At 39.9% G+C, this 72,089-nt stretch overlaps 1 protein-coding gene across 1 annotated transcript; it reads left to right on the top strand.

Annotated features, from left to right (window-relative positions):
- The first annotated feature begins 16,591 nt into the window (after window positions 1-16,591).
- On the top strand, window positions 16,592-55,311 carry Cd200r1 (CD200 receptor 1). Its single transcript, XM_051149981.1, has 8 exons — window positions 16,592-16,976; window positions 47,005-47,064; window positions 50,172-50,489; window positions 50,604-50,855; window positions 51,851-51,865; window positions 52,934-53,021; window positions 53,546-53,591; window positions 55,183-55,311. Exons 1-8 carry the CDS (start codon window positions 16,913-16,915, stop codon window positions 55,270-55,272), a joined length of 933 nt encoding a protein of 310 aa, XP_051005938.1. The 5' UTR covers window positions 16,592-16,912; the 3' UTR covers window positions 55,273-55,311.
- Window positions 55,312-72,089: the final 16,778 nt, after the last annotated feature.

Raw genomic sequence — 72,089 nt, forward strand, 5'->3', positions numbered from 1 at the left:
AATGTGATTGTAATAGCAACTCATTTTCAGAGAAAGCGAGATTTTTTTTTTGAGGCAGGGTTTCTCTGCAACAGCTCTGGCTGTCCTGGACTCACTTTGTAGACCAGGCTGGACTTGAACTAGAGATCATCCTGCCTCTGCCTCCCAAGTGCTGGCATTAAAGGCGTGAACCACCACCGGCAAGCATCTGTTATACCAGGCACACAAAACTTTAGAGAGATGATTTAGAGTCAACATATGCTATGTTTCCCACGGATGCATATGCCTGCCTGAAATGCTTTCTTCTAGATGTTTTTTTACTACTTGAAGTGTTTGTGGTCACCCTTCAGAAAAGGTGGCTTTGATTTTGAGAACCGAAGAGGTAGTTCACCACAGATTTAGCCCTTTAAAATCTGTTAATATGATGTAGAAAGGTATTACAGACTTTACACAGTCTGTAGAGTCCTTTGTTTTGATTTGCTTTTGAGACAGAGTCTGTTACAAAGATCAGACTGGCCTCAAATTCATGATTATTCTGTCTCAACCTTCTGAGTGATGTACCGCCACACCCAGATCTAGAGCTAAGATTTTTCACTAAAATTCATGTGACTGCAGTGCTGTAGATATACTCTGCCAGGTTTAGCTGTTAAGGACAGGAAGAAGGTTGGTAGATCAGTGAAGAGATTTTTTTGTCATTTGTACAGCTAATCTCAGTTGTTTTTCCATTATTGTCTGTCTCTGAAATGAATGGCTGTTCAGTTACAAATGTTCCTGAGCTATTTAAATCCAGTAGGTATAAAGTTTAGGGAGTCCATCTAATCCAAGAAGAAGAAGGCCTAGACCAGTAGACAGAATCATGGTTGTCAGAAAGTCAGCAAGTACATAACTCACACAGATGAATGCATATCCTAGTTTAGACACGCCACACTTCGAATGCCTGCATAGAAATGAGAGAAGAGACACTGGGAATATTTGCCTTTGGATGTAGGGAGAGGTAGCATATTCGTACTCAACGTTTGTTTTACAAAGGATTCTTTCTTGCCTTCACTCTTCCCTTCTTAACAATGCCTACAATTGACTTGTTAAAATACCATGCATGGAGACTCCAAGTAGCAGGGGATCATAGAGACTGAAAAGGATACCCTCTAACTAGACAAGTCTCCCAGTAGATGGAGGGGACACCAACCCACCCACAAAAACTTTGACTCAAAATTCAGCATGCTTACAAGATGTGTAAGGATAAAGACAGAGCAGACAGAGCAGAGATTGAGGCAATGTCCAACCAATGCCTGACCCGATTCAAGACCCACCCCATGAAATAGAGGCAACCCCACACTATCAATGATACTCTGCTATGCTTGCAGGCAGGAGTCAAGCAGAGAGGCTTTACCCAGCAGTGCCTTGAAACAGATGCTGAGACTCACAGCCAAACATTGAGCGATGCATAGAAGGCTTGTGGAAAAGTGGGGGAAGAAGAAGAAGAGGAGGAGGAGGAGAAGGAGGAGGAGGAGGAGGAGGAGGATCTGGAGATGATAGGAGCTTCACAAGAAGACCAAAAGAGCCAACTAACCAGGGAACAAAGGGGCCTGCTGAGACTGAAACATCAACCAAGGACCTTGCATGGATTGGACCTAGACCCCCTGCAAAGATGTAGCTGATAGGCAGCTCAGGCTTCATGTGGGTCTTCTAGTAAGGGGAGCAGGTGCTGTCTCTGACATGGACTCTCTTGCCAACTTTTCAATTACTTCCTCCTGGTGGGACTGCCTTGCCAGGCCACAGGGGAAGAGGACACGTTCAATCCTGATATGACTTGATGACCTGGAGTGGATGGGAAGGAGAGCTCCTCTTTTCTGAGGAGTAGGGGAAGGGGATGTGGGAGAGTGGGACTGGGAGACGAGGAGGGATGGGGCTACAACTAAGATGCAAAGTGAATTAAAAAAAAATGCCATGCATGGCAGTGGTGTCTGTAATGGTAGCATTTGAGAGGCAGAAGGAGGAAGACCAGAAGTTAAAGGCCATTTTCAGCTACTTACCAAATTTGAGGCCAGCCTGGAATATATACAGCCTGTCACAAAAACATTATTGAATGATTTCCAGAAAAGGAGTTGATCTGAGCACCAGGAATCAATTATGGGAAAGACCCTCTCATAATAAAATTGAGATGACTTGCACTGTGCAGGAAGGAAAACAGTAGGAGAGTGACACGAAGAAACATCCACATGTAAATTGCCTGAGTTGTAATAACAACTGTTGGAATAAATTATTTAAGCTTAAATTTTATTTTAAAAATATTTATTTTTATTTGGGTATTTTGTGTGTGTGTGTGTGTGTGTGTGTGTGTGTGTATGTGTGTGTGTGTGTGTGTGTGTGTGTGTGTATGTGTGTGTGTGTGTGTGTGTATCAGCAGAGGCCAGAAGAGAGTGTTGTGTCCTCTGGAGGAGTTACAGGAAGTTGTGAAGGTCTCAACATGGGTACTGGGAGCCAAATCTAGATCCATTGGACTAGTAGCAAGTACTCTTAACCCAGGGCAACTTTAAATTATATTTAAAAAAATTTTAAATTATATTTTAACTTCTCTGTGCAACTTTCCCTTTAAACAATTATGTAAGCTATACCTCAGCACATTGACACAGGTTTGTGACTCCTAGACATACACATGAGGCATGGCCTTTCTACCTAACTTATTCTTTAGGGGACAAGTCCTTACCTGTGAGAGTCACTATATTACCATATTGAAGAAATAACAGATGTACTTCCCAAGACCAGCTTGGGTAGTTTATCAAATCATTGAATTACATTTATATATCATTAATGTTCCTTTAGGGAATGTCTCTAACAACTTCAAAGAATTGTGTTGTTGTTGTGTCTTTTTTTTTTTTCTTTCTACAAAGTCTTTTTGAGCTTCCTTCAAGGTTGTACTGCCAAGCTGACAAATTTCTCTAAAGAGATCTGCAGATTAAATATAAAATACTAGGTGTGTAGGAGGTGAGTTCTCAGAATGATTTAGGTTCTCGAAGAAAAATAAAAATGTGTTTCCATCAAGATTTTTTTCAATCAATAAAAAACAAATTGCTTTAAATAGTATTTTCCTATTATTAATTAAGTGTTCCATTCTAATCATACTGATGTTACTATTTTGGAACTCTTTGCTACATATAGTTTGTGGTTTTATTTTTTAATCAGTAAAAATCTTGTGTGTGTGTGTGTGTGTGTGTGTGTGTGTGTGTGTGTGTGTGTGTGCGCGCGCGCGCGTGCGTGTGCGCACCGCACTATAGGGCTTGAAAAAAAGCACGAGCTTTTCTGTTCTAAGTGATGAATTTATTAACATTTTAATGTTTATTACTTATTAGGCAGATTATTATTTTGGGGGGTGAGCAATACTTGGTAGTAGATCTCTGTAGAGGTTTGAATGAGAAAGGCCTCCACAGTCTGAGATATTTGGTAGAACTGTCTGGGAAAGAATAGGAGGTGTGGCATTGTTGGCCAAAGTATTACACTGGGGGTGAGCTGAGCTTTAAGGTTTCAAAAGCTCACGCTATTCCCAGGTAGTTGTTGCTGCCTCATGCTTGTGGGGGTCAAGATGTGAGCTTCTGCTGTTGCACCAGTGCCATGTCATCTGCCTGCTGCCGTGTTCTCTGCTGTGATGGCTATAGACTCCAACTTCTGATTCTGTGAGTCCTCAATAAGTTCTTTCTTTTATAAGTTGCTTTGGCTATTGTGTCTTAACTCAGCAATAGAACAGTAATTAAGATAGTCTCTAAACTGCATCTCATTGCTTTACTTATATGAACGGTGTACTCTGACACCCTGAAGAGACAGAGTAACATCTCACAGGCAGACATATTCATACGTGATCCAGTTTAAAACTCATTCACAGATAATTTTTTGTCAGGTATCTCCAAGTCTAGCTTCTAAATTTTCCAATATAATAGTAAGACTCACAAAAGTCTAATACCCCTGGGAAAACATAGAGATTTGCAATTTAATTTGTAACAGTAGCAAAATTACAGTTATGAGGTAGCAATGAAAACATTTTTGTGGATGGGGGTCACCACAACATGAGGGACTGTATTAAAGGGTCACAGCATGAGGACTATTGAGAACCACTGGTCTAGACCATCGGGTATATATTCTTAGAAGGAATGTTGACAGTCTGATTTCATCCCCTCTCTTTAGTTTTCCATGAGGTGAGCAGTTTTCCCTCTACCAACTCCTCCTGCCAGAGATATGCTGTCTCACCAAACACAATAGGACCAACTGAAGGCCCCCAAACTATCAGTCAAAACACAACATTTCTTGGTATAGGTTGGCCATTTCTAGTATTTTCCATGACTACAGAAAGTTTCCTAATACAGCTATAGGCAACTTTGTACAAACAGAGCAAGTACAGAAAGCCACTCATAAATGAGGGAAGTGTTTGCTGGCCACGCACTTAAAAGCAGTTCAGGGTGAGTCTGACAGTACACTAGACTCTGGCTAGTGCCCTACTAGGTTCACTCTTTTCTGTGCACAGATTTAAAAGAAAAACATTGACAAATAAAAAGCTTCTCATTTGCATTTATTGCAAGATATATTATATATAATGTATGTGTGTAATATTTACATATTATATGCTTATATTATAGATTTTGTTTTAAATACAAATAATTTCTCTGGAAATGTTTCAGAAAAATGGGACAGACTTGCCCTAGTATTTTAATAAAGTGTGCCAAATCCAGAATTATGCATGTCTAGGGAATTCTAATTAAAGTCACTCTCAGGCTGGGAAGTGGTACAGTGGCAGAGTGCTTGCCTAACAGCTTAAGAGGCCTTGGGTTCTGTCCCTAGCCCAACCCTATCCCCCACCCCACCCCATCCTATACTAGTGAGCCTGTCCAGCAGCAGATCCTTGCCTAACTAAATGAGGCTGAAGTATTGAGCTGGAATTGGATGCTGCTAGGGTGTGGAGAATTTCCTTCAACTTTCTTACACTCTTCCATGATCTGGACCATCAGTTACTAATGGGAGGGAGGGAAGGAGGGAGGAAACGCTTACTCTCTAGAAAGACATAGTGCCTATGCTAGGAATCTGAGGGGATTTCCTGACAATAGGATGGCATATCCAACCACAGTGATATGGTTTTCTTCGTTCAGTCTACTAACCTTTCTCCTAACAACTTCCAGAAGCACTCTCACATGCACACCCATAACTAATACTTTTCCTGTCATCTGGGTACCCCTAGCCCTGTCAAACCAGCCCATAAATCAGCCAACACACACACCACACACAATGGAGACAAGCTTAGGCAAAACCAGTAGTCAAGATAACTGAAGTATAAAGAACCCGAATTTTATAGCATAATTGTGTGTGAAGGCCTAGGGCTTAAGTGCTTTAGGACTCTTCTGAACATAGAGGAGCCAGCAAGACAACATCCAAACATCTAACAGCAACATCTTTGGTATTTTTTCTAACATTTAGCCTTACCACAGACCTGCTTAAAAAAACGAAAGTTATACATGAGAACGAGGGTAGGACATATTTTGAATTATGTTATTTGTTTATGGTGTGTGCTTGGTGTGTGCATGTACATGCATGCATGTACCTTGGCCCACATGTGGAGGTTTGGGGACAACTTTCAGGAGTCACTTCTCTCTTTCTACAGCAGGGACAGGCTGGAGGGTGGAACTTAGGGTGTAAGTGTTAGCAGCAAGTACCTCCAACCTCTGAGACATCTTGCAGCTCCCAGACAAATTTTATTTAGCAAATGATTAATCTCATTTATAACTTTAAAACTCCTAGACATGTTATATGTGGCCTTCCATGTTCAGTCTCACTAGAGTCTTAGGCATATAAAGCCTGGGTCTGGTATAGAGAAAGAAGGAAAGGAATAGTGCACACGCACATACACATGAGTATGTGAAGACAGGAGTGACACAGTAAACCCCTAATCTCCCGTTGTTGCTTTAGCAGCACACCACAGACTTAGTAGCTTTTTATCAACACGAGGCATTTTGATCCCTCAGCCATTGTTTGCAGAAAATAAAATTTAAATTATGTACCTCTTTGACATCTAGAAATAGTTTTTTAAAATGTCTACTTGGATTAATTATGTTTAAATAAGCTCCATTTAGTACAGATAAAAAAGTAGAGTGTATAGAACATAGTTGAATTATATAATATCTTTTTTTTTTTTGAATAGGAGAAATAATGGTTGCAAGAAAAAATGCTAAATACAGTAAATAAAATAAAACAAAAAGTCCAAAGTTAGAAAGTATTCCAGCATATCATTTTCTTATAGCCAGTTCCAGCATCTGCGTCTTGTTAATACTGGTGTCCCAGTGCCAAGGACTTAGTTACTCCTTGCTTCCAAATGGACCCAAGACAAATATTAGGCCAAAGACCGTTGGCACATTCTGGAAAGCGTCTCTCTTTCTGCAGTAACAATATTCTTTTTCTCTCTTTTCCCAATCTTGCCTGTAATTCTAGCAATCATAAAACACTTTATTGAAATATGCTTATTTAATATCCATTGCTGTGATGTGTGCATGGCTTGTTCCACCAAATTCACGGGCTGAATGGTTGGCCCCAAGTGTGCTACCCTTGAGAACTGGTGGGACTGTGAAGAGGTGGGCTTTAGTGAGAGGTAACTAGATTGACTCGGAAAAAGCTAGCAGGTCACGGAGGTTCAGTTAGGTGGTGTGATACTAGGCCGGTTGCCACGGAGTGAGCGGTTATAAGCTTTTTACAACTGTCCTCTTTCTTTCCCTCTTTCTGTCCACATGACCTCTTTCTCTTGTATGCTATTGACTTTGAGGCTCTCCACCCACGCTAATCCCATACACACACACACACACACACACACACACACACACACACACACACACACACATACATACATATATTATATAATTCCATATATATATAAAGGTGATCTAAATGAAATCACCAAATAACAGGGGAGCCAGCCCCAACTCTTGTCATTAAATGAAGTTTCAGCACTGGGATTGCGTTACATTTAATTGAGTTGTTGGTCAAAGGGTCCTCACGGGAACTCCAAACAAACCAAGCTGTTGCCACGCCTATAGGTTGCTCTCCACAAACTGATGGCAAAGCCCCATTGCTGCAGGCAGCACCTACACAACTCACTGAACATGGAGGATCGGAGCGCATGCCTACAGAGAGCCTTCACTACTACATCAAAGCACTCCTACCAAAAGCACCAGCCCAGCCACAAACTGTTTAATCTACCATCTGTCCTGCTCTCAATGGTGGCACAAAGCTGTGGGAGACCCAACCAATATCAGATTGGACTGGGAAAACAAACTACTCTTAAGTGTAGAGCGCATGCTCAGCAGTGGGTGGCCAATGGAAAATGAACTCAGGGGCATTTTGGGAGGCTCTTTGATTCATAATGTCATGTCAAGGTTTTCCTTTTCTTTCTTTTGAAAGTTTTTTAGCTTGCTATTTATTTTTATTATTTAAATTTATTAAAAATGTCCATGTTTTTGTTCTACAGGTCCTTTGTGTATATATTTATTATGATTTTCAGTTTAGTGTTTTTATGAATGGGTTTCTGTTTTCTAGATTTGTTTTTTGTGCCTTTTCTTTGGATTTTTTCCCTCTGTTTGCTTACTGTGTCTTATTCCAATATGTCAGTTTTTGTTTTGTCTTACTATATTTTATTATTAGCCCTTAGAAGCCTGCATGTTTTCTTTCTTTTTAAAAAATGTATTTATCTTTATTAAAATGTACATTGCTTTTTTTTCCTCCTGGCATATATGCTTATGTGAGAGTGTCAAATCTTAGAATTACAGACTCTTATAAACTGCCATGTGGGTGTTGAGATTTGAACCCAGGTCCTCTGGAAGAGCAGTCAGTGGCCTAAACCACTGAGCCATCTCTCCAGCCCCACCTGCTTGTTGCTTGTTTTCTAATGAGAGATAGAAAGGGGATGGATCTGGGTGAGAGAGGAAGTGGGGAGAGGTTAGATCAGTGCTTTTCAACTTGGGGGTCATGACTCCTTTGGAGAGGGGTGAATGACTCTTTCACAAGGGTCACTGAAGAACATCAAAAACCACAGATATTTATATAACAGTTCATTACAGTAGTGAAATTACAGCTGTGAAGTAACAACAAAATAATTTTATGGCTGGGGGTCACCCCAACATGAGGAACTGTATTAAAAGGTCAGAGCATTAGGAAGGTTGAGAACCACTGGTTTAAAGGGAAGAAAAGAAGGTGAGAATGATGTAATTATATCTCAAAAAAAAAAAAAAACAACAAAAAAACAAAAAAACAAACCAATATACAATAAAAAGTGACTTCCACTTGAAGAAGGAGGCTAGGCTGCTTGGGGTCCTGCTGCCATTGCCTCTGGCATTCTTAACTTGCAGAATCAAGGCTTATAAGTCAGCCATGGTTCAGTCTCATTCTGTATTCTTTTTTCACCAAAGTTGTCACATCACTATCAGGCGCTCACTTACAATCGCTTTGTTTACTCTCAGGGCAAAATTGTGAGAAGCAGGAGATTATTCCTCATAGGGCTAGTTGCTGTACTTGCTCAGCCAAGTAAACTACAGAAACACTAAGTTTAAAAAAGATCTTATCCACTTCCTTGTCTTGATAGGGAACATTCAGAAATCTAAACATTTTCAACAGTCCCACAATCCTTACTTCTTCTTTTTCCGAGCTGAGATAATCATAGCAGTATTTTACTAAAACTCCCCTTGATAAACTTTCAAGTCATATTAAATCAGTCCAACGTCACCATCAATACTGTCTATTAACCTAAAAGTGAAGTGAAGCACACAACAAAGATCATTAGTACAGTAGTCACAGATGTTAATGTAACAAACTATTTTAACAGAAAAAAACCCACCTAAATATAGAACTCTGGGCTTGTAGAGTTCTGATATTTCATGTATGGAATGCCTTTATCGGCATAGTAACAACTGGTACAAATGATGAAACCAGCATGGTAGCAGACCACGCCTCGGAGCAGAGCACACCAAAGAAGGCTGTGATGAAAAAGTACAGTTGTGAAATGCAAGGGTTCTTGGGGGTCTGTTATCTATTCTTCTCTTTGCTTGTTTTGTTTTTCTGTGGTCTACAAGTCAAAGCGTGCTTTATATGTACAACTTTACCTCCATTCATGTAATATAGCACAAGGGAGATTGGATGGAATAGCCGGGTTCAGGGAACATGCTAAAGATGCAGGATGTGAGAATGAGGGAAAGTAGGGGATCAAGGAAAGGGATCTCTGGGTGGTGGCAGATGAAGGCCTTTAGATTAGCTCTTCCATTGAAGACAACTAGAAAAGTTCAGCATAATAACAGTAATAAAATCGGCTGGCAGGTATGACAGCTAGCCAGGTAATGATTAATTACCTAGGTAAGGCCCATAAGAAGAAAGGAAGGAAAAGAATGGGAGGGAGAAAGAGAAAGAGAGAGAGAGAGAGAGAGAGAGAGAGAGAGACAGACAGACAGACAGACAGAGACAGAGGCACAGAGAGACAGAGAGACAGAGACACAGAGAGACAGAGAGACAGAGAGATACAGAGAGACAGAGAGACCGAGACAGAGAGACAGAGAGAGACCTTGGCAACTTTTTTTATCCTGGTGATTATTGCTGAGTGATCTACAAGAGCTGATAAAGAAATTACCTGTGTTTTCACCAGCCCTTGAGTGGGGCAGAGTAGGATGAGGTTGGCTGAGTGGAGAATAAAACTTCTCCTCATCTGGGCTTGATCCTGCTTTGAGTCACAGGATGTCACCCTCTACTCCCAGCCATATGCTAGGATGATGATGCTAATGCTCAGAGATTCCTGGAAGAGGTACATGGGAAATCATCTCCAGAGGAAGATAAAATCACATGTGGGCTCAAATTATCTCTAAATTGTCTACACTTTAAAAGCCCAGACAGTGTCAGATACTTGAGACACGACTTCACTGGAAGAATCATAAAGACAAGATCTTTTTATTTTTTGCACAGGGTTTCTCTGAGTAGCCTCGCTGCCCTGGAACTTGCTGTGTAGACCAGGCTGGCCTTGAACTTGGAGATCCTGCCTGCCTCTGCTCCGGAGTGCTAAGATTGAAAGCATGAACCATCACCACCCAGCATGTCACATTAAAAAAAAAAAAAAAAAAAAAAAAAAAAAGAATCAAATAGACACTCTATAGGAGAAAAAACCTAAATGACAGAAGTGAAGTTTGAACCAAGGGATTTTGATGTTAGCAATAGTTTTAACAGCCATTTCAAAGGAGGGGGAGTGTGCTGGCTGGTTTTGTGTGTCAACTTGACACAAGCTAGAGTCATCACAGAGGAAGGAGCCTCAGTTGAAGAAATGCCTCCATAAGATCCAGCTGTAAGGCATTTCCTCAATTAGTGATCAATGTGGGAGGGCCCAGCCCATTGTGGGCGGTACCATCCCTGATCTGGTGGTCCTGGGTTCTATAAGAAGACAGGCTGAGCAAGCCAGGGGAAGCAGGGCAGTCACCCTTCCATGGCCTCTGCAGCAGCATCTGTCTTCAAGTACCTGCCCTGTCTGAGTTCTTGTGCTGACTTCCTGTGGAGAACAGCAATATGGAAGTCTATGCTGAATAAACCCTTTCCTTCCCAGATTGCTTTTCGGTCATGGTGTTTCATTGCAGCAAAAGAAACCCTACATAAGACAAGGACGCTCATGATTTTATTAAATTCTACACTTAACATATTGGATTACAACCATTTAAGACTGTCACTTACCCACGAAAAACATTATATGATTATAAAATACAGCATGCTTAGCTATGTTTAATTTCAAGACAACGTTCTTGACCCACTGGGAGACTAAGGCCACAACAGTTCACCAGAACATTTATCATTCCCTTGGGAAATCTTGAGCCAATGAAATTTGAATGGCTTGCAGCAAAATACCAGCTCTTGTGACTGCCCTTGCGTTCATGTTTTATATTACCTTACTAGAAGGCCACACAGAATTTATTTATTAATTGAACACTACCTGAGATGTTTAAGATAATATACCTTGGAATATTCTGTTTCAAGTTTTCTGCCTTAGGAATTCTTGGAGGTCAGATGATCGCTGTCTGTCTGACTTCAGAATGATTTGCCAAGTTGTTAATTTTTTAGCCAAGATATGCGACAGCAGTTTTCATCTTTTTTTTTTTTCTTTCCAGTTGACTTCTGCATTTTTCTGGACTTCCCAGTTGCCACCCATAAGTAAAAGCTGCTTTAAATAGAAAACATCCTAAGGCAGAAAATACTTCAAGATTGTATTTTCAACAAGATTTCCCATGTATTCTGCTTCTGGGGGCATACATACAGTTGGTGGCACTGCAAGTGTTGTGCCCCAGACCAGAATTGGATGGAATTATTTTCCAGTATGTATCTACATGGCCGACACTGCCAGGTGCCATGTTATCTCTTTCAGTAAACCATTTTGCTAGTCCAGTTTTGATGGCATTGTCCACAGTTCAGGCCTTTTGTGGATTGTCTCACCCGGGTCTTCCTGTCGCCATCTCTTGTGACCAGTGGGTGGTCCTGTGGGGCCAGTAGAGGACAACTGTAAAGGATGACTGATGCTCTGGAACTCTGAGCGGGCTTGCCTTTGTCTTCTGTAGTCACTCTTCTGTTCCACCATCTTCCTCCATTCCTTCATTTCTACGACGATGGCCTGAGGTTTCTCCTCATACCAAACTCCATTTCTGAGTTTCTTTTGCATGGTACCCAACAGCAATCTTCACCTTTTCCTGAAGGGAGGCGTGGAATCCCCTATCCATCAGTTTCTTTCCAGTGTTTGTATTAAATCTCCCCAGCAATTCAGCAGATGCACTATTGCTCTTCTGGCTGTGACAACCACACTATCCATTATGTAAACTGTTTGCAATGTTTGTTGTTGTTGTTTTATAAGACAAGGGACAAGATCTCTCTCTATAGTCCTGGCTGCCCTGGAGTGTGCTAAGTAGATCAGGCTGGCCTCAAACTCACAGAGATCGGCCTGCCTCTGCCTCCCAAATTCTCGGATTAAAGCCATGCACCACCACACCAAGCTATGTAATTTAAAACAAATTTATATAAGATATTAATTAAGTGCTTAGTATTAGCATACGTTGTATTCAAAAATCTCAAAGTGAAGCTGTTAATCAAATTTATCAAACACAGGCTTGAAAGTATTTGTATTGATTTCACAAAACTGTCTGCAGGGGGCAGCACAGAGCAATGTTAATGTAAAGTAGGCGTATGGTTCATTTATTAAATAATCACACACAAGACAACAACAAAGGCAGCAACAAGACTCAATGAGATAAATAGTGTGTGAAATTTAAAGAGAAAAATTAGTGGCAGATGACTACTTGGTGGAAGGTGTATGTAAGAAGTGATGGAGCATTAGAAAGGGGAGAGAAAGCGAAAGTGTAACTAATCAGGTACCCAACTCTGGAATAAGGTTCTTGGCTCTTATTCCTTCTTCCATCAGGTGTCACATGTGTGTCTCTGGAAGATTTACCTAGTTTTTCTTCTTTTGGCCAAGAAAGGAAAAAAGTAAAATGGAAACAATAAAGATACCGTTCCGTATAATGTTGTGGAGGGAATTAAATCGGGTACTCTTTGTGAAGTGTTTAAGAATCGGCTCTGGATGCTGAGTGTAGGGCTTAGTAACTGTGACCATGAGTGCGACCCGCGAGATCTAGACTTGATTCTTAGCAACAAACAAAACCTCACTAATGTTTCCGTATGTGTGCAAAGTGTGCTGCCGTCCTAGCCACTGCGCGTGGCGCTTGCTTGACGTGATGTGTAGTTTGTATGATTTGTGAAATTGTAAACAATATGATTAGGTCTTACATGATGTGTGTAATACATAATTTTATGAAGGTAGTTTTATGTTGATGACATAAGTAAGTAAGCAGAAGTGAAAATCTTCAAGATAAATATCAGCATAGCGCTAGGATGTGAAAGCAGAAGCCTGTGCGGGCTGCACCCTTCTTTTCCGTACTAGGGACTGAACATGCTGGGCAAGCACTTGACCATTGAACTACACCCTGAGCCTTTTGGGACTGAGAAATATTCCTGAGTGGAGAGATTTACTTGAATAGCATTTGAAGACAGATAAGTAACTTTTGAGTAAACCAAAGCTACAAGCTTGGGGTTGTCACAGCTCAAAGGGGCTCTAGTTTACTAGTTAAGCCTTCCGCTTTTGGCTACCACGCCCCTGGTGTGTGTTTATTTCATCCCATTCTGTTTTGTGTTTTAAAGTCTACATTATGCCATTCTGTTTTTTGTTTTCTTTCTTCCTCAAATTCCCCAATTCTATATCTATATCTATATCTATATATAAAAGGAAGCATTGAATTGAGGGCTTGCTCACAGCGTAGAGGGCTAGTCCATGATCATCATGACAGGAAGCAGACAGGCATTGCATCCCAGCAGCAGCTGAGAGCTTTGCATCCTGATCTGCAGGCGCCAGGCAGAGAGAGTCAAATTCCCCGATTCTTAATAGATCGTAGTAGAAGAGAATTGGAGGGCTTGTGTTTCTGCTTGAGCCTTTTTTTTTTCTTTTTCATTTTGATCTTTCTCATTCTTCTTCTCTGTTTTCTGGGATTGGCTTCCAAACAGTACACGCAGGAAGGAATTGGGTCCTGAAGGTTTTTCAGAGAGAAGAGTTTACAAGATGCACACATACTTCTCTTACAATGGCAACTCTCACTGTACGTCTTTCGTGGGTGGTGAGAAGCTCTTGGTGCCTTAAGTTACATGCTTGTTCTCCTTTTTAAAATTTTTTAAAATTTATTTTTCCTTTTTATTAATTCATTCATATTACATATCAACAGTTATCCCATCCCTTGTATCTTCCCATTCCTCCCTCTCTCCCATTTTCCCCCACTCCCCTCCCCTATGACTGTGACTGAGGGGGACCTCCTCCTCCTGTATATGCTCATAGGATATCAAGTCTCTTCTTGGTAGCCTGCTATCCTTCTTCTGAGTGTCACCAGGTCTCCCCATCAAGGGGACGTGGTCAAATATGGGGCATGTGTGAAAGTCAGGCCCCACTTTCCACCTAACTGTGGAGAACGTCCTGTCCATCGGCTAGATCATGCTTGTTCTCCTTAAGAAGAGAAGATAGGGCTGGGTGGTGGTGCACGCCTTTAATCCCAGCACTCGGGAGGCAGAGGCAGGTGGATCACTGAGTTCGAGGCCAGCCTGGACTACAAAGTGAGTCCAGGACAGCCAAGGCTACACAGAGAAACCCTGTCTCAAAAAACAAAACAAAACAAAACAAAACAAAACAAAACAAAACAAACAAAAAAAAAAAAAAAAAAAAGAAGAGGAGGAAGAGGAGGACCGCAAGGTGTAGGACTTGAGGGTAGAAGATGGAAAGGAGCAGAGAGAAAACAGTAGAATCTTTGCAAATCTACTTTGTGAATTCTATGGTGTGGAAATTACTGAATCGACTCTTACACAGCTAGTTAAGTGCTGGGGTTTGTTCTCAGATGAGCACACAAGAAGTGTGTCTGTGAAAGTCACTGCCTGAAATCTCAGAAGGGGGGATGGGGTGCTGAGCCCAAAGAACTCATCTAGCAAGTGTGAAATGATCTGCCTAGCTCAGCTACTAGGTCCTTGTGAGACTTTAGCAGCTCTCTTCAGCTTAGTTTTGATTTTATCATCAAGCATGCGTTCAAACAAATGACAGGTCATTAAAATTTTTTTTGAGGCTCTTGATATGGTTTAGTTTACAGTGTGCTTGTCTAGCATGCAGGAAGCCATCATGGGCTTGGTCCTCAGTTCCACACAAACCCGCTATGGTAGCACCTGTCACAGTAGAATCTTAATAGTAGGGAGGTGAAGGTAGGGTGGTCACGAATTCCAGGTTATTCTTGGATACACAGAAAGGTTGAGTCTATCTCATCTCAGAAATAAATGATAAAGAGAATAGAAAATAAAGAAACCCAAAATTAAACAATATACTCTCTCCCTCTCTCTTTCTACCTCCCTCCCTTCCTCCCTTCATCCGTTCCCCTCTTGTGTGTGTGTGTGTGTGTGTGTGTGTGTGTGTGTGTGTGTAAATACCATGATGCATATGTGAGCTTGGCTTGGTTATCTCTCTCCTTTATGTAGTTTCTGGGGAGTGTAATCTGTTCCTTGGGCTTGTGTGGCAAACACCTTTACTTACTAAGTTAGCTAATTTGCTCCCCTGATCGTGAAGAAGTTTTGATGACACGAGGGAAAAACAACAACAACAACAACAACAACAACAAAACCAAAAACAACTCACATCATACTATCAAGTGGAAAAAAGAATGCAGACATGACTAAGAAAATCAGCCTGTGTCATTGACATGGCCCAACAGAGAACTGAGCCTGGTTCTTTCTGTCGTCAGAACCTACAGTGATAACAGCTTCCTGTGATGGAAAAACAGTATTTCAATTTAGATTATATTTCTTCAATTTTTTTCAGACATCTGATAAATTATCGAATAGAAGAGAGAGCTGCTACTGTTCCCTCACTTGCCATAGCTCATGTCCTCCAGCCTTTCTTGCTCTTAAGAATCTTGTCTCACTGGGACAGATTGACTCACAGGGAAAGCTGGAGAGGGGAAAGGGGTAATGTGTGTATATATAGTTTAATGTTTGGCAAAGGGAAGATGGAACTGCTAACCTTGAAAAAAAAAAGCGTGTTGTCTTATCTTTTGTCCTGTTTGCAATGTTTTCTTCCCCTTCCTGGAGCATTTTGCCCTGGGGTAGGAAATTCTTACCACAGAGATTTTGTCTTTCTTTCTTCCTCTCAACTGCAATCTACAGTGCGTGTTAGCTAATAACATTACAAAGAATTTTTCTGGAAAGTCAGACTCTCAGATGTGGGACAACTACATGGTGACTAGCTGGGCTTACAATATCCTGACACCCCCTCTCCCCCGAAAGCTAAAGAGAATGGAAATTCAGCACTAAGCCTCCACCAGAAGCTGGTGGCTGGACGTTCACTGGGGAACCAAAATGGACTCTGTGGATGTAATTAAATTAGGGATCGTCAGGTGGAGAGTCAATGCTGAGTTGCCTGAGGAGGACAATTAATCACAAAGGACCAGTGAAGAGGCGGGCAGAAGGGTCATGATCAGGCAACCAGGTATGGCAGTGGAGCGAAGGCCAGAGTGATGTGCATAAGCCAGAGAACAGAGACATCTTCCAGGCATAGGAAAAGCTTGGGTCTCCAGAAGCACCGAAGGCCTGGACAGCCTTTCATTTTAACCCCATACAAAGCCATTCAGGCTTCTGAGTCCCAGGCGCTGCATTTGTGTTGTGTTATGGCACCAAATTTGGGATTTTTGGAGAAATAACAGAAAAGTGGTACACATATGACGCTTCAAGCATTATGTATGGACTTCTAGACTAGAAAGTACTTACCAACGTATTTTCAAATAGGAATATTTATTCTATATTCAAAGACGAAAGAAGGCTGCACTTTTTTTTTTTTTTCTAACTGGAGAACTTTCCATAAGCTAATTGTGGTTAGAAGATTTACAAGCATGGGTCCCAAAACAGGTCAGTATCCCACTTCAGTTTTGCGTGGAAGTCTACACACGTCCATCTGTCTTGGGCATGTCAGCAGCCTTACTGTATAGTTTATCTGTGAGCAGCAGAGAGAACCAATGAGCTGAGAGAGAACTCCCTCAGTCTGCTTCCTCTGTTTTTGGTTCGGGGCTTTGCACAGGAAATCTATTGCTGTGTCAAGTTCCAGAGAAGTTTCTTCTCTTCCAAGTTGCTGGTCAGACTAAACTACGTTGGGCCGAAGGACAAGGCAGGGAGGAAAAGGAGTGCTTAGCCCGCTGATGGGCTGAGAGACTCGCTACCACTACCACACAGAAGCCAAGCTGAGAGCAGAGGGAACCTGGTCATGGTCACCACGGCTCCCCTACCTGTGAGGAGAGAAAGTACCAAGTGAGCTGCAGAAAACCCGAGAACAGAAATGCTCTTCTTTTGGAGAACGTCTGACATAGCAGTGCTCTTGATATGGGGGATCTTTGTGGCAGGTGAGTCTGAATTTTCTTTGGGAGAATGACTAGGGAGGAAAGACCTGTCGTCTGCAGCTTTTGAGCCTTGCCCTTTTCGCCAGGCAACACAAGCCGCTTGCTGCTGTGGAGAGGAGGGTTCTTCCAGATGTGAGGTGTCAAATCACTCCTACTTTCTGCTTTGTCTTACTTATTTTGTTTTTGTGTCCCATGGTATAGCCGTTTCTATAATTTCCTCCACTGCCACTTCCTCATCTCCCCTCCCCTTTTAGGACAAGGCAGAATAAATTAAACACATATTCATTGCAATCAAACTGACTTGCGATCTCTGTGTTTTATACTTCTTGGAAGTTCTTTTTTAAATAACCATCATCTTTGGTAATCCCATCTAGGTCTCCTTTGCCAACCACTGTGAATTGGGATTTTTTTTTCCCCTGTCACTTTCTGTGACTGTAGGCTTTATGCGCACAGTGACGCTGGCGTATCTGTGATGTACGTCTGGATTTATCTTGAAGATGTGTGGGCTACAGGAGACACTTTCTGAATCAGAAGGTGCACTCACTCCTCTATCTGCATGTTTGTAGGTACTGAGCAGAATTTGAGGCTACTGTGGGGGTGTCCTGGTTTCACTCTAGAGCGTAGGTGGTAGTTGGTGTGGGAGAGTCTTTTCATCTTTCACTTTGAGTAGATGGAGCGGCTGCGAAGGAACAATGTACTTAGTTCTAAGTTTTATAGTTTTCCTCTTTCATCAGAATGCCTTTACAATTATTTTTGTCTATCATCCAGAAAAAGTTTATCTCATGATAACCTTACTGGTGAGCTCACATAAAATAAACCATGCTCCACCTCTGTACCTTTCACAGACCTTTTCTCTTTGATGTGCATAGCCACCTGTGGAGGTAGGCATGGGAGACAGCTCCATTTTACAGAGGTAGAACCTAATGCCTAGGGAGGTGAAATGGCTTGTCCACAGCTGGAAAGGACTGGTGGCACACTTATTTATTCCCATAAGACCACAAAACCTTTGAGGGAGCAGTTTATCCGTATTGCTTTTCACTGAAAAGAACTACCCATTGCAGCACTGCTGAAAAGGCTAAGCTAATGTTTGGTTATACTTTTAATGGAAAAAGAAAGAAAGAAAGAAAGAAAAAAAAAGAGCGAAATGTGTCTTTGAGTTGGGCCTCTCTAGAAAGCTTGTGAAGTCTGCGCATAATCAGAGACAGGGAAAGGCAGGCAAGGACCTGTCGTGTCAGGTTGAGCATTAACTTAATGGAGCAGACAGAAAAGTGACAAAATGGAACATGACAAGGATTTGAATTTTAAGGCTGAAAGGTTAAGTTTAAAAACTGTGAGCACAAACTGGAGAGACGACAGTCACCAAATCCCTGAAATCCATGCTCACAGCATAAAGCCATCAAGAGTTTATGCAAATAAGCAAATTACTTTATATGCATGATTTGGCAGGACAAGTTCACCAAGAAATGGTTTAGAATGGTGAGCTGAAAGCCAGTGATGGCCGTGACTTTATGGCTTTGTCTCGGCAGGTGCTGCCGGCAGGAGTAGCTCACTCTGTGTCAGACAGGAGAGAGCAGAGGGTATCAGGGTAAATGATAGGATTTTTTTTTTTTGCCTATTTAGCTTTAAATTTTATTTTTAACTTCAAACTATGTGGTATTTATCTTATAAAATACCCATCTCGTGCCTGTCCTCCGGTTTCACAGCCTGTGGTATTTCTTTCTACTTATTTTGTCCCATTGTACTCTAAGCTTCTCGTATGATCACATTATAGTTTCATGCCCTGATTGAAGTCATTCCACCTTTTAGTGAAGTTACTGGTTTTGCCAATGTGAGGTGTGGTGTTTTTTTTTTTTTTTTTTTTTTTTTTTGGAGCCTACTGTTTTCTTTGTAATTTACTCATTTTCCCTACCTTCCCCTAGGGGGCAGGCACTAACAAGAGGAGACACAATGAGACCTATAGAGATTAAAAGCAGCTTCAGAAAAGCAAGGAATTGTCCTCATAAACATCAGCCCCATCTTCCTTTTTTAAATTTGTGGTAGCTGTAAATTTGCTTATTAGCATAACACATGGGAATGTTTTTCTCTGCACATTAATGCTCAAGATTCTGGCAAATAAAAATACTAGTGTGTGTGTGTGTGTGTGTGTGTGTGTGTACAAGAATACTGACTAAAAATTTTAAGCAGTCTAAACGAGAGAGATAAAAATAAAATGAAACCCTTAAGGAACATTTAAAATCAGAAAATATCAAAGTAAAAAATTTGAAGAATAGTAAAACCATATGATGTTGATAGTGTCACGGGAAGGGGCCTTGACTGACAGGTTTGGGTAGATAGGGAAAGGCAGAGAAGGAAACTGGGAGGAAGTGTGTGTAACAGGAGGTTATATGAGACAACAGGGTCTAGCGTGCAGGAATGGTGTGTCAGTCATATAATGAAAAAATAAGGCTTCATTCTGAGGGTATGGATATTGTACACTTGACGGTGAGAGAGGTCATCTGCTTGCGAAGAGAACCAGCATCTAAGGTGGACTGTGGCAGCAGGACCCTGTTGATTGACAGGGGCACTTAATAAAGGGTTCCCTTTGAAGCAGGAATCAGGGCTTCTTCACTGGGGTTCCTACAGTAGAAAGTTCTAGGCTGTCATAAGGGTGGCTGAGAAGGGACTTGTAGAGGAAGGACATGAAGGGTGGACATTCCTATCCATACCAGGGAGAACAGAAAAATCCAGCGCTGACGAACCACAAACCACGTATGGAGCGGATGTTCCCTCAAAGCCAATGCAGAGGTGTGAATGAGGGAAGCGGCACCAGAAGTGCTTGCATTCAGGTCCGAGGAGCCGTAACTATCTCCTCCTTATAACGGAGAGCAAGATCTAAGAAGAGACGGGGAAGGGGAGGATATTGCCTCCAGACTGTATGCTTAGCCTTAACCAGGAGGAAAAAAATACTCTGAGTTAGAGAAATGAGTTGAGGCAGATGTTAGATACAGGCATGCTAGGGCAGCTCACGACGGCTCGAAACAAGACGGAGATGAGTGAAGGTTCTTGCTGTAGGTAAACGGCTTCTTAATACGACCAGGAGAACTTCAGCCGATGATGCTACCTATCAAAACCATCCAGTAGTCATCTGGCTTTATGTTGTGTCTGACCTTCCTGCATCTTTGGTCCTTTGAAGTCCCTGAAAACTGAGGGCTGTCTACCGGCAGCGCTCTCTGTCATAGGAGCAAGGCCTGTCCCTGAAGGGGATTCTGGGTGGCACATCTAGATACCCACGGTAGTTTCCATCGCTTATATTCTTCATTCCTTCCTGAAATTTTAAGTCTCTGTCTGGTCATATTTGCCAAGTCAGTTTTATATCTTTAATTTTTATTTTACTCTTTGCTGCCAAGAAGTTTTCTTTTATATGAAAATAACTATTTTATGTCTGAAACTTTTATTTTAATTTCATTATTAAAGCATATATCGTCTAGAATTGTGTAGAGTTATGGGTTGAGATTAGTACCCCCTTCTCCTCCTTAGCACCTAAAAACTCTAATGAGAGGTCAGCCTGACAGTCACATCGATTCTCGGAATTTAATCTTCTATCTTCTAGGGCTCTTTTCAACACTTTGTCCTCATTCTGGGTTCTCACCACATTTAATCTGTGGTAATTTTCATCTTTAAGGAATTGCTTAACCTCTTTAGACACTATTTCCTCATTTATTAAACAAATAGGTATGACAATATACAGAGATACAGGCTTTTCAGACAGGGAGAACTCAAGACCCCTCCACATTAGTTCTTCCATTTTGTACATGGACCAAAAAAGACTAGCCATGTCCAAGAACTGCTGACAATGGTGTCTCACCGTTCAGTGGATGAGTTGGCTTGGAACAGCTCTTCAGTAGGGAAAGAGCTGTGGCAAGAGTGCATGCGTGTGTACGTGTCTGTGCGTGAGTGTCTGTACCCCTGGTTTTATATGTCATGCACTGAAAATGACAGTGACATTCAAGAGAGAAACAACAGCAGCTAAAGGGTTGAGATTTTTATTTAGGAAAAATAAGTTACACCTAAAATGAGGCTTGGTCATTTGGTCAGGCAGTAAGTAAGAGAGCATTCTTCCATGTGTCAGCCACTGTGCTGTGTACTGGAGATACTTAATGAAGAAAGAGGTAGAGGAGCCAGGGATGTAGCTTGGTGGTAGAGCATTGGTTTGCCAAATACAGGCTTTAAATGAAGCTCCAGCACTTAAAAACACAGCAATTGATCTTACTTTCTTGGCGCTTAGAATCTGGTAGGAAGATAGATATTATTATTATATAAATTCTTAAAAATAAGGAACATAAAATCTGTAGGGAGAATACAGGATAGTATAAAATGTAATCGGTAAATCTGATCTTATCTGAGGGCCAGGAACGCTGCTCCAAGGAAGCAACAGATAAGGTGAAGATGGCAGAGCTATACAGTAGAAATGTGAGATGAGCTCTCCAGGCTGGTGAAACACACAGACACAGACACAGACACACACACACACACACACACACACACACACACACACACATCCAGACACACACACACACACACACACACACACACACACACACACACACAGCGAGCAAGAGAGCTGAGATATGACTAGACTGAGGGAGTCAACAGGGTGAAGATTTAGCAGAAATTCTGGACGATGGGAAGGATAGTGAGAGAAGATCCACAGAAAGAAGAGTAGACAACGAAAGACCTGTGGCTAGTGGTGCCCGCCTGCAGTCTCTGCATTTAGGCTGGTGAGACAGGCGGTATGGTCCACCTAGGCTGCATAGTTAGACCCTGTCTCAAACGAGCAAGCAAATAAATAAAAATGCTTTTAAACCATAGAAATGGTTAGGTGGTGGCGGCACATGCCTTTAATCCTGGCAGAGGCAGAGGCAGAGGCAGAGGCAGAGGCAGAGGCAGAGGCAGCTGGAACTATGAGTTTAAGGCCAGCCTGTTCTACAGAGTAGGTTCCGGGACAGCCAGGGCTACACAGAGAAAACCTGTCTCACAAAACAAAGACAAAACTACCTACCTACCTACCTACCTAAATAACTAACTAGCTAACTAACTAAGATAAATATAGGAGCAGCTGACTCTTGGAAGGATGCCCACACCAAGGTGCTGGTGGAGAAGGTAGCTTGCAGAGAGGGTATTGCAGTAGGTGGGAAAGAGACAGAGGAAATGTGTAGGTGTTGCAGTGGAGGTGAAAAAAGGGGCTTCAGAAGGAGAAAGTGACCATGTCTGTTGTTAACTTAGAGAGCAAAGAGAGGGAGAGAGAGACAGAGACAGAGACAGAGAGACAGAGACAGAGACAGAGAGACAGAGACAGAGACAAAGACAGAGAGAGACACTCCAAAGATTGGTAAATATGTTTAGGAGTAGCATTATACTGGCAGTACGTGCCAGTGTGTATTTAAAGAGGTGGAAGCCAGGGAAGTTTTTAAAGGTGAAAAGAGAAGGGTCGCACAGGCTGTTTTCAGACTATCATCCTCGGCTACCAGGACTCATGACATGAGTGGGGTCTGCCCATATTTGTCCATAGTTCTTTTGTTTTCTGTGTAAGGTAACAAACTGTGACCTTTATGCAAGGTTTTACAGAGTCATGGCAGCTCTTTCTACCACACATAAGTATGAGATCCCTGTCTGTCATAATCTTCTAATTTTATTTTATTTTTTTAAAAAATGTATATTAAAAAAAATAATCCTTAATACAAATCATTTCTTTTGATCCGGACTTCCCCAGTATAAAAACCCAGCCAAGCAACCAGGCGCACAAATACTGCCGTGAAGACATGATTTGACTGTGAAGATGCTGGCGACCTTCGAGACTGCAGTTTGAGGAGAAGGTTGGGGAACAGACAGGTTGTTGGCGCTACTGGGGAAGTGAGTGGGAGGAAAAGCGATGCCGAGAGCTCCAACCACTCATTCTAGAAGTTAGGCAGCAAAGAAAGGGCTCAAGCAAGAAGGGAAGAGCAGAGTCTATCCTGTCCCGCCCCCTCAGAATCCATCCTGCCCCCTCCCCCCAACAGTGGTAAACCCGGGAGGTTACTCTGAGACAATGTGGTGACTCAGTAAAAATATCTTTCTGATAACGTGTGTCCATGTACCTCTCAGGCATTTAGCAACTTCCCTTTCTTTTGATATTTTCTTACTTTATCCTGAAGCCCATCTGACTGTCAAACTTATTTATTGCACTATACAGGAACATTTACTTCTGTGTTCCTTTCTAAGGTGTCAACAAAAAAAGTTGAAGTGGTAAATACTGGTAGATTCTAAATGATTAAGTCTTGCTATTTTTATTTCCAAGGCAAACCTCACTTGGTTCCGTCTTAGCTGTTGCTCAGGGCCTGCTGTAACCCAGTACTTTTAAGATGTGCCACACAGAACCAGGGTATGGTAGCACCTGCCTTTAGTCCCAGTACTCAGGAGGCAGAGGCCTGTGGATCTCTGAGTTCAAAGCCAGCCTGGTCTACAGAGTGAGTTCCAGGACAGCCAGGGATACAAGATAAACCCTGTCTCAAACAATCAAACAAACCACCACCACCACCAAGATCTGCCACACCAGTCTCCTATGGAGCCTAACCTGCTATGGATACTCAGGTTTTCACTGGTCCAGGTATCTGGGTTTTCATAAACCTCTGTAGTAATTATGGGTAGAGCTGGGTTAAGAGTACTGCCTAGTTCTTTTCTAGTTTCTTTGCGCCCTGGGTTATCCCTGTTGTACCACGGTCAGAGGATAGTAGCTCCTTTCTGGTGGATTCATCTGACAGTGCAGACTTGAACCTCCCAGGGGCAGGGCATCTGACACCTTGCTTCTTTGATCCCAGCATGCCTAGAGCTCCACCAGCTACCGGACACTAAGCCCCTTACCCATCACTTGCCTTGACCGGCCTTACTCCCTCAAGCATCTGTAATCTACCTTCTTAGGTCTCTTCAAAAGGAAAACCATTTTCTTTCTGCCTCATACCCCAGTACAGCTAGGATCCTGTTTTCCCTGTTAGCTTTTTTCATTCATTTACGTCCTAGCTCTTTGCACCTACACGCACTCTTTGTCTTCCCCTGCCTTAGACACTTGTGCAACCCTCAAGCACCAGGGTATTGCTACATCTTTTCCCCAAGTTTGATATGAACAGGAAACAAAGTCAAGGTCTCATGGCCTCCGTCTTATCTGGGGCAGAATCCTTATCTAAGCTCCATTTTGTTGACTCAATCCTCTCCGCTCCCCAGACCCCTTTTAGGTTGGTTTCTGCTCCTATCTGCTAAGATGGCTTCCTTACAGATCTTAAGGGCTATCACTGAAATTCTTACTGCCAAATCATGAAGTTCTTATTTCAAAAAATGTCCCCCATTTAACTCAATCTAGATCCTTCACATCTTATTTCTTGACTTTGTGACTTTGTACTTCTCTGCTTTGCTGCATGGTTTTGTCAAGTTCATAGGCACCAACAGAGCCCCAGGTACACAGATTTTAAAGGTCTGGGTTTGACCTTTTCTCTAATTTCCATACTACATACAGACAGACTTGACAGTTTATGGGCTTGAGCTAGCTCGCAGGCTAGTTTGTATTATATTTTTAAAACTTTCAATTAGCTGCCAGTTAGTAGTTAACTCAGGAGATTTTGCTGCAAATCCTTAATCTAGTGTCTAGACTTGCTAGGAGGATTAGGTCCAAAAAATAACTGAAGTTTTTTTTTTTTTTTTTAGTACAGCCTGTATTTGTAAACATTTAAAAATGACTACTTTATAGTTTTCAAGTAACTTTCACATACACTGTTTCATGACATTTAGTTAGAACTCTACAGATTGACATTTTGGCCATTTTCAGTTTTTTGAGAAATGAAAACAATATTAGATTTAACATTTTAGCATATGACTTTGAATATGTGAATCTATATATCTGTTCAGTATGTGTTCACTGTCCATTATCCCTTACACTCATGGGTACACATGTCTACAGTCTTTATTTTTTGTCAGGGAACATGTTTTTCTCCGTTAACTAGCTTTCATTATTTGACAGTAAGTGGTTTCTTTTCTTTTCTTTTTTTCTTCTTTCTTTCTTTCTCTCTTTCTTTTTTAAGGCACAGCAAGATGGCTCTAATTAGCAGTTGGCACAAGTAGCTGACACAAATGACTACTTTGCTGTGGAAACTGGGATAAGATTTATTATTCACCACAATTATTGTTTGCTTTCTAAATTTTATCTATCCATTAAATTGTTGTTTGAATTCTTGTGTCTCAAGGTTTGTTTTTGTAATCATTTCTTCATGTCTTCATTTTGTAAACCATCTGGGTGGTTTATTTGATCTCTTCCATCTGATTGGTAGAATTGTTCAACATCTTGTTAAATCTTTTGTCAAGATATTCCTGTTTTTTGTCCAGTTTTCTTCCATTCAGTTTTTCAAAAATTTTCCCAAATTGCTTGTATGCTTTCTGTATATGTTCTGAGGAAAACTGGCCTTTGTTCATCATAAATGTTGTGAATCTCTACAGTTTTGCTTGGCAATCTTTTAATGATTGTTTTTTTGGGTATTCAAAGGATTTAAATTCTAGAGTCAAATATTTCACTATTTGTATTTAGGTTTTCAGTTTTCTATGGGGGTTAGAAAAGTTCCTGGTTAAAGTCAACTGTTTCATTTTACCTGGAACTTTCTACCTGGTTTCAGTACTTAAACTCTCACATCCCAGGAAGCCTTGCAGTTCTACCAGTGTAATGTCTTATCCATTGTCAACCCTGTTTAAAAACAAAACAAAACAAAGCAAAACAAAACAAAACAAAAACCCACCAACCAACCAACCAAACAAACAAAAAAACCATCCCTCCAAAACCCAAATTACCCGTGCTTTAAAAAATTATATTTAAATATTTTTTCTTTTGTCTGCGGAGTGAGGTAGGAGCCCGGCTTTATATTTCCCACATGCCAGCCACCCCTTTAATTACATTCACTAGCTCCCAGCTCTCACGTGTGTAATTAAGCAACTAGGGTTCTCAGAAACCAGTGTAAGATTACAGGGAAAATAACTGAAGAGTTATTATATTGGTTGATTTTCTGCCTTGGATTTTGATGTTTTCTCTCCTTTGTGTTTACTATAACTTTGGGCTTCCATCCAATTTTTTTGTTACTTAACACCTAGGTAAGTGCTGTCTGCTACTAGGTTGATATCTTTAATAAAGAACTAAAGACTAAGAATAGAAAACAAATTCCCAGATCAGTTGTGCCAGTTAGGCTGAAAATATTAAAAATAAAACATACTAATTTATAGGCTTTTATTTATTTGCAATTATTTTAATTTCCTTCCATGTTAGCATATAATATGCTGCATAACGTATACTATGTGCAAATATTAAGGGCTGTTGTATGTTAAGGGCCTAAGTAAACTCAGAAGTAGGCTACCGTGAGTTCCTCCCCAGCTGTGCTCCCTCCAGCTTCTGTTCTAGCGGCAGCAGCCCTCTTCTGAGGTAATCGTTCCCTCTGCGGAATGGTTGTCTCCCTCATTGTTTATTCAGCATCTTCTATATGCACTGCTCTGAATAATAATGTATATTTTACTTTTTTTGTGTGTTGTGCCTAACAAGAATATTGAATATTCTGCTTTATAATTGCTTTTAATTGCTCAGTGCATATGAACCATCTCAGTTTACGTGGAACCCTTTTTTTTTTTCCTTCTGTATTTAGAACTAAACTTTCTGCATCCCAGGAAACTCCTTAGGCCTAGAAAAGTAAGATCCCAGTCATCATACATACTGTTTGAAACTCAAAAGCCAAAGTCATCTCCCACCTGTGCGTAAATATGTGTGTGTGTATGTATACATATATATTATTATTTTTGTTGTTCATGTTTAAGCTTTTGGTTTATTTTATTTTTATATTAGGGGTAAGAGTAATCCATGTGGGTTTTTTTTTGTTTGTATGTGGTTTCTGTGCATGTATGCAGTGTGTGTGTGTGTGTGTGTGTGTTAGATATTCAGGCTAGCTATCATAGACTTCCACCACTCTTTCATATCATACTGTGAAAAACCCATGCATCAAAGGAGAATACAGTGAAGATATTTGGATGATGATGATCTTAGCCTGAGAACCTTTGAAAAACTGGCAATTTAATCCTACAATTCAATGATCTTTCACGTCATCCCATTTATTACTTAAAAATATCTTGGAAAAAGCACACTTTTCTAACCTTCAACTACAACATATAGTTTATAAAATGTAAAAACAAACAAAACAAAACAAAACAAAAAACCCAAACCCAATCGTTCACTAAGTCACAGTTACAGTTACCACATTAATAACCTTTACTCGAGCCTGGAGCTCTCCACACCATAGTGACCTTGTTATTTTTGTAGGTAGCAAAAGTCACCCTGCAGCAGAGCTTAATAACGGTCTTAGCAGAGCTAGATAAATGCATCTGCCAATGCCATCTCACTTTCTGGATCTTTTATGATGAAGATGTGAATCATAAAGTTGCATTCATTTAAAATAAAACCTTGATCCTGGTGTATCCAGTATTTGGGAGGCAGAGGAAAGTGGATCTCTGTGAGTTTGAGGAAAACCTGGCCTATGTGGCAAGCTTCAGGCCAGCCAGGATCACAAAGATCTACCCTGTCTCAGAATAAATGAATAAATAAAATAAAATGAAACCTTGAATCTTTTGAGAGGTATAGCCATGATTTCTATAGATTTACCACCTCGGGTTGCAATGTTCTTTTATATTCTATTTATTCCTCTTTTGTAAAATAAATAAACAATATTCTCTGTGCTTCAGAGGGGAAAGCAACGCACTATAGTCCACCTAATTATGTAAAACGTTCAAAGGAAGAGAAAGAAGCAAAACTCCCCTCTCTCTCATATTCTCTAACCATTAGACATGGCTGCCGGCAACACCTAAGGCTCAGCTCTCAGTGTATTGGAATGGTCCTGAAGGGTTACTAAGGGTCGAAAGAAAACAGTTACGAAGTTTGAAATTTAAAGCTGACGAAGGCAGAAATGCTCTTACTTAGTTTTCCTTAGGTAGGTTCCACTAATTCTGATGCATATTTTTGTGTTCCATAACAAATGAAGATGGCAGGTTCTGAAGTTTATGATAAGCTCATTTTTTTTCCAGTAATACAATTATGAATTCATAGTTTCATTAAAAAACCTAGTTTGTGGCTGATTTAAAAAATTTTAATATTAAGTTTGTTTATTAGATCTTCAAACACAAGTTTTCATTCCTCTAAATCGCCTGCTAATGAGTGAAGAGGAGGAAAGCCTTAACTTTTTGTTTCTCATTTTTATACATTAGGAATAATGAACGGCTATTAACAGCAGCATTAGCTGCTTAACTATGGCTTAATTTTGTGCTTGGTTTGGGCTAATAACGGCTCCTGAGCCAGGGCCTGTTAATGTTGATATTTCAGAAATGCTTCCCTTTAGGTTTTTTTTTTATTTTTTGATTGTATTAAAAATATGCAACATTTTGCCACAGATGAAAATTGTTTAACCTCACAAGGAAGTCATGTGCCTTTTTCTGTCACTGAGGAAGCCTCTCTGGAGGCTGGGTTTGCACAGTCATGTCTTAGCAGTGTGCCCTGTGTGGGTGGCATTTGCTTGCTCAGGCGTACGACAAAGATGACTTGAGGAAGGAAACTTTTGCTGCTAGCAGCTCAGAGTTACCAAGACTTTTCGCTAACAGTAAAGTAAAAAAGCATTCTCCCATGACCTCGTTGGCTTAGGCGGGAAAGGTCTCTTCCCTCTGTATTTGGACACTACTTTTATTCAGCATCACAGTCTTTGTTTTGTGTGCATTTGTAGCACATATGTGTGGCTGCGTATGGTGATGGTACATACGTTAACACTTGGTGTTTCTTTTTTAATAAAATGATACTTTATTTTAAAATTAGCTTATAGAGCATCAAGTTTACAAATGAGATTTTTAAAATACACGTTGGTTTAGTAATCCCTTGCTCCCCACTTATTTCCTTTTTCGCTTTATTCTTTTGTCTTTCCCACCCCTTTCCTTAAAGCCTTGCCTTGCCCACACCCCGAGTCAGATTGGCTCTTTTCTAGTTTCCTGGCCTCTACCTATATTTCCTTCTACTTGGATACACATCTAACAGTGAAAGGCTGGGAACCACGTATGGGAGAGGTCAGATGGCATATGTTTTTCTGAGCCTAGGCTACCTCAGCGAATATAATTTCTAGTTCCGTCCATCTTCCTGTGAATTGCATTTTTCCATACAGCTGAACAAAGTTGTGTATATCTATATACTACGTTTCAGCTATCCATTCACGCAGGCTGATTCCATTTCCTTGTTGTGGTAGAAAGAGAAGCGACAGACACCATGAACAGAGAGCGTTGGGTATATGTTCAGGAGTGCTGTAGCTGGCTCATGTGGTAGACCCACGTTTAGCTTCCCAAGGGGCATCCGCAGTGGTTTCCAGGGTGCCTGCCCTAGTTTTTACTTCTGTCAAGAGTGGATAAGAGCTCCTCTTTCCTTATATACCTGAAACACTTGTTGTTTGTTGTTTTGATGGGGGTCATTCTGTCTGGGCTGAGATGTAATTTCCTGAGGGGGGGCTGGTAGTGTACTCCTTTAATCTCAGAACTTTGGAAGCCAAGACAGGTGGATCTCTGTGAGTTCAAGACCAGCTTGTTCTACGTAGTGAGTTCCAGGACAGCCAGGGCTACATAGACAGAACCTGTCTCAAAAACAAACCAAACCAAAACAAAACTAGTTTAAAATTATTTTTATTTATGTGTGTTTGTAAGAAGGGAGTAAGAAGGGCTCTTAATTACTGAACTATAGCTTTGGCTCCTAATGTTTTTAAAGTATAATTATTCCTGTGCACACACGAGTATAAGTATGCCTTCATATGTATGTGTGTACCTGTGTGTGTGTGGTATGTGCATGTGTGCTTATCATGGTGTGCAGGTAGTGGTCAGAGGTCAACTCATAAAGAGTTAGCTCTTTCCGTCCTCCATATGAGTCTCAGGATTGAACTTCAGTCATTAGGCTTGGTGGCCAGTGCCTTCACCCACTGAGCTATTTCGTCACTCTCAAACTAGTGTTAGTTTGTATTTCTCTGGTAGGCAGAGGTGTAGAATATTTTGAAATATATGTATTTGCCATTTGCGTTTCTTCTTTTGAGAACTGTTTGTCAGGTCATTTCCCTCCATTATTGACAGCTTGAGGGGCCGGTGTTTAATTTTTTCAGTTCTTTATGTATTTTAGATACCAGCCCTTTGAAGTTAGCTGGAAAAGATATTCTCCCATTCTGTAGACTGTTTACTCTGTTGATAGTTTCTTTAAGTGTAAAGAAATTTTAAAATTTCATGTAATCTCATTTGTCAATTCTAAGGGCTGTTTCCTTGCTTTTGGAGTTCTAGTCAGAAATTTGTGCATATGTATGTATGTATGCATGCATGCATGTATGCATCTCCTAAATGTTTTTCCTTGACGGTTTTAATGTTTCTGGTTCTAAATTAAAGTTTTTATTACAATTTGAATTACTTTTTTTGTGCAGTATGAGAGCTATGTAGCTAATTTCATTATTCTGTGGTTGGATATTCAGTTTTGCCCACACAGTTGGCTGAAAGGAATGTCTACTTTTCTGATGCATATTTTTTGTTCATAACTGTGTGGGCTCATTTCTGGGCTTTCTAGTACATTCCATTGGTTTACATGTCAGTAGAAACAAAGAAGGCGTTGGATTTGCAAAGGAACACCGAGCAAAAAGAATAATGACATGTCCTTAGTGTTCCTATACACATTTTAGGATCATTTTTTTTCTAGTTCTGTGAAAAATGTTATACTAAGTATAATTGGAACTTTGATTAGAATTTTATTGAATTTGTGGATTGCTTAAAATAGTATGGTCATTCTCACAATATTAATTACATGCCAATATAGAAGCCTGTGAGGGCTCTCCAATATCTAGTAGTTTCTTCAATTTCTTTTTTTTCACCTTCTTGCTTATCTTTATTCCTAGATATGTTTTGAGGCTGCTGTGAATGTCATATTTTTCCTGATTTACTTTTCGGAAAATTTATTACATATGTACACACACACATATCTTACATATGACACTGACTTTATATGTTTATTGTTCATCTTACTATTTTTGTGACAGTGCTTATTAGGGTAAGGATTTTTTTGTGTGTGGAAATCTATGGGGTCTTTTAACTACAGAATCACCAGGCCAGTGATATGGCTCAGTGGATGAAGGTGTTTGTCTGAACATCTGAGTCAGCCCCTGGAACTCACACAGCGGAGGGGAGAGCTGACTCCAGAGAGAGCTGCCTCTCTTCTCTACATGCACTGCAGTGAGGATGCCCCGGAAATAACTAAGTAAATGTAAAACAGTAAATATCACATCATACCGACTGTAAGTAGGGATAGTTCTGTCCCCTGTGTTGTTCTAGGTAAGACTATTATCACTATATTGAATAAGAGAACTATTTCATCTTTTGTATTTATGAGGACTGGCTTTATAATGTGGTCAATATTAGAGAGTGTTGTCTCTATCTGTCCATATTTGTTGGGTGGAATGTTTGGTAAAATATCTAGGTCCAGGTGACCTCTGGTGTAACTGAGGACTCATTTTGATGTGAGATTGGGATTCTAATGTCCTCCATTGTCATTGTGCCCAGACTTATGTGTTATTTTATGCTTTGCAGTGTTTGTTTTTATGAGATCAGGGTTTCTCATTGACTAATGTTCTCCCGTTGAAACTTTCCTTCTGTCACTCTGTCGTGGTTTCCCTGTATCTCTTCTGGTTAGTTTGGTCTCAAGTCAAATGTAGGAACTGCTGCACCAGCTTGTTTGTGGCTTCTATTTGTTTATTAGTTGGAGTTCCAACTCTTGGCTCAGTTGGTTGTTGTCTCTCTTAGCAGTGTGGCTGCCTCTCTTAGCAGTGTGGCTGTCTCCCTTAGCCCCATGGCTCTCTCTTAGCAATGTGGCTGTTTCTCTCTCTTAGCTGTGAGCCTCTCTCTTAGCCATATGGCTGTGTCCTTAGCTGTGTGGCTGTCTCTCTTAGCCGTGGAGCTGTCTCTCTTAGCAGTGTGCATTTCTTGGAGACAGCACATAGTTGAGTCATGTAAAATCTGATGCTTCTGCAATAGTTAAAAAAACATATTTTAATAATTTATTTATTTTTATTTTTGTGTGCATTGGTGCTTTGCTTGCATTTATATCTGAGTGACAGTGTCAGAGTCACTGGAACTGCAGTTAAAGAAAGTTGTCAGCTGCCATGTGGGTGCTAGAAATTGAACCAGGGTGCTCCGGAAGAACAGCCAGTGCTCTTAACCCCTAAGCCATCTCTCTAGCCCCTGAGACAGGTTTTAATAACTCCGTTTCATAATGTATAGTGTATGGTTTGATAAGTTTGGTCATGTGTGTGAACATAAAACAAATGTTTACGTGACTTATAAAATATTCTTCATGTATCTCTGCAGTCCACCTCAGTGCCATTTACTAGTTACCACTGACCTATTTTTCGTTACTATAGAATATTTACCAATTTATACTAGAAGAAATTATTTTGCATACTAGCAATATGAATTAAAGCACACATTAAAATGATCACATACTGTGACAAATTCATTCTATTCATGTGATGTAAAGATGGTCAGTCAATCAGTAAATATATAGAACACATAAATGACTCAAAAACAGAAGTCATATGACCATTTCAGTTACCCAGTAAAGGCTGTTGGCAAAGTTTCAAATCTTTTCATGATACAACCTCCGAAGAAACTAAGAATAGAACATACTTCAATATTAGAAGGCCCATTCATGAAAAATCTATAGCAAACATTATAGCAAATGGAGAAAAAAAAAATCAGTTTCTTTAAAATGACAAAACTGTCCAGCCTCTCTACACATATTCAATACAGAGTTCAAAATGTTAGCTACCTACAGCAATAATATTATAGAAAGAGAGTAAGAAGGAAGAAGTCAAATTACCAACTCATGGAAGTCAGCAGCTCTTCCATATACCAATAACAAACTTGCTGAGAAAGAAATTGGGGGAGGGGAGAGATTCCCATCTTTAATAGCCTCAAAAACAGGCTATCTAGAAATAAACTACTTAAAAAAATCTATTTCTCTCTCTCTCTCTCTCTCTCTCTCTCTCTCTCTCTCTCTCTCTGTCTCTCTCTCTCTCTCTCTCTCTCTCTCTCTCTCTCTCTCTCTCTGGGTGTGTGTGTGTGTGTAGGCACATCTGTGCAGATAGATCTTCATGGAGACCAGAAAAGGGCATTGGACCCTTTGGAGCTGTGAGCCACTGAACTGAAGTACAGTGCTTTGCAGCAAGTACTCTTAACTGCTGAGATTTTTTTCCAGCCTATGGAAAAGAAAGATCTTGAGAATGAAAACAAAACAAAGAAATTGAAAGGGTCATTTGGCTAATTGAACAGGTGGTTTGCAAAAGAATTACAAATGAACAACAAACCTTTGAAGAAAAACTTTCAATTATCTTAGCCACCAGAGAAATACAAATTAAAATTACCCAATAATTCATCTAACTATCACCAAAGAGAGTATCATAAAGAAAACAAAGGACAGCAAGTGCTGGTGAGGATATGAAGAAGGGGAGCCAATACGGAGATCAGTATGGAGGCTCCTCAAAAAGTAGACATAGAATTATTATGTTATCTAGCTATACCACGCCTGTATCTATACCTAAAGGAATCTAAGTCAGTATCCCACACAGATGCTTACATCTTCATGTTTGTTGCTGCATTATTCACCATAGCCTCTACATGGAATAATAGATACAATGTATATGTATGAAATTGTGTTACATGTAGCAAAGCACATGGAACTTGGTATCATGTTAGGTGAAACAAGTTAGACTATGGAAGATAAATGTACCATGCATCTTTCTTATGCAGAATTTTGACTTATATGTATATGCATAGATGTGTGGAAAAAGAGAACCAAAAGGAGAGATCTGGAGGTGGGGAGTCAACCAGGGGAAATAAAGACAAAAGACCACAAAGATAGTATATATATTTAAACACACACACACACGCACACACACACACACACACACAAACATATATGTAAGCAAATACATATGTGTATTTCTGTATCTGTATATGTATGGTCTCAATACTTAGCAGCAGATAGAAAATATGTGTAGTGATCCTTTTAATTCAAACTTAGAAGTTAGGATTGTTACTGAAACTTGCTTATTTGATATATGTATCTGGCTCTCTTTAGACTGTACTAAAGATTGACCTCTAGGTGTTGTGCATGTTAAACCAGTGCTCTACCTCTGAGCCTCGTCCCCAGCCCCTTTGTCTTCCTTAATGAAAAAATAAAGGATACTGACCTAAATCCTTTAGTTTTTATTTTTAAGAACTTTTGTTTTTGTATGAAAAAGTATTATTTATACTTGTTTATGGGAAACAACATGAAGTTTTGACTCAGGTGTAAGTTAATTAACAATTTTAGTTAATTAGAAGATTACATTAAATTATATAATTTCTCTTAATGAATGCATTCGAAGTCATTTTTTTCCAACAACGTTTCAATGCTCAGTTACATGGATTATATTTCTACGGGCACTCCAGAGAACCCTATGGTGTTCTCCTATCTGTAACACTGTACCCACTGACCAATCTTTCCCTTCCCCCGTCTCTGGTCACCACGATATATTCTCAGCTCTTGCAAATAGCTTGTTTGATTTATCTCAAAGAACATATTCTAATAGTTTACAATGCCACTACTGTGATTTTAAATTATTTTGATTTTGAGGTTATTACTGTATCAAGTTACTAAATTGTGCAGGAGGCACAAGGTCAAATCATGTTTTTGAAGTTATTTGGGAGAATTCCTCCATATGTGGTTATTCAGTGAACACTACACACTTAGATTTATTTAATTTGATTTGTAGTTTATGTCTTATACATAATTTAAAAAATATTTTTAACATTTTATAATTGTGCAAAATTATATATATATATTTTTTTACAATCAAGCCTACAAAAGAGTATTTCTTCAGAAATACTGATTTTTACTTTTGCTGTCAGTTTATCTTTTCATTTTTGAAACTCTAAGGAAAAAGACAGAAGGCATAACATTTACTATTCCTTTCATCAGATAGCAGATTATGTTACAATATTATATGTTCTTTCACATATAATATTTTCTATTAAACAATATATTGGTTATTTCACAGGAATGTATAGAACCATTCTTCACCATTTGAAAAGATTTTCATTGCACTTCAATTTAGTGATGTACCAAACTGTAAACTGACCTCCTGTGGAGGCATATTTGGTTTTCTAAAGTCTTGCTATTATACACAATATTGCTAGGAATAGCCTTGTGCAAATATTTTTTCTTACTGCTGTTTATGCTTCTTTGGCATAAATTCCCTAGAATTAGGACCCATGAGTCAGGAGAAGAATGCATGAGTAACGTTGCTGTATATTCTTTCCTTTTCTCAAAGCTGTGAAATTTCACATTCACCTGTCCAACAGGTTATGTTGTCAAATGACTATATTTTGTCGGTCTCAGAGATCAGAAACGGTATTTCAATATAGCTCTAACTTGCATTTCTCTCATGTGAATGATGTTAAGCATCTTGCTATGTGACTAGAAAACATAGTTTTTCCTTATAAACTGATCATGTTTTCAAACTGCTTGCTATAGACCTGTGTTCATCATTATTTTTAGCCCTAGTTAAGGCAGCCATATATTTAACTCGCAAACCACTGTCCTAAATAATAATCATGTAGAAGAAACAATATTCTCTTGGAACACCCAGTATTGTATTGGGTCCATGAGGTTTTAGGATTATCTTAGTTCTGCCTCCCTAACCCACCTGTGTCCATTTATATTTTGAGTTAAAGATGTAAATTCCTAGCTTTGACTCCAATTATCTGTCTCATTTTTGGCAACACTGACTATCCGTAACTCTTTAAAATAACCATTTGTTTCATGCTTCCTTTTAATGTCATTATTTTTCTTTGCAATTCTCTTTTCTTAGAAGTCCCACATCCTAAATTGTCAAAAGGCATCCTATTAAAGGAGCTCACTAGGCCTGTGGGCTGTCTAGGAGGTGATCTGGTATTCGCAAGGTCTGTACTGTGATTCACCCCAAGAACTGCTTCCAGCCTCTGACATGCTGTCAGGAGCCATTGATTCGGGGAAGATCAGTAGGCATGAGAGATCTCTGGAAGGGATCTTGTATTTTGCAAGGTCTCTACTGTGATGCACCCCAGAATTGTTTCCAACCTCTGATTACCCTGTCAATTGTGCACTGCTGCATCTCTCTAAAATCTGGCATTAGAGCTGGGCAGGTGGCACATGCCTTTAATCCCAGCACCCAGGGAGGCAGTGGCAGATGGATCACTGTGAATCTGAGGCCAGCTTGGTCTACAAAGCAAGTCTACATTCAAGGTCAGCCTGGTCTAAAAGCAAGTTGAGGACAGCCAAGGTTATACAGAGAAACCCTGTCTCAGTAAACCAAAAAGAAGAAACATCTGGCATTGGTGTAAACTGTTAATTTCTGGGTATTGACCAGCTCTGATTGAGCAAACTTCCTACAGGAACTTGTTTTGAGGAGGTACTATTTGTCAGTCAGATGAATTAATCCCTGATTATAGAATTCCTGATTTGATTAAAATAGCTTAATAAGTTAAATTATTTTAGATCTTCTAAAACAATTTTAGGGATTTTATGGCTGCAATAAAGACCTTTGTGGACCTCCAGATGCCTCACTAGGGATAGTTTTGTAGCAGATTTGTGGTTTCAGATAAGCCTCCACTCCAGATGGCACCAGGAATCCTGATATTTCACCAAAATATACCCAAGTTGGTTTAAACTTTCCATGAATCCCATGTGGAATGGCGCTACCTTGAGATGTCTATATTAAACACAAACCTTAATGTCTATATATACAAACTGTTCTGCTATAATTCCTTATAACTTGTCATTTGTGGCATCATGTTGCCATTTTAAATTTACTGTTTCTTAGAAGGAAAGACAGATAAAATTATTGTCCTGAACTCATTATGAACTAAGAGATAGCTGGATAATGTATAGTTAGATCAGTCCTAATTAAAAAATCATATATTACCTTTGTCACTCTGAACTCACTCTGAACTTATGTAATGGATACCTAGATAAGAAATGTTTAGCTTTAAAACATGTAACCTGTTGTAATTTAGAATCCATCTGTTTTTGTGATTAACTGCCCTTCTTTGGCTATGAGGTAGTTCCCTTTTCTCAGAAGTGTACGTACAGTGACCAACAATAAACATTGTTGAAATTGGGAAGCTTAACTTCAGTTGGAGTTAAGATGCCTAACTGTATCCACCTTCTCTCTTGAATGTATGTGTGTGTGAGTGGCTTATTTTCTATCTCTCTCTTATTTCTTATTTCCCTATATATTTGCAAATAAGTTAGCAGACTCAGAACTTTACCATCAGCCTTCTAGGATTAATAGGCCTAAGTTTACATTAGCTTACTGGAGATCTCTGCAAAGAGGCCTATCTACAGATCAAAGAACCTCCTTTTATGACCGCCCTGCAGTTTCTAGCTAGAAGCTGCTTTTGCAGCCTCAGCCATAGGAAAATTGTGGTGAGTTAAAATTTTCCTACAGCCAGTCCCTAGAGAAGAAACCTTGGACTCCCCTTTCTCTTTCTTCTTTCAATCCTGACCTGATCAATTTCCTGAGCCATCGGCTCTGGTGACTCAAGAGATGATGTGAACTGATGTGAACTGGAAGGGCATCCGCATCCAGCCCCAGAGACCCTACCCTGGACCTCTTCAGAGACGCAGCCGGGCATTAACACTTCCTAAGATCCAGCTCATACTCCACCTGTGATCAGGAAGCACCCCAATTCTCTTGTCTGAACTGTACTCACTCCTGTCCAAAAACATGCTTTTGTACTTTGGGACACCACAACATACTTTTATCATTGCACTGAAACTTTACATTGTATTATTGATATAGCTGTTTATTCTCCAGGATCTTACTGTCTGATCCTGTAAGGTAAGCAGGGTTATCCTCATTAGTACTTGAATTGGACATTTTTCATGTTTATTGTTTATTTGCCACCTTTTTTTTTTTTTTGTTTTTGAGACGTGTTGGTTCATTTAAACTCATTTGTTAATTGAGTCATTTGATTTTTTAAATATTCTGTGTATTCATCCTCTATTAGACATATAGTTAGCAGAAGGGCCTCTCCCATTCTGTAGGCTGTCTTTTCACTCCTCATTTCCTTTTCTTTTTTTTCTCTTTTTTTATTAATTTATTCTTGTTACATCTCAATGTTTATCCCATCCCTTGTATCCTCCCATTCCTCCCTCCTTCCCCCCATTTTCCCATTATTCCCCTCCCCTATGACTGTTCCTGAGGGGGATTACCTCCCCCTGTATATTCTCATAGGGTATCAAGTCTCTTCTTGGCAACCTGCTGTCCTTCCTCTGAGTGCCACCAGGTCTCCCCCTCCAGGGGACATGGTCAAATGTGAGGCACCAGAGTATGTGAGAAAGTCATATCACACTCTCCACTCAACTGTGGAGATTATTCTGACCATTGGCTAGATCTGGGAAGGGGTTTAAAGTTTACCTCCTGTATTGTCCTTGGCTGGTGCCTTAGTTTGAGCGGGACCCCTGGGCCCAAATCTGCCTATCATATTGTTTTACTTGTAGGTTTCTAGAACCCTTTTATTTTGCTATTCTCCCATGCGTCTCTCATTTAGAGTCTTAATAGGATGCCCTCCCCTCTGTCCCAGTTTCCTGGTAAGTGAAGGCTTTCGTGAGACATGCCCCTTGGGCTAGTATGCAGATACAAGTGAGTATATACCATTTGATTCTTTCTGCCTCTGGGTTAACTCACTCATTATGATCATTTCTAGGTCAATCCATTTATCCACAATTTTCGGGAATTCCTTGTTTTTAATAGCTGAGTAGTATTCCATAGTGTATATGTACCACAGTTTCTTTATCCATTTGTCTACTGATGGACACTTAGGCTGTTTTCATGTTCTGGCTATTATGAATAAGGCTGCTATGAACATGGTTGAGCAAAATTTTTTGTTGTGTGCTGGAGCATCTTCTGGGCATATTCCAAGGAGTGGAATAGCTGGGTCTTGAGTAAGCCCTATTCCCAGTTTTCTGAGATAGCACCAGATAGATTTCCAAAGTGGCTGTACTAGTTTGCATTCCCACCAGCAATGAAGGAGTGTTCCTCTCTCCCCACATCCTCGCCAGCATGTGGTGTCACTTGAATTTTTGATCTTAGCCATTCTGATGGGTGTAAGATGGAATCTCAGAGTTGTTTTGATTTGCATTTCCCTGATTAAGGAGGTTGAGCATTTCTTTAAGTGTTTCTCAGCCATTTGATATTCCTCTGTTGAGAATTCTCTGTTTAGTTCCAAGCCCCATTTCTCAATTGGGTTATTCGGTTTTGTGGTGTTTAATTTCTTGAGTTCTTTATATATTTTGGATATTAGACCTTTGTCAGATGTAGGGTTGGTGAAGATTTTTCCCAGTCTGTAGGCTGTCGCTTTGTTCTCTTGACCGTGTCTCCTGCCTTACAGAAGCTTCTCAGCCTCATGAGGTCCCATTTATTAATGGTTGACATTAAGGCCTGGGCTGTTGGTGTTCTGTTCAGGAAGTTGTCTCCTGTGCCAATATGTTCCAGGCTCTTCCCCACTTTTTCCTCTAAGTGACTTAATGTTTCTGGTTTTATGTTGAGGTCTTTAATCCACTTGGATTTGAGTTTTGTGCAAGGTGACAAATATGGGTCCAGTTTCATTTTTTTACACATAGACCTCCAGTTAGACCAGCACCATTTGTTGAAGATGCTATCCTTTTTCCATTGAATGGATTTGGCTTCTTTGTCAAAAATCAAGTGACCATATGTGTGTGGATTCATATCTGGGTCTTCGATTCGATTCCACTGATCAACTAGCCTGTTGCTGTGCCAGTACCATGCTGTTTTAATTACTATTGCTTTATAGTACAGTTTGAGATCAGGTATGGAGATTCCTCCGGAGCACCTTTTATTGTACAAGATTGTTTTAGCTATTCTGGGTTTTTTGTTTTTCCATATGAAGTTCAGAATTGAACTTTCAATGTCTTTAAAAAATTGTGTAGGTATTTTGATAGAGATTGCATTGAATCTGTAGATTACTTTTGGTAGGATGGCCATTTTTACTATGTTAATTCTCCCGATCCATGAGCAAGGAAGATCATTCCATCTTCTCAGGTCATCTTCAATCTCTTTCTTCAGAGTTTTGAAATTTTTTTCCAACAAGTTCTTCACTTGCTTAGTTAGGGTAACTCCTAGATATTTTATATTGCTTGTGGCTAATGTGAAGGGTGTGGTTTTCCTAATTTCTTCCTCTGCAAGCTTGTCATTTGTGTATAGGAAGGCTACAGACTTTTTGAGTTAATTTTGTATCCAGCCAATTTGCTGAAGGTGTTTATCAGCTTTAGGAGTTCTCTGGTGGAATTTTGAGGGTCACTTATGTATACTATCATATCATCTGCAAATAGGGATAATTTGACTTCCTCCTTTCCCATTTGGATACCCTTGATCTCCTTTTGTTGTCTTATTGCTTTGGCTAGAACTTCGAGTACTATATTGAAGAGATATGGAGGGAGTGGGCAGCCTTGCCTTGTTCCAGATTTTAGAGGAATTTCCTTGAGTATCTCACCATTTACTTTGATTTTGGCTATTGGCTTGCTGTATATAGCCTTTATTATGTTGAGGAAAGTGCCTTGTATTCCCGATCTCTCTAAAACTTTAAACATGAATGGGTGTTGAATTTTATCAAATGCTTTCTCTGCATCCAAGGAGATGATCATGTGGTTTTTTATTTTCAGTTTGTTTATATAGTGGATTACATTGATGGATTTTCGTATATTAAACCATCCCTGCATGCCTGGAATGAAGCCTACTTGGTCATGATGAATGATATCTTTGACGTGTTCCTGTATTCGTTTTGCAAGTATTTTATTTATTATTTTTGCATCTATGTTCATAAGAGAAATTGGTCTGAAATTCTCTTTCTTTGTTGAGTCTTTGTGAGGTTTAGGTATCAATGAGACTATGGCTTCATAGAATGAATTTGGTAATTTTCCATCCATTTCTATCTTTTGGAGTAGCTTGAAGAGTATCAGTATTAGCTCGCCCTTGAAGGTCTGGTAGAATTCTGCACTGAAACCATCTGGCCCTGGGCTTTTTTTGGTTGGGAGACCATCGATGATTGCTTCTATTTCTGTAGGGGAAATGGGACTAGTTAGCTTGTTTATCTGTTCTTCATTAAACTTTGGCAAGTGAAATTGATCAAGAAAATCGTCCATTTCCCTTAGATTTTCAAATTTTGTGGCATATATGCCTTCAAAGTAAGATCTTATGATTCTTTGTATTTCTTCAGGGTCTGTTGTTATGTCTCCCTTTTCATTTCTGATTTTGTTTATTTCAATACCGCCTCTCTGCCTTTTAGTTAGTTTGGCTAACGGTCTGTCTATCTTGTTGATTCTCTCAAAGAACTAGCTTTTGGTTTTGTTGATTCTTTGGACTGTTTTCTTAGTTTCTAATTTGTTAATTTCAGCCCTGAGTTTGATTATTTCCAGGTGTCTACTCCTCTTGGGAGTTTCTGCTTCTTTTTTTTCTAGGGCTTCCAGTTGTGTCGTTAAGATGCTTATGTGCGATGTTTCCAATTTCTTTTTAAAGGCACTTAGTGCTATGAATTTTCCTCTTAGCACTGCTTTCAATGTATCCCACAATTTTGGGTATGTTGTTTCTTCATTTTCATTGAATTTCAGAAAATCCTTGATTTCTTTCTTTCTTTCTTCTATCACCCAGGTGTCATTTAGCAGAGAGTTGTTTAGTTTCCACGTATGTGTAGGCTTTTTGTTATTTCTGTTGTTGTTGAATTGCAGCCTAAGAGCATGGTGATCTGATAGGATACAAGGTATTATTTCTATCCTCTTGTATCTGTTGAGGCTTGCTTTGTGACCTACGATGTGATCAATTTTGGAGAAGGTTCCATGGGGTGCAGAGAAGAAGGTATATTCTTTCTTGTTTGGGTGAAAGGTTCTATAGATATCTGTTAGATCCATTTGACCCATGGCATTGGTTAATGATGTTATCTCTTGGCTTAGTTTCTGTTTCAATGACTTATCCTTCAGTGAGAGTGGGGTGTTGAAGTCTCCCACTATTATTGTGTGGGGATCGATGTGTGGTTTAAGCTTTTTTTAGGAGATCTTTTACAAATGTGGGTGCCCTTGTATTGGGAGCATAGATGTTCAGAATTGTGATGTCATCTTGGTTGACTTTACCTTTGATGAGTATGAAGTGTCCTTCCTCATTTCTTTTGATTAATTTTGGTTGAAAGTCTATTTTGTTCGATACTAAAATGGCTACGCCTGCTTGCTTCTTGTGACCATTTACTTGGAATATTTTTTTCCAACCTTTTATCCTGAGGTAATGCCTTTCATTATGGGTGAGATGTGTTTCTTGAATGCAGAAGAATGTTGGATCTTGTTTATGCACCCATTCAGTTAGTCTGTGTCTTTTTATTGGAGTATTGAGGCCATTGATGTTGAGAGATATTAATGACCAGTGACTGTTAAGAGTCTTAATTTTGATGTTGTTTCCAGTCGAGCGTTTGTGTAGTTGTGTTTTTGCCATGGGATAGTTATCTATTTCCTGGGTAGTTTTGGTTGTAGCTTGACCCTTTGGGATGGAGTTTTCCTTCTAGTGCCTTCTGTAAAGCTGGATTTGTGGATAGGTATGTTTGAATTTGATTTTGTCATAGAATATTTTGTTTTCTCCATCAATGGTTATTGATAATTTTGCTGGTAAAGTAGTCTGGTCTGGCATCTGTGGTCTCTAAGGGTTTGCAGGATCTCTGTCCGGGCCCTTCTGGCCTTTATGGTCTCTGCTGAGAAGTCGGGTGTAATTCTGATAGGTTTACCATTAAATGTTATTTGGCCCTTTTCCCTTGCAGCTTTTAATATTTTTTCTTTGTTCTGCATGTTTTGTGTTTTGATTATTATGTGGCAGGGCAGTTTTTCTTTTCTGGTCAATTCTATTTGGTGTTCTGTAGGCCTCTTGTATGTATATAGGCCTCTCTTTCTTTAGATTGGGGAAATTTTCTTCTATGATTTTGTTTGAGAATAGTTTCTGGGCCCTGGAGTCTGATATCTTCTTTTCTTTAATGCCTATTATCCTCAAATTTCTTCTTTTCATGGTGTCCTTAATTTCTTGGATGTTTTGTGTCAGGAGTTTTCCAGATTTGGCATTTTCTTTAGTGGTTGATTCAAGATCTGTGATTTGTATCTTCTAGACCTGAGATTTGTTCTTCCATCTCTGGATTCTGTCAGAAAAGTTCACCTCTGTGTTTGCTTGCCTTCTTCTCTGAGGTTCTCACGTTTTCGTTTTTTTCTGTCTGTGTGTTTATCATTGAATCCATTTTCATTTTCAGATCTTGAACTGATTTTTTTATTTCTTTCATCTGATTTTTTGGTATATTCCTGAGTTTCTTTCTTCCATTGCCTCTTTATAGTCTTCAGAGCTTGTAACCGTTTTGATTTATTTCTTCAATCTGGTTGTTTGCATTTTCCTGCAATTTTTTCCAGTTCCACTCTATGTGCTTCTGTTATGTCTCTCACCTGTTTGTCTGTTGTCTTCCTGCATTTGATTATGAATTTTATTTGTTTCCTCCATTATCATCCTCATTACTAAGGATTTGAGGTCATTTTCTTGTATTTCCGTTGTATTTCAGTTCTCTGGGTTGTTTTCTTTGGGATAGATGGAAACTGGAGACGTCATGTTGTTTTAGGGTTTTTTTGCGTATGCTTTTTAGCTGTCCTTTAGACATCTTGCCGTCTTTGTTTTTGTTGGGTAGCTTCCAGAGTTGGATGGAGGGAGTCTGATGATAGATTCACTTGTTTTCTCATGATTTCCCTAGGCTGGGAGCTCAAAGCTTCACTGGTGTGGATGTTAGGAGGTTAGCCCTATTGTTCTGGTCTCTCACAGCCAGTGATCTTCAGCCCCCTGCGCTGTGGGTCCTGCAATTGTTCTGGGTCTCTGAATGAGCTTTGGGTCAGGCCAAGGTATCCACCACCTTCTGTGTTCCCTGCCAAGTCCAGCCAGGAACACTGGGCCCGAACCACGGCCTGAGCTCAGCTAGATTATCAGGGCCTGAACCGTCTGCCGAGCTCAGCTAGGGATTCTGGGCCCAAAATGCACACAGGGTCCAGACAGAAGTTTTGGGCTTGGACTAAGCACCAAGCTGAGCTAGGGCCTTTTGGCCCAAAGTGCGTGCTGTGGCCAGTTATTGACTCAGGGCCCGAACTGTCCACCAAACTCAGCCAGGAATTCTGGATTCAAACTGCACACTGTGTCCAACCAGAGTCTTAGAGCTGGTGGAACCGAGCGCTCTGTCCAGCCTGCGTCACAGCAGGAGAACTGCGGCTGCACTGAGTCAGCGCCGGTGTTGGAACTGAGCGCTCCGCCCAGGCTGTGTCACAGCAAGAGAACTGCGGCTCCACTGAGTTAGCGCTGGTGGTGAAACCGAGCGGTCTGCCCAGACTGTGTCACCACAGGGGAGCTGCCGCTGAGCTGAGGTGGTGCCTAGGATGGAACTGAGCGCTCCACCAAGCCTGCGCCACAGCAGGAGAACTGCGGCTGCTCTGAGTTAGTGCCAATGGTGGGACCAAGTGTTCCGCCCAGACTGTGTCACCGCAGGGGAGCTGCTGATGAGCTGAGGTGGCGCCTAGGGTGGAACTGAGTGCTCCACTAAGCCTGTGCCACAGCAGGGGAGCTGTGGCCGAAGCTGAGTTAGTGCCTTGGGCAGAATTGCTTGCTGGGCTGGGCCAGTACCCGGGACTCTGGGGCCGAACTGTCCGCCGAGTCCAGTCTGTGTCCGAAGGCTCCACGCGACTCAAATCCTGCCCCGAGTCCCCTCTCCCACAACAACTCCCACCAGCCACCCCACAAATCGTCTCCACTGGAAGGCTATGAGCTGCAAACCTCAGCTACCACCGCTGGTGCTGCTGGTGCTGCTGCCTCTGCCGCTACTGCTCCGATCAGAGAAAATCCACGCTCCTCCCGTGTGCAGGGGCACTCAGGTCCTCCGCACCCTGGTCCCTCCGAACCGCTGCCGTGATGTTCAGACCTCGGTGTTCCTGGCTCAGAAATCTGTGCAATTCCCTGAATTGTTCACTGGAGCCTCCAAACGCAGTCCACACTGCTTGCCGCCATCTTGGATCCTCTCATTTCCTTTTCTGTACATATACTTAACTGAATAAGATCTCCTTTGTTGATTGTTTGTTTTATTTCCTGAGTGACTAAAATTTTGTCTATTGCTATATCTTGAATGTTTCTTCTACTCTTTTCTCTAACAGCATCAGAGTTTCAGGTCTCATACTAATGTCTTTGATCCATTTGGAGTTGATTCCTATATGAGGTGAGAGCTAGAACCTGTTTTCATTCAGTTGCATATGGACACCCAGTACTATTTGTTGACAAGCGTATTTTCGTCCCATGTATACTTTTGGCATCTTTGTAAAAATCAGTCGGCTACTTTGGTAATGTTGTTGGTTCATCTCCATAAAATGATGGTCAGGTTCTATTGCTAAAGACAGTACCTATGTAACTCATGAAACATGGATGAGTTGAGCTGGTGCCTACCTGAAACCTCCAGCCACTACCGACTGTTGTTCGTGGTACTGGAAAGTACTCTGCATGCTACCACAGGGAAAAGGTAAAACTCCTTAATGGGATGTCTCCATCAAATCCCTCCTCCCAAGGACTCATGGAACTCTGCAGAAGAGGAGGCAGAGAAATTCCAAAAGCCAGTGGTAATGGAAGAGATCCAACAAAACAAGGCCTTCTAGACACAGAAGAACTGACACACGTATGAGCTCACAGAGACTGAAGCAACATGCACACAGCCTCCACATGTCTAAGCCACAGGGGATCTCAAGAAGTAGACGGAGCCCCAACCCTAACATAGAAACTGTCTCCATTTGGAAACTTCCCACAAAGGGAAAGCTATCTTTTCCCAAAAGTCTCACTGAGTATATAACTACACAACTGTAAGCACCCTGCCCCGCAGTAGATGGTCAAGACAAAATAGACTCAATAGTATTTTTAGAGTTCCTTGTGGTTTTTTTGGCTTCTTTTTCCTGTTTGTTTTGTCCTATAATGCTTTGTTTTGACTTTATTTCTATTATTATTTTTTAGATGGCTGCTGTTTGTTTTCTAATGTCTGTGTGTGTGTGTGTGTGTGTGTGTGTGTGTGTGTGAGAGAGAGAGAGAGAGAGAGAGAGAGAGAGAGAGAGAGAGAGAGAGAGAGAGAAGCAAGAAAGGGTGTGGATTTGGGCAGGTAGAGAGGATAGGAAAGGACTTAGGGAAGGGTTTTTTGTTTCTTTTTATAAACTAGTGTATGCAGTCCAGCCTGGCCTCACATTCACAGTGTGGCCAGTGGCCCTGACGTTCATGATTCTCCTACCTCCCTCTCTGTGCACCTGGCTTGGGACTATTATATTGTGATCAGTTCTACAGAACTCAAGAAAGGAATACAAACAGGTTCCAGAAGTATAGAGCAGGAAAGTGGAAAGAGGGAAGCACACTTATGTTGCTTCTACTGTTCTGCCTCAGTCCTGTTGTTCAGTCACAAGGCAGACAAGCAGGAAGGGAGAGAGACAGGATGAACTCTTCATGATTCTGTTTCTATACTTTTTGAAAATGGTGTTTCTTCAACCATGGGAGGTGTTCATTAGTGGATCAAATAGCTTTAGTTAGGGCATGACATCTGGAGAAAGGAGTTTAATGAAGTCATCTCATGTGGAGTGTCTACACTGCACCTGGCAAGGGGCTGCAAGAAGGAAGGCAGGGCTCCTCTACAAACTGGCAAAGTTAGGTCACTCCTGAATGGGAAAGAATTCATTAATATCTTGTAAATGTACTTTTCAAGATGTTGACATATCAGTGATGATAAAACTTTGTATAAATGTCTTACAATCATTTAAATATTTAAACATTGCTATTTAAATATTTTCTAGAGTCAAGTTGTATGAATAGGACTCAAACAACAGAGAATGGTTCCTTACCTATCGCAGCAGGTAATACTCTTCCTTATCTTGTGGCCAGCACTGGGGAATGGAGCGTTGACCTTGCTTAGAAAGAGTAGCTAATGCCTTGGCTACTGGACAGATTTAGGATGAGAAGAGAAATCTGGTGATGAGTGTTATGGGATGAGGGACCCTGAATGCTTCTCTCCCAACATTTGGCTGTGGGATTAGCACCCTCCCAGGTGTGTGCTGAAGCAGTTTTTTCTTTATCTAATTAGATGACATTTAATTGGATGAGACTTAGGAGGACATGAATAGTCCAAAGAGGAAAGTGACATAGAAATAGGACAGTTGAGATAGTTAGTGCAACGGTTATCATAAGCAGGCTTATTCATGGGCAATTCTGCTGCTGTTAAAGTGGTGGCATTACTTGACTTTTGTCACAGGTGACTGTTAATGGATAATTTTGTTGAGTAACTACGACTCAGCAAAGTTTATCCCTCATGGACTGTTGAAGTCTGTGTGAGTGTGAGATTTGATGATACTAGGTTGTGCAGCACACAGGCAATGAATTTTTACTTTATAAGATGAAAATGTATTTAATTCTGTAGAACAAATAGAAACAAGAGCTTTGAGAAAAATATATTTATTTATGTTATATGAGTGCTCTATCTGCTTGTACTCCTGCATGCCAGAAAAGGGTAGCACATTCCAGGATAGGTGGTGTGAGCTACCATGTGGTTGCTGGGAATTGAACTCAAGACCTCTGGAAGAAGAGATGGTACTCTTGTCCACTGAGCCACCTCTCCAGCCTCCTTTTATGATCTTTTGTTCCCTATATAGCAATTTTTATTTGCATCAAATTACAGAATACCATCTGTAAACACAAAGTTACAATCTGAATGTAGTGCAAATGTTGGGGAATTTATTCAGTCATCCCAAGCCCATCAGATGTCTGAAACACACTGAAGAGTTTATGTGGAAAAATTAGTGTGATAAATGTTTCTGTACCTTCTTTGACCAGTTATTGGATTCAAGATATGTGAAATACATTCATGTACACCCACACTTCCAAATTCAGCATATTGATATAAAAAGCTCAAGAATGATGCCAGCATTAATTCCTTAGATTTTCTGTATGTTTGTTGTGTAGCATAGACATTCTTTTGCTTCTGTTTGAGATACACAACTAGTCCAATCCTACTATTAAAAAGCACACCAGCTCTTCATTGTAGTGTGGGTACCTTAGCATAACAAATAATTATATTCTTTCTGCTCTGTGTCTTTAATTGTTGCATGGAAAGCATGAAACTATTATAAGTCAATGTTTAAGAAATCAAGTTTGAAGCTTATTATGACTGTTTGTCTGTTTCTTTTTATAAACTAGTGTATGCAGTCCAGCCTGGCCTCACATTCACAGTGTGGCCAGCGGCCCTGACGTTCATGATATTCTTGCCTCCCTCTCTGTGCACCTGGCTTGGGACTATTATATTGTGATCAGTTCTACAGAACTCAAGAAAGGAATACAAACAGGTTCCAGAAGTATAGAGCAGGAAAGTGGAAAGAGGGAAGTACACTTATGCTGCTCCTACTGTTCTGCCTAGTTCCTGTTGTTCAGTCACAAGGCAGACAAGCAGGAAGGGAGAGAGACAGGATGAACTCTTCATGATTCTGTTTCTCTTTCTGTTTCTTCATTTTTTGAAAATGGTGTTTCTTCAACCATGGGAGGTGTTCATTAGTGGATCAAATAGCTTTAGTTAGGGCATGACATCTGGAGAAAGGAGTTTAATGAAGTCATCTCATGTGGAGTGTCTACACTGCACCTGGCAAGGGGCTGCAAGAAGGAAGGCAGGGCTCCTCTACAAACTGGCAAAGTTAGGTCACTCCTGAATGGGAAAGAATTCATTAATATCTTGTAAATGTACTTTTCAAGATGTTGACATATCAGTGATGATAAAACTTTGTATAAATGTCTTACAATCATTTAAATATTTAAACATTGCTATTTAAATATTTTCTAGAGTCAAGTTGTATGAATAGGACTCAAACAACAGAGAATGGTTCCTTACCTATCGCAGCAGGTAATACTCTTCCTTATCTTGTGGCCAGCACTGGGGAATGGAGCGTTGACCTTGCTTAGAAAGAGTAGCTAATGCCTTGGCTACTGGACAGATTTAAGATGAGAAGAGGAATCTGGTGATGTGAGTGTAATGGGATGAGGGACCCTGAATGCTTCTCTCCCAACATTTGGCTGAGATAGTTAGTGCAACGGTTATCATAAGCAGGCTTATTCATGGGCAATTCTGCTGCTGTTAAAGTGGTGGCATTACTGACTTTTTTTAACAACTAATTCTATTGAGTAACAATACTCAGCAAACTTTATCCATCATGGACTCTTTAAGTCAATGTACAGGCGGTGTGAGGTTTTATGGTGCAAGATCGTCCAGCACATAGGCATGTAGCGTACTTTTCTCTTAACAAATGTATTTTATAATGAACTTATTAACTGAGAGTACCTCCCTTATAAACTGATTAATCTAAATGATAGGAAAAGAGGATTAAAGAATAACAAAACTGTAAGGGTATGAGTTCTGAGGAATGATTCTCCTGGTGTAATCAGCAGGAATTCTCCTACTGGAACATGGCGTAACCCGAACCCGGAACCTCAGCAGGAGCTGGAGCCTCAAAGCTTGTGCTCGAGCGGTTCTCTCTAGGAGTGTCTTGAGTGGAGCAATGAACAGGCAAAACTATCCCAAGTCTCCAGAAGCCCCACCTCCAGTTCTGGGATCATTTATCTTCCCAGAGTCTGTTCATGGGATCTTTTCAGTTGGCAACAATCAAACTCCCGCACGAGGTGGTTTGTCTTTTAGTGGATTAACCTCACCTGCTCTCACAAGACTGTTCCAATCCCACACTTGGGATCATAACAAAAACAGATTTTTTTCTCTCCTTCACAGGCATTGATTTTTTATTTTACAAGATGAATAATGTATTTAATTCTGATGAATTGAAGAGAGAGAAACAAAGAATTTTGAGAAAAATCTAATATTTCTGGAATACAATCAGCCACACAGTGTTCTAGTGTAAGGTCACATAAGCTACGTGGACAGACTTAACACACAAGGTTTCCTTTTCTCATTCTCTTTGTGTTTGTGCAGTTAACACTACACTGTTTGTACAGATGGGGGAAAAGGCTCTGCTCTGCTGCCCTGCTATTCCATTGACAGAAGCAATATTAATAATATGGACAATAACCCTCAGAGGCCTGCCTTCCTGCAGAATTACCTATAAAGTAGACACAAAGGAGACCAATAAAACCAACTGTACTGACAGGAGAGTCATCTGTGCTTCCATATCTGACCAGAGTCCTAACCTTCAGATCAGTGCAGTGGCCCTGGAGCATGATGGGTATTACTCATGTGAGATAGTAACACCTCAAGGGAATTTCCTAGGTGGATATGACCTGCAAGTGCTAGGTAAGTGACAATGTCACATAGTGTGGTGTTTCAGGCCACCAGATTTTAGATAGAAACACATGCCTTTGTAATTTTTGACAACACTGAGTCTTTTTTCCCCTTCTATCTCTACAGTCCCCCCTCATCTAACCCTGTTTCCAGGGGAAATTGGAACTGCAGTGTGTGAGGCAATTGCAGGCAAGCCGGCTGCGCAGATCTTTTGGACTCCAGATGAGGATTGTGGCACCAAGAAGGAATCACATAGCAATGGCACAGTGACAGTCAGGAGCACATGCCACTGGGAGCAGGACAATGTGTCTGCTGTGGTCTGCTTTGTCTCCCATTTGACTGGCAACTATAGTCTGTCCGTAGGACTGAAGGGAGATGGTGATTACCTTTTTTTTTGGCTCACTCTGTCTGTCTGTCTGTCTGTCTGTCTGTCTGTCTGTCTCTGTCTCTGTCTGTCTGTCTGTCTGTCTGTCTGTCTGTCTGTCTGTCTGTCTCTCTCTCTGTTTGTCTATGTTCCATACTACTTTTGCAGCGACCAGAGGCCATGTCATTCTATCAAAGGACTAGAACTCTGGTTCTCAGGATGGATAGCATCTGCTTTTACCTGGTGAACTATCCGCAGGCCCATCTTCCTCTTTTTCTTTTTTTGTTTTACTCTTTTATTTTTTCTCTTTTCTTTCTTCTTCTGAGGTAAGATTTCTCTTTGTAGCCAAGACTGGCCTTGAACTCACTATGTGCCTTAGTCTGCTGCCTGAGTGCTGGTATTACAGAAACACTGTTCCTTTCTTCAGAGGGCCTGGCATTGAACGTACTCTTCAGATGTAGGCAATGAATAACCCCACACAGGAAATGCCACTTATTTTGACATTGTTTTAAGGCTAGGAAATGCTCTTTGTGTTGGAGAAGTATTTTGTAACTTTGCATCAGGCAGAAAGAATTGTTGGTACTAAATAATTCTTATCTGTACTTCTCTAAATGCCTTTTTAAAAGGACCTCCATAAAAAATTTTCATATTTCAGGGATATGTAGACTTTAACTCTGATATTCTTAATATAATACATCAATATTTTTAGAGTGTTTTAACAAATGAGAACAGTGTTTTTTCTCCTCCTGATTTTCTTGCTTCTTGCAGTCATTCAAAGTGAGAAACAGATTTTTGATGCCAACATTTATAAAAAGTTATTTATACATTTGAAGCTCATGCTATGATGATAAAAAAGAGAACATTCCTTCTTTATATTGTGTTGCAGAACACAATATGACAGTTAGGAGCAAAGTCTTTGCATAACATAGCTTCTCTGTATAAATTTAGATATTATTCAAAATGTTCCAACTTTCTGGGTACTCGGCCAATCCCTTCTGTCCTTTCTGAGGAAACAGGAGTCTTAGTGTCTGAAAAGACAGCAAGTAACATAAGAACTTCCTGTGTCATTCTTTCTTTTTCTTTTTTCTTTTGGAAGGCATCTCTTCTTTTCTTTTCTTTCTTTCTTTTTTTTTTTTTGAATAAAGAGACTGGTCTTTTTCTTTCGTTGAAGTCTTCTGTTTTTTTTAATAATTATTATTAATCTGATACACATCTTTTTTAGTTTAAAACTCTTTTAAAATTTGTTATTTTGCACTATATATGTATATTATCACTTTGATAATATTTTTCTCATTATCCTCTCTTATCGTTTTCTTTTGAACCCCTTCCTCCTGACATGATCCCCATTTTGTGTGTGTTTGTATATGTGTGTGTATGTGTGTGTGTATGTATGTTTGAGTGTGTGTATATTTATGTGTGTGTGTGTGTGTGTGTGTGTGTGTGTGTGTGTGTGTGTGTGTGATATTGTAGTTAATTCAGGTTGCTCGCATGAGCATGGATAGGGAATTATACAGTTGAAAGGACAGCTTCCAGTCTTTCCCCCATCAATTGTGGAACATTGACAGGTCCAGTCTTGAACCTGTAGCTGCTGCTGCTGTGAGTTCAATGCCTATTTCATGCCAGAAGGATGGGTTTTGCAACACTCCTCCTCACCCTCTGGCTCTTACATTCTTTTGGCCTCCCTTCCTCCATGTTCCCTGAAACTAGCATGGTAGAGATCCAGTGTTTAGAGCTGAACACTCCATTCAACAACTACTTATTTTTGGCACCTTGAACAGTTATGGGTGCCCACATTAACCATCACCCTCTGCAAACAGAAGTTTCTGTGACCAAGATTGAAGGCAGCATTAATCTCTAAGTATAAAATAAATACATAGAAGACAGCGGGACACCATGTTCATTTAGCGAACAACAGTAGTAGGCCCTCCCATCCCCGGGGCTCATGATCTTTCTGACCACCTGCTTTTGAGTATCTTTCAGTATCAGACAAGAATTTCTCCTTTATTTTATCAAAAAAATATACTATTATCTTGACTTATCGCCTTTGAACCATAAAATTTTCTGTCCATAGTTACAGGTAGCAAAGCAGGAGGACAACAGTACCTTCCATACATCGTCTCATCCCTTGTTATTTTGACCATCATAGGATGCATTTGGCTTTTGAAGATCAGCGGCTTCAGGTATTAACTGATGAATTTTTTCCTTCAACCTTGTTGGACTAGAAAAGAGTGAGGAATATGGGACTGACTGACTGGTACTTTAGGGAGTAACAACAATGCTCTCTTAAGCAAAGGGGATGCATGGAGAGTTAGAACGGGTTACTTTACATGGTGGCAGTGTTTAGTGAGCTGGTGAGCAAGCACTGTGAACTAAGCCAGTAAGGGCTTAGAAGCAGAACATGCTAATATCTTTAATTTGGGAAAATAGCTATGATAATTCTTTTCATGTCACAAAGAGATGGTGTCACATACATTTTATTGCATTGAGCTCCTATCTCAAAAATTTGCTTTTTTGCCTAAGATCCAGAATTTTTAAATTTATTATAGTAGCTGAAAATTAGTGTATTTCATCCATTTCTGGTAGTTCATTTCTGATTTACTGAGACTTACATATTAATTATCAGAACATTTTGATACTATAACTGTTCATTCTAAATAGTGATGTTGCCTGCAGTCACTTCAGATTGTTTTATTTTATTTTTTAGAAAATGTAAATTGCCAAAATCGGAAGCTATACCAGCTGTTGAGGAGGTAAGATAAATTAAGGAACATCTGCAAACTTTAAAACCACATGTCCTTAAATCTAGCAGCATAATCTGTAGTTTATATTAACATTCATGTTTTATTCTGATTTTACACTGTTAGTCGTCAGATATACTATTTTGATAATTGACTATCAAATTATATATATAGTTATATATTAAATTACATATAATATGATCTATGATAATATATAGTATATGTTATGATATATAACTATATCCATATCTTTCTATATCTATATGTTATCCAATCAAATTTTTCATCTGATAAACCGTATTTTAGGGACTTTGCCCTATTTGGGCTTCAATCTCTGGAGAAATCAGATGTGTGTTTTCTTCTCCATGAGGTTGTGTGTAATTTTTGATTTCCCCTCTTTGGCACCACAACCATTTCTCTCTCTATCTCTCTCTCTCTCCCTCCTTTTAAAAAAGATTTTTAAATTATGTTTTTTTGTTAACATATACATTTATATTATTACATAGACTAAAATAAACTATGTACAGCAAGAAGAACCATGAGACAATCAGGAATTATATAAATGTTACTTCCATAGTGATTTGGCTATCTGTGTTTGACAGACTTGAAGTAAACATCTTTCCTATCTTGTTGGTCCAATTTTCTGAATGAAGATCACTATCTATCAGATATCATCTCTATTAACTTAAAACATCTATCTTGATCCCAAAACATCTTAACCCCTAACCTACTAAGCTTAATTGAAAGACTAAACTATCTGGTCTTCAACCTCATGAGAAATTTGAGAAGGAATAAAACTTAAATATCTGAGTAAACCAGAAGTGCAGGTTAGCAGCCTCCAAAATCAAAAAATGACACACTTTACTGCCTGAACAGTCACCCAACACTCTCTATAACTTTGGAGCATCATCTTCAGCCTTTTGGCTCAGTATATCTGACAGACATATTTGTGAGGCAGGTACTTTCGAGGACTTGCTTACCCTGTATTGGCACAGTTAGGCTGTCAACTCTGCCTGCATCCAAGCTTGCCCATTTTTAGGCAGGATTCTGTCTGTGGTAGAAATGAGGACATTTTGCCCAGTGGCTTGTTTGCCACATTTGAAGCCATCTCCATAAGGAAGTTCTTTGATGCTCATCATCTTCTTTTAGGCAGGATGTTGCCAGGAGTAAACTTGTCTTGTTGTCAAAGGATCTTTATAATAATAAAAACATCTTTAAATGCCTCTGTAGGTCTCTGAGGCTTTTGAAGACTGTATTTAAATGGGAAGAGGTCAGCATAAGAACACCATTTCTCTCTTATCTAAGCTTAGAGCAACCTGCTCCTTAGTCTTCTGCAACTGGCTTCTTATTGTCTTTGGCTCATTTCTCATGCCACCTCATTGCTTTACATGTTTACTTTTGCCCAGCAACCATCTCACCCAAAATAAAAATAACCAACACATGTTTCTGATAGACTATCAGAACCAAGCCTTCTCTTCTATTTATGTAAGCCAGAGACACACGTGAGGATTATTAGTAAGTGCTCAGATGGTAGGAACCTGGGTAATTTTGTTAATGACTTTTAACTCCTTTGAATGGATTTTGACTTTGAGCTTTTTCCAAGGATGAAATGCAGCCATATGCGAGCTACACAGAGAAGAGCAACCCACTCTATGATACTGTGACCAAGGTGGAGGCACTTCCGGTGTTGTAAGATGACGTTCATGGCACAGACTGGCTTACTTTGTCAGCCATTGGAGCCATTGGAATCCAGAACCAAGAAAAATGAATCAAATAACACCATAATTACTGTGTTGTTTTCTTTAAAATTCTACAATGGAAGGATTACTTGGAAACTATCTCTTCTAAAGTTCTTAGAAAGCATAGATGTCCTAATGGATTCACATTTATGATCTTTCAAGATTGGAAGTTTGGAATCTTTGCTGCTACCAGTTAGTTCTTTGAAGAACCGATGTAACTCTTACAAAGAAAGCACATGGTTATGATAAAAGAGCAAATTGTGCAATATAGTATGATGAAAACTGAGTTTTCTCAAGAAATAACTGCATAAAGAACAATCATTATTAAAGAGTTTCTTGTGAGTTCTTCCAAAAATTTCTGTGTATAAGACATGCCTGTGGTATATGTGTGCATTTATGTATTTATTTTCCTATGTATACATATGCACACATCTGCTTGTCAAGACTTCTCCCTGTAAAAAGCATGCTGGAAAGCTGGACTTGTAAAACCTAATAATGTGAGCATTAGAGATCTCTTTATATCAGCAAAAGCAAAACTACCTCATTCTTTTTTATGGCTACATAGAATTTCACTGTATTATTACACTGTAATTTAATTAATCATGGCCCTTGGATGGGCATGTAGATTTTGTTCTAAGTGTGGTATTAAAACAATTCTGTGTAAAATGTTTCTTGTGGTTAATCTTACATTATGTGAGCATACCTGTGAGATAATTTCTTGGAATGTAATAGAATTCATTTTATTATTATCAGCCAAATTGTGTCAATTTATGCTTCCTCTGATTGTATTTGAATATGCCTTTCTCAAAATTCTTATATCTTTAATATTCTCTCTTACACAGTTTCTACTTTCCATTTTTAATTAGCCAGTTGGGTCATATGTCTTAAGGTTATGATATTAACTCTATTATTTGTTGAAACTGGACTCATTTTTGTCATGTCTGCAAGAGGGATAGATAGAGCATTTGTAATGACAATATTCTCAACTCCTTTTGTCGCTATAGAAGGGCTCATATCTCATGCCCAACAGTTTTACAGATGCTATGAATTGTGTATTTTTAAGATTCTATTCTGGTGTATTTATCACACAGCAACTATCTTTGGACTATAAATGTGTGTGTGTGTGTGGGGGGAAACTTGTGTTATTTACATCCTAAAGGGATGGCAATGGCATGATATGACTATTCGGTCCATTTTTTTTTGGAGGGAAATATTGGAAATACATATATTGATAATTTTGGTGTGTATTTCTAATTGTTAAAAATAAGCCTTTCCCCTTTATGTCAGGAAAAATATTTAAAATGGATTGAGTTTGTCTTATTTTGTTTGCCTTGTTTTTTTTTTTTTTTTTAAACAAAGCCTTGATTTTTACTGTGTACCTCAACTCCCTATAGAATCCAGGCCGGCTTCCCAAGGGCTATGATTACAACTGTGTGGCAAAAATAGTGCAAAAGTGTTTCTCATTATGGCGTAATGATAAAAATGAAAGCAAGACCCATTTACTCTTAATATGTCCCAATTGGGACAGTTAAGTCAACTATTTTGTCCATTAAAATAGTTTTATTTCTGGAGAATCCCATCTTTTTTCCTTCTCTATATTCCTCCCACCCCCCTACCACTTTGAAAGTTATGCATTATAACATATATGTATTAGTGGCCATTTTTTAATCCATGAACATCTAAAAATAGTGATATTGAGGTCTAATTGAAATCCCTGAAGTTTATTCTTTGAAATTAGGCTTTATCTCTGTATTGGTCAGGCTTCCCTAGTGGAACAGGGATAGAAGGAACATATGTTAGAAAGGATTAGGTGGCTATTCTGACACAGGAGAAGGTGGGACTCTAATAACTGCTCAGTCCATTGAGACTGGGTATCTCAGCAGCCCAAGCTGCTGCTGAAAGCCTGCAGTATTCCAGGAGAACCACCAGTGTCCACACTGAAGAGCCAAAGCTGAGTTCTGATGTCAGTGAAAATGGAAGCATCAGAGACAGCAGCTGCATAGGGTCAGCTGTGGAAGTAGCTACTTATAGTCGGTCACCTAGACATCCCTGGGCCATTTGGCCATGGGTCAAGTGTGTCCCATTACTGTGTTATATGACAAAGGACCTGGGTGTTTTCCATATGATGCTGGTTGTACAGACATATAATTCTGGTTATACAGAATTCAAGTGTTGTGGATGCTGCCACCCCTATTTAAAGAAAAGCTTGGGAGGCATCATCTTCATCAAGCATGTCAGCTTATAGTTTTCCTTTCTTCTGATGTCTTTAGTTTTGGCATCAGTGTAAAATGGAATGGAAGATCTCTATGTATTTGGGGAGGGCTTGGTACTTGTTATTATCTAAGTGTTAGGAATTTCCAGTGAAGGTATCATGCCCTGAATTCTTTTTAATTTTTTAATTGGGAGTTATGCTGTTACTCATTTAGTCTTATTACTAGTTGTGTTTGTTCAGACGTTTTATTCACTTATAATGCTTCCGTGTAGGCACTATGTTTGTAAGATTCTCTCCTTCTCAGTTATCTTGTTTGTTGGTTGTAATTATTCATGGCAGTCTCTAGTAATTTTTAGTAAAATTTAATAATTTTACTAAATTAAATTTAGTAATTTAATTTTCAAGTTTATCATCATCACCATCACCATTAGCAATAGCTGTAACAGTACTATAGAGTCATGGGTATCGCCATGCTGCCCCTACAGCGCCCTTACCTCCTCCTCCCAAGTGCTTGAATCACAGATGTCAACCACTGTTCTTGGCTTTCTTATGCTATTTTTTTGTTTCTATGATATCAATTGTAAAGTTTCCTCTTTCATTTTGGCATTTTCTATCTTTATCTTCTCTCCTTTTTTCTTGATAAATCTAAAAGTGTCCATTTTGTTTATATATATATAAACTATGCAAGTTTTGATTAATTTTTCTATTATTTTCTGTTATCTATTTTATTTTCTTCCTCCCTTCTTTCCTTCCTATCTCCATGCCTTCCTCCATTCTTTCCTTCTCCTCCTCTTCTCTAGCTCTCTCATTCTCTTTATTTTTTTCATTCTAGAAATTGAGCCAGGGCCTTTCACATGCTAAGTAAGCACTGTGCATTTAATCTACACCCTGATCTTTTCATCTAATCTTTATTATTATGGTATTATTTATGCTAAGTTTAGGCTTAGTGTTTTTTCTTTTTCCACCTCTTTGAATTATTACATTTTTTATTTGAATTTTTTTGCATTTTTTTATTAATTTATTCTTGTTACATCTCAATGTTTATCCCATCCCTTCTATCCTCCCATTCCTCCCCCCCCCCCATTTTCCAATTATTCCCCTCCCCTATGACTGTTCCTGAGGGGGATTACGTCCCCCTATATATTCTCATAGGGTATCAAGTCTCTTCTTGGCTACTTGCTGTCCATCCTCTGAGTGCCACCAGGTCTCCCCCTCCAGGGGACATGGTCAAATGTGAGGCGCCAGAGTACGTGAGAAAGTCATATCCCACTCTCCACTCAACTGTGGAGAATGTCCTGTCCATTGGCTAGATCTGGGAAGGGGTTTAAAGTTTACCTCCTGTATTGTCCTTGGCTGGTGCCTTAGTTTGAGCGGGACCCCTGGGCCCAAATCTGCCTATCATATTGTTCTACTTGTAGATTTCTAGGACCCTCTGGATCCTTTTATTTTGCTATTCTCCCATGCTTCTCTCATCTAGAGTCCCAATAGGCTGCCCTCCCCTCTGTCCCAGTTTCCTGGTAAGTGAAGGCTTTCGTGGGACATGTCCCTTGGGCTAGTATGCAGATATAAGTGAGTATATACCATTTGAGTCTTTCTGCTTCTGGGTTAACTCACTCATTATGATCATTTCTAGCTCAATCCATTTATCCACAAATTTCGGGAATTCCTTGTTTTTAATAGCTGAGTAGTATTCCATAGTGTATATGTACCACAGTTTCTTTATCCACTCTTCTACTGAGGGACACTTAGGCTGTTTCCATGTTCTGGCTATTATGAATAAGGCTGCTATGAACATGGTTGAGCAAATTTTCTTGTTGTGTGCTGGAGCATCTTCTGGGTATATTCCAAGGAGTGGAATAGCTGGGTCTTGAGGAAGCCCAATTTCCGTATTTCTGAGATAGCACCAGATAGATTTCCAAAGTGGCTGTACTAGTTTGCATTCCCACCAGCAATGAAGGAGTGTTCCTCTCCCCACATCCTCGCCAGCATGTGGTGTCGCTTGAATTTTTGATCTTAGCCATTCTGATGGGTGTAAGATGGAATCTCAGAGTTGTTTTGATTTGCATTTCCCTGATGACTAAGGAGGTTGAGCATTTCTTTAAGTGTTTCTCAGCCATTTGATACTCCTCTGTTGAGAATTCTCTGTTTAATTCCAAGTCCCATTTCTCAATTGGGTTATTTGGTTTGGTGGTGTTTAATTTCTTGAGTTCTTTATATTTTGGATATTAGACCTTTGTCAGATGTAGGGTTGGTGAAGATTTTTCCCAGTCTGTAGGCTGTCGCTTTGTTCTCTTGACAGTGTCTCCTGCCTTACAGAAGCTTCTCAGCCTCATGAGGTCCCATTTATTAATGGTTGACATTAAGGCCTGGGCTGTTGGTGTTCTGTTCAGGAAGTTGTCTCCTGTGCCAATATGTTCCAGGCTCTTTCCCACTTTTTCTTCTAAGTGGCTTAGTGTCTCTGGTTTTATGTTGAGGTCTTTAATCCACTTGGATTTGAGTTCTGTGCAAGGTGACAAATATGGGTCCAGTTTCATTTTTTTTACACATAGACCTCCAGTTAGACCAGCACCATTTGTTGAAGATGCTATTTTTTTCCATTGAATGGATTTTGCTTCTTTGTCAAAAATCAAGTGACCATATGTGTGTGGATTCATATCTGGGTCTTCGATTCGATTCCACTGATCAACCAGCCTGTTGCTGTGCCAGTACCATGCTGTTTTAATTACTATTGCTTTATAGTACAGTTTGAGATCAGGTATGGAGATTCCTCCGGAGCACCTTTTATTGTACAAGATTGTTTTAGCTATTCTGGGTTTTTGTTTTTCCATATGAAGTTCAGAATTGAACTTTCAATGTCTTTAAAAAATTGTGTAGGTATTTTGATAGGGATTGCATTGAATCTGTAGATTACTTTTGGTAGGATGGCCATTTTTACTATGTTAATTCTCCCGATCCATGAGCAAGGAAGATCATGCCATCTTCTCAGGTCATCTTCAATCTCTTTCTTCAGAGTTTTGAAATTTTTTTCATACAAGTCCTTCACTTGCTTAGTTAGGGTAACTCCTAGATATTTTATATTGCTTGTGGCTAATGTGAAGGGTGTGGTTTTCCTAATTTCTTCCTCTGCAAGCTTGTCATTTGTGTATAGGAAGGCTACAGACTTTTTTGAGTTAAATTTGTATCCAGCCAAGTTGCTGAAGGTGTTTATCAGCTTTAGGAGTTCTCTGGTGGAGTTTTGAGGGTCACTTATGTACACTATCATATCATCTGCAAAGAGGGATAATTTGACTTCCTCCTTTCCCATTTGGATACCCTTGATCTCTTTTGTTGTCTTATTGCTCTAGCTAGAACTTCGAGTACTATATTGAAGAGATATGGAGAGAGTGCGCAGCCTTGCCTTGTTCCCGATTTTAGAGGAATTCCTTGAGTATCTCACCATTTACTTTGATTTTGGCTATTGGCTTGCTGTATATAGCCTTTATTTGTTGAGGAAAGTGCCTTGTATCCCCGATCTCTCTAAAACTTTAAACATGAATGGGTGTTGAATTTTATCAAATGCTTTCTCTGCATCCAAGGAGATGATCATGTGGTTTTTTATTTTCAGTTTGTTTATATGGTGGATTACATTGATGGATTTCCGTATATTAAACCATCCCTGCATGCCTGGAATGAAGCCTACTTGGTCATGATGAATGATATCTTTGATGTGCTCCTGTATTCGTTTTGCAAGTATTTTATTTAGTATTTTTGCATCTATGTTCATAAGAGAAATTGGTCTGAAATTCTCTTTCTTTGTTGAGTCTTTGTGAGGTTTAGGTATCAATGAGACTATGGCTTCATAGAATGAATTTGGTAATTTTCCATCCATTTCTATCTTTTGGAGTAGCTTGAAGAGTATCGGTATTAGTTCGCCCTTGAAGGTCTGGTAGAATTCTGCACTGAAACCATCTGGCCCTGGGCTTTTTTTGGTTGGAGACCATCGATGATTGCTTCTATTTCTGTAGGGGAAATGGGACTATTTAGCTTGTTTATCTGTTCTTCATTCAACTTTGGCAAGTGAAATTGTTCAAGAAAATCGTCCATCTCCCTTAGATTTCAAATTTTGTGGCATATATGCCTTCAAAGTAGGATCTTATGATTCTTGAATTTCTTCAGTGTCTGTTGTTATGTCTCCCTTTTCATTTCTGATTTTGTTGATTTCAATACTGTCTCTCTGCCTTTTAGTTAGTTTGGCTAATGGTCTGTCTATCTTGTTGATTTTCTCAAAGAACCAGCTTTTGGTTTTGTTGATTCTTTGGACTGTTTTCTTAGTTTCTAATTTGTTAATTTCAGCCCTGAGTTTGATTATTTCCAGGTGTCTACTCCTCTTGGGTGTTTCTGCTTCTTTTTTTTTCTAGGGCTTCCAGTTGTGTCGTTAAGATGCTTATGTGCGATGTTTCCAATTTCTTTTTAAAGGCACTTAGTGCTATGAATTTTCCTCTTAGCACTGCTTTCAATGTATCCTACAAATTTGGGAATGTTGTTTCTTCATTTTCATTGAATTTCAGAAACTCCTTGATTTCTTTCTTTATTTCTTCCCTGACCCAGGTGTCATTTAGCAGAGAGTTGTTTAGTTTCCACATACGTGTAGGCTTTTTGTTATTTCTGTTGTTGTTGAATTGCAGCCTAAGAGCATGGTGATCTGATAGGATACAAGGTATTATTTCTATCCTCTTGTATCTATTGAGGCTTGCTTTGTGACCTACGATGTGATTAATTTTGGAGAAGGTTCCATGGGGTGCAGAGAAGAAGGTGTATTCTTTCTTGTTTGGGTGAAAGGTTCTATAGATATCTGTTAGATCCATTTGACCCATGGCATTGGTTAATGATGTTATTTCTCGGCTTAGTTTCTGTTTCAATGACTTATCCTTCAGTGAGAGTGGGGTGTTGAAGTCTCCCACTATTATTGTGTGGGGATCGATGTGTGGTTTAAGCTTTTTTAGGAGATCTTTTACAAATGTGGGTGCCCTTGTATTGGGAGCACAGATGTTCAGAATTGTGATGTCATCTTGGTTGACTTTACCTTTGATGAGTATGAAGTGTCCTTCCTCATTTCTTTTGATTAATTTTGGTTGAAAGTCTATTTTGTTCGATACTAAAATGGCTACGCCTGCTTGCTTCTTGTGACCATTTGCTTGGAATATTTTTTTCCAACCTTTTACCCTGAGGTAATGCCTTTCATTATGGGTGAGATGTGTTTCTTGGATGCAGAAGAATGTTGGATCTTGTTTATGTACCCATTCAGTTAGTCTGTGTCTTTTTATTGGAGAATTGAGGCCATTGATGTTGAGAGATATTAATGACCAGTGACTGTTAAGAGTCTTAATTTTGATGTTGTTTCCAGTCGAGCGTTTGTGTAGTTGTGTTTTTGCCATGGGATAGTTATCTATTTCCTGGGTAGTTTTGGTTGTAGCTTGACCCTTTGGGATGGAGTTTTCCTTCTAGTACCTTCTGTAAAGCTGGGTTTGTGGATAGGTACTGTTTGAATTTGTTTTTGTCATGGAATATTTTGTTTTTCTCCATCAATGTTTATTGATAATTTTGCTGGGTAAAGTAGTCTGGCCTGGCATCTGTTTCTCTTAGGGTTTGCAGGATCTCTGTCCAGGCCCTGGCTTTTATGGTCTCTGCTGAGAAGTCGGGTGTAATTCTGATAGGTTTACCATTAAATGTTATTTGGCCCTTTTCCCTTGCAGCTTTTAATATTTTTTCTTTGTTCTGCATGTTTTGTGTTTTGATTATTATGTGGCGGGCAGTTTTTCTTTTCTGGTCAATTCTATTGTGGCTGTAGGCCTCTTGTATGTTTATAGGCATCTCTTTCTTTAGATTGGGGAAATTTTCTTCTATGATTTTGTTGAGAATAGTTTCTGGGCCCTGGAGTCTGATGTCTTCCCTTTCTTCAATGCCTATTATCCGCAGATTTCTTCTTTTCATGGTGTCCTTAATTTCTTGCATGTTTTGTGTCAGGAGTTTTCCAGATTTGGCATTTTCTTTAATGGTTGATTCAATATCTGTGATTGTATCTTCTAGACCTGAGATTTGTTCTTCCATCTCTTGGATTCTGTTAGAAAAGCTCACCTCTGTTTTGCTTGCCTCTTCTCTGAGGTCTCACGTTCTCGTTTTTCTTCTGTCTGTGTTTTATCATTGAATCCATTTTCATTTTCAGATCTTGAACTGATTTTTTGATTTCTTTCATCTGATTTTTTGTATATTCAGTTTCTTCCATTGTCTCTTTATAGGTCTTCAGAGCTTGAACCGTTTTATTTATTTCTTTCATCTGGTTGTTTGCATTTTCCTGCAATTTTTCCAGTTCCACTCTATGTGCTTCCTTTATGTCTCTCACCTGTTTGTCTGTGTCTTCCTGCATTTGATTATGAATTTTATTTGTTTCCTCCATTATCATCCTCATTACTAAGGATTTGAGGTCATTTTCTTGTATTTCCGTTGTATTTGAGTTCTCTGGGTTGTTTTCTTTGGGATAGCTGGAAACTGGAGACGCCATGTTGTTTTGGGGTTTTTTGCGTATGCTTTTTCGTTGTCCTTTAGACATCTTGCCGTTTTTGTTTTTGTTGGGTAGCTTCCAGAGTTGAATGGAGGGTGTCTGACGATAGATTCACTTGTTTTCTCACGATTTCCCTAGGCTGTGAGCTCAAAGCTTCACTGGTGTGGATGTTAGGAGGTTAGCCCTGTTGTTCTGGTCTCTCACAGCCAGTGATCCTCGGCCCCCCTCTGCTGTGGATCCTGCAATTGTTGTGGGTCTCTGAATGAGCGTTGGGTCAGGCCAAGGTATCCACAGCCTCTGTGTTCCCTGCCAAGTCCAGCCAGGAGCACTGGGACCGAACCACGGGCAGAACTCAGCTAGATTCTCAGGGCCTGAACCGTCTGCCAAGCTCAGCTAGGGATTTTGGGCCCAAAATGCACACAGGGTCCAGCCAGAATTTTTGGGCTGGGACTAAGCACCAAGCTCCGCTAGGGCCTTTTGGCCCAAAGTGCGTGCTGTGGTCAGTTATTGACTCAGGGCCCGAACTGACCACCAATCTCAGCCAGGAATTCTGGATTCAAACTGCACACTGTGTCCAACCAGAGTCTTAGAGCTGGTGGAACCGAGCGCTCTGTCCAGCCTGCGCCACAGCAGGAGAACTGCGGCTGCTCTGAGTTAGCACCAGTGGTGGAACAAGTGCTCCGCCCAGACTGTGTCACCGCAGGGGAGCTGCCGCTGAGCTGAGGTGGTGCCTAGGATGGAACTGAGCACGTCACCAAGCCTGTGCCACAGCAGGAGAACTGCGGCTGCTCTGAGTTAGCACCAGTGGTGGAACAAGTGTTCTGCCCAGCCTGTGTCACTGCAGGGGAGCTGCCGCTGAGCTGAGGTAGTGCCTAGTGTGGAGCTGCGAGCTCAACTGAGCCTGCGCCACAGCAGGGGAGCTGTGGCCACGCTGAGTTAGTGCCTCAGGCAGAATTGCTTGCTGGGCCGGGCCAGTACCCAGGACTCTGGGGCCAAACTGTCCGCCGAGTCCAGTCTGGGTCCAAAGGCTCCACGCGACCCAAATCCTGCCCCGAGTCCCCTCTCCCGTAGCAATTCCCACCAGCCACCACACCAATCACCTCCACCGGAAGGCTATGAGCTGCAAACCTCAGCCGCCGCTGCTGGTGCCGCTGCTGCTGTGCGCTCTGCCGCTGCCACTCCGATCAGAGAAAAACCACGCTCCTCCCGTGTGCAGGGGCACGCAGGTCCTCCGCACCCTGGTCCCTCCGAACCGTGGAGCACTCCCGCTGCCGTGATGTTCGGACCTCGGTGTTCCTGGCTCAGAAATCTGTGCAATTCCCTGAATTGTTCACTGGAGCCTCCAAACGCGGTCCACACTGCTCGCTGCCATCTTGGATCCCCCTTGAAAAAATTTTAAATGTAGGTATTTGTCATTATAAATGTTAAAGTCAAAATACTGTTTTTGGTGCAGCCCATGTGGTTTAGTATACCATCTTTTCATTTTCTTAATGTTGTTTTTAAAGTTTTCTTTTAAATTTATTATTTTATCTACTGGATGTTCAAAAACATTTAAATTTCTACACATTGTGAAAACTCTTTATCAACATAGAAAAACTACTTGTATGTGTATACCCTGATAATAATCCATCTCTAAAGGAAATTACAGAATAAATTTTATGTACAGTCATATAAAAAAGAGTACAGTCCTTAGAAGTAATTTTAATTAAGAAAGTAAAAACATCACACTAAAAACTATAAAACACCATCGAAAAAAATTGAGATAGAAACTAATGAAAAGACATTTTATTCTTCATATATTGCAAAATTTACAATTGTGGGCCAAAAGATCTACAGGTTCAATACAATCCTTATTAAAATTCTAATGACATACATTTTTATAAAAATAGAAAATTTTCTGATATCCATGGACCTATGAAAAATTCTGAGTAGCCAGAAAAGTTTTAAGTAAAAAGACAAACCTTGGAGTTTCTTGAAACAAGAAACACACTTTCTTGTTTCAAAATACACTACAAAGCTACAGTATCTACAATTTGCATACTAGTGGCATAAAGACAGACATATATAAGCTAATAATGTAACAAAGACAGCAGAAATAAATCCATTCATATTTTAAACATGATTTTTTACTTATTTTACTCATGTGTAGATGTGTGTGTCTGCACGTGGATATATGCACACAATTGTCAGTGCCCTTGGAGGCTAGAGGCATCATATTTCCTGGAGCCGGAATTACAGAAGTTTCTGAGTTGCCTGACTTGGGTGTTGGGAACTGAGCTTGGGTCTTTTGCATTAAAATATAGTCTAATGAGAACATTTTCTTTAAATAATTGCATTTTATAATCTTTTGTAAGGCTAGCAAGTTTTCAGCCCCAACTCATACATGTTTATGTTAACAGATCTCCAACAAGGGTCTGAAGAACACACACTGGAGAAGGGATAGTCTCATCAACAGTGCTGGAGAAACTGTGTATTCTACACCAGAAGTCAGGCCTGACCTCTGTGTTAACTTGTAAGAGAAAGTCAAGTCAAAGCTGAGGGAAGATGAGGAAAATAAGGCACACATACATTGTCCTCTCACCAAATGCTGCCCCTTTGACCACCAAGTCCCTGAAGAAGTGTCTATCTCATGCTGGGGATCAGACAATCTGATGATAACCTATAGTCTGGAGAAATAAAAGTGTATACCATATTGATTCTTTTCATAACCAAGGTATCATCAGTTGCTCTTTTTGGCTAACCAAAGAGGAACCAATGCTAACTATGGAGGTTCAAAGGGCACCATGGGATAAACCCAATGGATGTGGTTACTTCCTACTTAGGAAGCAAAAAAACAAATGTGTGAGCAGGATCATCAGCCTGGGGTTAAATGTCCCCAATCTTCATCTTCACACTCCACAAAGAAAGCCTGTTTGTGACAGGAAACCACATATCCTAGATTACGATAGCCCGGAACAAATTGTACGGCAGGGAAAGTGAAATGGAAAGTATGAAGAGACTAATACTGACACTTGGGTGGAGAACTTTTTCTATTGCAGTGTCCTAGTAGGTTATTCAATCCCAACTTGTCAGTCCTAAACACATGTGACATTAAATGGACTCAGTAGTATGTGCGTGTAACAATAACAATTAAGAGGGAATGGGAAGGCAGGGGAATAGCTCGAATGGAGCAAGGAAGGGTTGGGAATGAGGTAAATTCATTATTTGTATATAAAATTCTCAAAAATTAATTTTTTATTGGTTTACAAAACAATAGGCTTCCACATAAGATTCTCACGGGAATTCCATTTTGTTTTATTCTCCCGACTCCTTTTTCCTGCTGTGCCCCCTTGCTCCCAGTATTCCCCCTTCTTTCAGATGATGCTGTTTAAGGGCCCTGGCCCCACGTCAGCACAGAACTGGAATGTCTGCTGTCAGCTCTTCCATCTGGAGATGTTTTTGCATCTCTCGTCTCTTAACAGGTCCTGTCCTAACTTATTACCCTTCCCTTGGATGGTAGCAACAACTTCCAACCCACCCCTATACCTAGTCTCTTTTTAAGAGTCATTTTCAGAATGCAAATATATATCTTTATACATTATCCCACCAATACCCTAATTTCCCAGACTCCTCAACAGCAACCAGCTCCCCATTTGTTCTGTGTATGGGATGGAGTGTGCATCTTTTGTCTTTCTCTCACTCTCCTGTTACTGCATGGGCTTTTCTTGTCCAGTGTCATGGAATTGCTTTCCTAGTCTTAGTTCAAGCTTGATTCCTGTGTAAGCTTGTACCAAACAACTCTCCAGGCATCTCAAAACACTGCCACCTCAAAGCTTCTACTTTAAAGCCATGTTTACCTCAGATAACCCAAACTAGGTCATTTATGTTCTATCTTTGGGAGATGGTACTGCTGCCTCTTTAGACAAAATGACACCCAAAGAAAACAATATGTTTTTGTAGTTAACAATTGGCGAACAATATTAAACTATTAGTGAGTATAGCAGAAACCTCTGATTTAGTTGAATGCTTTACTTATATGGATGTTTACAATGAAAGCCATAAATATTTACTTCAGGTAGACCAATGAAGAATATTGCTTGATATTTATTTTTATGAGTTTCTGCATTTTTATGCATATGTGTGTATTTATGTGTTTGTATATGTATGTAAGTACATATGCATTTATGTGTGGGTTCACATACACATATATGTGCATGCATGTAGGGGCCAGAGGCTAACATCAGATATTTGATTCTCCACTGTATTTTTGAAACAAGGTCCTACACAGAGATTACTTTTTGGCTAGCTGGGCTGGCCAGAAAACTTCAGGGATCCCCTAATCGCTACATCTTCTGGAATTGTAAGTGCATAAGACTGCATCTGTTTAAAAAAAAAAAAAAACCTTGCTGTTCCTCAGTCCCTATTTTCATGCTTTTTAAAGTCTTTCAGGTAAAAATATGTTGCTAATGGGCAAAATTGACTAGTGTTCCCTAATATAGCTGAAGCATGGACATTGTTAATCATTATTTCTTTCCTATGTCCAGTCAACAATTCTCAATTTATATCAGTAGCTATTGGCCATACTCTCTTGTCCTCTGGCTCATGAAAAGAGTGATATAAATACACGGGAAGCAGTCTTTAGAGACATGTCTGCTATTACCAAGGTCTACAGGAGAGATAGAAATGAGAAAATAGAAATGAACTTTACTGACTACTCAATGACTTCGACCTACAGACTGGCCCTTCAACTTACTCATGATATCATATGTATGTTCTTATAATGTTTGCTGGAACTTTCCAATGTGACTATCACCTTCTTCACTAGAAGACTGATATACTAATCCTGGTATGGGATTGAAAGTCTGAGTTTTTCAAGATTCTTTGAAGAATCCTTTGTTTTCCCCCTATTTGCTATAATCCACACTACTCATCCCAACACTTTACAAACATTAATGTTGATATTTACCAGAGTATTTACTACATGTTAGCAGCTTGTGTGTTCTACAACATGCATTAAATCACTTAGCTGTCATATTCCAAGAAGGACAATTAGTCTCACTTTACAGAAAGAAAACTGAGGCATACAGGGTGATAAGTGTCATTTCTTATTTCTGAGATGTATTGTCTTAGGGTTCCATGAAGACTGTGACAATGACAACTCTTATAAAAAGCATTTAATTTGGAGTGGTTAGGTTTTCAGAGGTTTAGTCCATTATCATGGTGGGTAGCCTGGCACTGTGTAGACAGACATGGTGCTAGGGGAGCCAAGATTCCACATTGTGACCCACAGGCAGCAGAAGGAAATTGTGTACCACAGTGGGCATAGCTTGAGCATATACAAGACCTCCAGAAAGCTAGCCTCCACAGTGACATGCTTCCTCCAACAAGGCCACATCTACTCCAAAGGGCCATACTTCCTAATAGTGTCACTCCTTATGGGCTGTGCATTTAAACACATGAGTCCATGGGGGCCATACGTATTCAAACCACCGGATTCCACTCCCTAGCCTCCATAGGCTTGTAGCCATAACATAATAAAAAATGCATTTAGTCTAACTTCAAAAGTCCCCACAGTCTATCACTGTCTCAATAATGTGTAAAATTCAAAGTCTTTTCTGAGATTCATATAATCCCCTTAACTGTAATCTCCTATAAAGTCAAAAAAAAAAAAAAAAAAAAAAAGAGAGAGAGAGAGAGAGAGAGATTACATACTCCCAGTGTATAATGGCAAGAGGCTATATATTACCATTCTAAAATGTAGGGAAGGAAGCATAGTAAGGAAGAAAGCAAGACTGAAAAACAGCTGGGCAAAACTCCAAACTCTACATCTGCACAACTTATGTCAAAATGTTCATCAGATCCCCAACTCATTTCAGCATTGTTGACTGACTTTCTCTTGGGCTGACTCCACTCCCTGGTTGCAGCTTCCTCAGCAGATGTCCCAGGGCTCTGGCATCTCTAACATCTTGGGGTGTCCCAGGCAATCCAGGCTTCTTCTTCACAGCTTCATACAATGGCCTCTTTAGGCCTCCATGCAGGGGTACCCCAGCCACACAGCAGCTTTCCTTGATTCTACATAAACACATTTTCTGTGTAGGAGGGAGTTTCTCTATCTCCAGTATAAATCAGTGGAGTTTAGCTTCTGAGGTCAGCAGGGCTGCAGGGGTCTGGAAAAATGCAATTAATTGTCAGGAATTGTGGTGTAGAAATGGCTCCAAACCATTTAAGAGGAAATCTACTGGGTCGCATCAGCAAAAATGGTAGAGCCAAAAGCTCTTGAGTTCTGCCCCTGCACCCAGGCAACAACTAAGCTGCCCTAGTGCACGTTTTAGAACTCTGAGACTCAGTATGAACAATGAGAGGAGAGCTGCTGGACGTCAAGGAAGAGAGAGGCTGCTATACCTAGCAACACTCTCAATCACCAAAGATGGAAAAAACAAGGCATTCCAAGACAAAACCAACTGTATACCTATCCATAGATCCAGCCCTACAGAAAATACTAGAAGGGAAAATCCAACCCAGAGAGGTTATCTACAGCCAAGAAAACACAGGAAATAAATAATTCCACACCAGCAAAAACAAAGAAGAGAAGCACACACAAACACACACATTAACACCACCAACATAAAAATAACAACAATGAACAGTTATCAGTCATTGATATCTCTCAATATCAATGGGCTCAATTCCCCAAATAAAAAACAGAGTCTAACAGAATGAATGTGAAAACAGGATCTGTCATTTTGCTGAATATGAAAAACATACCTCAGCAATAAAGATGGACATTACCTCAGAATGAAAAGCTGAAAAAAGTTTTCTAAGCAAATGGACCCAAGAAGCAAGCTGGAGTAGTCATTCTAATATCTGATAAAGCAGATTTTTAATCAAAACTAAAGGAGATGAGCAAGAATACTTCATACTCATCAAAGGAAAAATTCACCAAGAGAACATCTCAATTATGAACATCTATGCCCCAAATGCAAGGGCACCACATTTGTAAAAGAAAAATTACTAAAGCTTAAATCATTCATCATCCCCACACATTGAGAGTGGGAAACTGCAACACTGGACAGGTCATTGAGACAGAAACTAAATACAGAAATAATGAAACTAAGAGAGGTCATGAATCAAATGGACCTAACAGATATCTACAGAACTTTTCACTCAAACACAATGAAGTGCTGAGAAGAAGGTATATTCAGGGACCACTAGGTCGGGGAAGAAATAAAGAAAGAAATTAAAGACTTTCTAGAAAACACTGAAAATGAAGGCACAACATATCCAAACTTATGGGAAACAACGAAAGCAGTGCTAAGGGGAAAGTTCATAGCACTAAGCATCTTCATAAAGAAACTGGAGAGATCTCTTACTAGCAATTTAAAAGCACACACACACACACACACACAGACACACACACAAGAAAACATACCCAAGAGGAGTAGATGGAAAGAAATGATCAAACTGGGTGCTGAAATCAATAAATTAGAAACAAAGAAAACAATACAAAGAGTCAACAAAACCAAGAGCTGGTTCTTTGAGGGAAATCAGCAAGCTAAACAAACTCTCAGCTCAACTAACCAAAAGACAGAGAGATAGTATCCAAATTAATAAAATCAGAACTGAAAAGGGGGACATAACAACAGACACTGAAGAAATTCAAAGAATCATTAGGTCTTATTTTAAAAACCAGTACTCCACAAAATTGGAAAATTTAGATGAAATTCTCGGATAGATACCACCTACCAAAGTTAATCAACATCAGGTAAACTATTTAAATAGTCTTATAACCCCTAAGGAAATAGAAGCAGTAGTTAAAAGTCTCATAACAACAACAACAACCACAACAGCCCAATTTTAGTGCAGAATTCTACCAGACTTTCAAAGATGAGTTAATACCAATACTCCTCAAACTATTCCACAAAATAAACAGAAAGAACACTGCCAAATAGTCATCCTGATACCTAAAACATACAAAGACTCAACAAAGAAAGAGAATTTCAGACCAATTTCCCTTATGAACATTGATGCAATAATACTCAATA

This window comes from Acomys russatus, chromosome 8 (assembly GCF_903995435.1).
Source record: "Acomys russatus chromosome 8, mAcoRus1.1, whole genome shotgun sequence".
NCBI classification, from domain to species: Eukaryota; Metazoa; Chordata; class Mammalia; order Rodentia; family Muridae; genus Acomys; species Acomys russatus.

Bases quoted from the DNA above. Each gene is read 5' to 3' on its own strand.
- Cd200r1 (XM_051149981.1), top strand. From the start codon at position 16,913: ATGCTCTTCTTTTGGAGAACGTCTGACATAGCAGTGCTCTTGATATGG. The intron at 50,490-50,603 runs GTAAGTGACAAT...CTATCTCTACAG, and splicing joins ATATGACCTGCAAGTGCTAG to TCCCCCCTCATCTAACCCTG. The intron at 53,592-55,182 runs GTAAGATAAATT...GCTTTTTCCAAG, and splicing joins CTATACCAGCTGTTGAGGAG to GATGAAATGCAGCCATATGC.